The sequence below is a fragment of the Apium graveolens genome, chromosome 1, assembly GCF_009905375.1.
Source record: "Apium graveolens cultivar Ventura chromosome 1, ASM990537v1, whole genome shotgun sequence".
Lineage (NCBI taxonomy): Eukaryota > Viridiplantae > Streptophyta > Magnoliopsida > Apiales > Apiaceae > Apium > Apium graveolens.
Window position 1 is genome coordinate 179,430,958 of NC_133647.1, and position 72,089 is coordinate 179,503,046.

The 72,089-nt window shown below is 35.0% G+C and overlaps 2 protein-coding genes, 1 long non-coding RNA gene and 1 other non-coding gene across 5 annotated transcripts in view; 1 reads left to right on the plus strand and 3 right to left on the minus strand.

Annotated features, from left to right (window-relative positions):
* Window positions 1-3,752, minus strand: part of LOC141672290 (AMSH-like ubiquitin thioesterase 2) — a 4,071-nt gene extending 319 nt beyond the window's left edge. The window contains exons 1-7 of the mRNA XM_074478862.1: window positions 3,616-3,752; window positions 2,495-2,701; window positions 2,251-2,340; window positions 1,498-1,560; window positions 1,318-1,392; window positions 795-857; window positions 215-267 (exon numbers count right to left, since the gene is read on the minus strand). Coding sequence (XP_074334963.1) covers window positions 215-267; window positions 795-857; window positions 1,318-1,392; window positions 1,498-1,560; window positions 2,251-2,340; window positions 2,495-2,686 — 536 coding nt within the window. The 5' untranslated portion in view covers window positions 2,687-2,701; window positions 3,616-3,752. The remainder of the gene's footprint in view (window positions 1-214; window positions 268-794; window positions 858-1,317; window positions 1,393-1,497; window positions 1,561-2,250; window positions 2,341-2,494; window positions 2,702-3,615) is intronic.
* Window positions 3,753-17,596: 13,844 nt separating this feature from the next.
* LOC141672298 (carbonic anhydrase 2-like) lies at window positions 17,597-31,203 on the plus strand. Of its 2 annotated transcripts, XM_074478870.1 has the most exons (10): window positions 17,597-17,748; window positions 18,978-19,079; window positions 26,967-27,028; window positions 27,361-27,489; window positions 28,096-28,144; window positions 28,266-28,382; window positions 28,987-29,040; window positions 29,518-29,603; window positions 30,404-30,509; window positions 30,897-31,203. In XM_074478870.1, the coding sequence occupies exons 2-10, from the start codon at window positions 19,032-19,034 to the stop codon at window positions 31,059-31,061; spliced, it is 816 nt and encodes a 271-aa protein (XP_074334971.1). In that variant the 5' UTR covers window positions 17,597-17,748; window positions 18,978-19,031; the 3' UTR covers window positions 31,062-31,203. The 2 variants fall into 2 exon arrangements, with proteins under 2 accessions (XP_074334971.1, XP_074334976.1); XM_074478875.1 differs by lacking the exons at window positions 17,597-17,748; window positions 18,978-19,079 and adding an exon at window positions 26,340-26,461.
* A 22,136-nt stretch (window positions 31,204-53,339) lies between these two features.
* LOC141722487 (uncharacterized) lies at window positions 53,340-53,963 on the minus strand. Its single transcript, XR_012575510.1, has 3 exons — window positions 53,896-53,963; window positions 53,693-53,791; window positions 53,340-53,611 (listed from the first exon to the last, which is right to left on the minus strand). It is a non-coding gene; the product is annotated as an uncharacterized LOC141722487 (long non-coding RNA).
* Window positions 53,964-64,941: 10,978 nt separating this feature from the next.
* LOC141679756 (small nucleolar RNA R71) lies at window positions 64,942-65,048 on the minus strand. Its single transcript, XR_012558176.1, has one exon. It is a non-coding gene; the product is annotated as a small nucleolar RNA R71 (small nucleolar RNA).
* Between the last annotated feature and the right edge of the window lie 7,041 nt (window positions 65,049-72,089).

Here is a 72,089-nt window from a genome sequence, read left to right on the forward strand (position 1 = left end):
ATCCATCGTAAAAATGAATAATTTTTAAACGTGAGAAAAGATACAAAATAATCGAGGACTTGCGCTGCAGTTTGTTGCCTGCCTATCACGTACCCTTGTATAGACTTTCTCATAGGTTAAATTTTTTTTTTAAAAAAAACAAGAACTGTCGTCTGAGGATTGCTCCTCGTTTTAAAAGTTTGTTGTCAGTAAAGATGTGGGAAAAGGAATATACCTTGATTTATCTGTTGGAGCCATGACAATAGCTACAGCTTCAGGTACCATCATCTAAAAACAATGTGCAAAAAACATATTACAAGAGAATGCAAGAAATGTATGGTCAGAGGCAAATTGAAGATAAAAAAAAGGACAATCTTTCACAATTGCATAAAGGTATAATACTCTCTCAATGTGATGTTTCTTGCAGATTAAAAAACCGAATATCAAATTAAGGCTACCATGAAATGTTGTAGCTGAAAGACTTGCATTAGTATGGTAGAATATATCTGCGTAGAAATAAAATCTTATTTCGCTGCTTTGTTCAAAATTAACCAATCAGCACGAGTCAAACCATCCAAATAATTAACATAAGCATTAAAGATGTTTAAGACAACGTCATCGCTTTCTTAAATATATTTAGAACTTTTTTATCTTTATTTTTCATCGAGTAAATTCATTATGCTTAGAGCATATTGATGTGTTCATCAGGAAAAAAAAAGTGTAACTGAGATTTTCTATAGTCAATGACGAAATGGCACTATGTTAGTTTGACTTGTATAGATGCAGAGATGTAACTATTAACTAAAATCATTTACCTGGTATGAATATTGGGTGTGCAAATCTACTGATGACATGAAACAAGTCTGGGAAGGATGCGTCTGAAATCAGAAATTTGTTTCATCAGCACCTATGTGAAGGGAAAAGAAATACAAAATACAACTGCTCAGATGTAACATACAGCTATACAAGTTGAACAGTTTCTCAGTAAACGAATGAACCAAATCCTTACGATCACTCAATATCAAATACGAAACACAACAAGAAGGCTTCTAAAATTGTAAGTGCTTACTATAAATGCATAAAAGGTAAAAGTTACAAATTACAATGTTGATGAGTACAAGTCGAAATAAAGTTGTGGAATTCCATGATGTAAAGTAACATTTGATGAACTCTCCTGATGCTATGGTGGGGTTAAAGATATAAACCAAAATTTAAGGATAAAGTCTCCAGGTGATGTGCCGCATTTAACAATGTCTTAAGTTAACTGGAAAATAGAGACAATGCATACTGAGAGACCAACTAAATTTTGAAATATTAAATAACTGTTTTCCTGCATACATGAATCCATCCTATAGGAAAATCTGATACTTCATATTGTATGGCAAATATCTCCTCCTCGTTAAGAGCCTGACACTATAACAAGTAAAGAAACATCAGGATCTTAAAATATTAAGCAATCCTTAGTAGGACAGAAAATTTAGTATTATATTAAAAGGAAACAGAGTACCAGACACTTACAGAACTAGAAGTAGATTCTTGTTTGGGTACTATCAAAGTGGTAATGTAAAAGGTTCCTTCTTTCTGGACATAAAGGAAGATACAGATATAAGATTCACAAAAAAGAATTATCATAATCAGGTTAATTTAGCTGCTTCTACGCCTGGAGGTTGGAGTTGAGGAATGTAGCAGCAGTAACAACAATATACCATGGGATAATAGAGTGCATCAATTTTCTTTTCCCAAGTAAACCTATGGCAGTACTATGAGAGGCCGCCTAGATAGCACTCCATCTAAGTGTGGTTTTAATGCACAAAATAAGCTGCAGAACCAGGTCAACTAGGAAAATTACCTAGTGCACTATACGTTTTCGGGAAGGAGGGGGGGGCTACAGAAGTCATTCAATATACCTTCACCAAAAAGTAAGGGAAACTCCTTCAAAAATTCTTAATCCAGGGCTAGTTTGAGTTTGTTCAAGCATTTGAAGGAGAAGGTATTAATGTAAATATAAGTTAATCATAGTTCTTGTTAAGCTCAAGCTATTACAGATTTCATTTAGTATTTATGTATACATTACAACGATTGGGTATGAAAGTTTTACCACTTATGACTATTACATTATATGTGTACCGGTTCTCAAGATTAGTAATTATTATTGCTGAAAGCAATCCCCAGGTCAAGCTTCTCTTAAACAAGCTCGAGATTACTTATGATCACAGATAATAATGACAGTAAGTAGACCTGCTTGTGTAATTTATAAAATGTAAAACTCACAAGAGAAGCACCCAGAACTCCACACGTCTCCACATCCTTATTTGTATTATCTCTTGCGAGTTCAAGAAAATCCTCCATCAGCCGTGCAGGCTTCAAAAACAAATGAACAGGTTCAAATTTGGATTCTACTAGTAACAGACTTATAATTGAATTACAAAATCAGTTTAAAGGCTTGGAGAAAGAAAATATTACAGATAGTCATCAAGACAATTTATTTATATACATGTGATATCTTAGTTCTTACAATATGTATATCTTTGAGGACTCTAGATGTTGTCGACTCTCTGCATGAGGATTTTTCAAGTCCATGGACTTCACTGACATCTGTGATACGTGAGAGTTGTATAGGATCTCGTACAGTGTGTATGTGAGATATCCCGGGAGAAGGGGAAGACTGTGTCACAGCATGCGTACTAAACAGTCTCGAATTTTTCATAGCCACTGACAAGGCCTAAGGGGCAAACAAAGAGGTTCAAAATATAGAACTGGAAGAAAATTAATATAATGAACTTATGAAACAAACAATTACATTAACAAAAAAATAGGACGACATCATACACAGGACTGACATCATACACAGCCGGAGGGGCATGCATCAGCTGCCAGCAATAATTTAATATTGTTCTACAGTTTAGAAAGTAACAAAAACCAAAACTACAATATAAAAAATGGACTATAATACTATATTATATACTGTACATGTTTTGTTGAGATATTAAAGTTTCAGTGTATTATTGCTTTGTACTGATTTTAAAATCGAACTTAGTGTCTGCTTAAACATCCATTAACATGCCACCATCACTTTTGAAATGACAAACATAACATTTGTATTATGGCTTATCGATACATGGAACAAACAGGCTCAAAAAAAGAACAATTTTACAACCATAGTCAAAGCTACCAGTATCCTACTCAAATTTAAAAATTAGCCATAGACAATAACAGAATCAAGATTTTACCACCAACACATAATATAATAAAACAGAATTACGAAACACAATATCACCTCATCATTCATCAACCTAAATTGAAATTCTATTTCAGACCAAACATACAGAGATTGCACTTGACAGTTGAAACCCACCTAGGAAATCAAGCATATGTATCTAAACACAAACTTTTTTTGTACATATGTATAATACAGTAAAGTTTCAATCTTTAAACTACAATAAAACAAAACTCTTAAAATGAAAGAATAAGCAAAACTCTGTAAATACAATAAAGATTCAATCTTTATATACATCCAATTTAATCTTGAGTTCTTGATAAAGAAAATTGTATAAAGTTCACAACTTTCACAAAAGAAATACATACAAGCAAATATATACATATATGCAAAAATTAATAGAAGGGGATGTGAAAAACCTGATTGATCACAGAGTTAGCTGCAGAAATGAAGTGGGGTTTATGTTATGAGTTATTTCTTGATTTTTGTTGGTGCCTGGTACTATTTCTATTTTTTACACTGTTTATCTGCCACTTCGTGCGTTTTTGAGTTTAGTGCCGTGCCTCCAATTTTAATTTTTTTTTTTTTACTAATTTAATTTATTTATTATTCGTTGTGGTTAGATAAGAACGGAAATCCTACTCTTTAACTTATTTTATTTTTAATTTTTTTACATTTATTAAAAATCAGTTAGCACTCTTTGATTATTTTGAAAAACACATTATAATTTTATGATAAGAAATGTGGTAAATTTATTAACTCATTAAATCGATATTAGGTTCGGTTAAATGGTTGCGAAATGAGTTTTTGCGATAAGTTAAAAATTCTTTAAAAAATGTTTTTAAAATTATTATCAAATGATGATATATGCTATGGGCCTAGTAAGACGCAATGAACGAATGCCCATTAAACGACTATACTATTAGGTCGAAGGCCGAGCGTGCCTCGGGACGGAAAGCCCGCACCATTTTATACATCAAGGCCCAATCTCCTACTACTATTAGGATCTACCCGATCATAATGCTTCCATTTCACTCATCGTCTTTACTCCAGAAGTAAAGGGCGAGCATTTATGGTGAGTTTGGGTATAAATAACCTGGAAAAAAGTAAGATAAAGACAATTCTATTCACATACTTTAATATTCTCTCTACTTTCTTGCTATTCCCAAAATCCACTCTACATCCGGCTCACTTCTCTTCCTTTTCAGGTAGCAGCCGAAGGACGTTCTTTGCAGGCCGAAAGTTATTCGTTCTTATCGAAGGAATCTGGGCTTAATATTGGCGCCGTCTATGGGAATATAAGAATCATAAATGAGATACTGAGAGGATGACGAACACAATCCATGAACAATCACCACCACTGGTTTCACTCTTAATGACGGGGGACAAACGCCTCCTTGGTTGACGCCGACGGAGTCATCAAGTTAACTTCCGAGGAAGAACATTTGCTTCTCAAGATCCGTGCAGAAAAACTAGTCGCGGAGAAGGGTAAGGCGAAAGATGATCAAGCCGAAAGAGAGGCGGAGGCCAGGGCGAAATGAAAGGAGGCCGATGCACTGCGGCTGAAGGCCTTGCAGCTCCAGAGGGTAGAAATTGAGCTACAGGAGAAGGAACTTCGTGAAGGGTTGCAGGCCGATGAGTCAGTAAACACCACCTAGCCAAGGAAAGAGCGCAGGGGATATAGGACGAAGAAGATGAGTCCGACTCTGATTCTCACCCCAAGAGAAAGAGAACGAAGCAACACTTTTCTTATGATTCGTACGAAGAACTTGATGGGTCCCGAATCAGGTAAAATCATCTGTAAAAAGGCCATGTTCAGTGACAAGAAGGTCGACTGAGAACTGATCGTGACTGAAGAGATTGAGCAATACCGAACTCCTCCGGGCGATGAAAGGTAGTTCCCGAAGATGGGTGAATTTAATGGAAAGGGCGATCTGGAGGACCACTGTGAAAAATACGAGCTGTTGATGATTGAGATGGGTCATAATGACATCATGATGTGCAAAATATTCAAGACATACCTAAAGGGCTCAGCTTCGATATGGTACAAGTCCCTCAAACCCGGGTCCATTGGGTCGTATGAGCAGTTGCAGAGAAAGTTCCTGAAGTACTATTCACATCTATGCCGAAAGGCGAAAGACACTGAGGCCTTGGTCCATTGTAGATAGAGGGCGAACGAGAAACTTGGAGATTATTTGGCTCGGTTCAAGGAGGAAGTTGGAATGGTCACAAATCTGGACAAGGTCAAGGAAATGGGCTTCTTTGCGGCAGGGTTGGACCCCTATAAAAGTGAAAAGCTTCGCTCATCTCTTTACGATCCCCCCCCCCCCAAATCCCTCAATGATATCTATGTGAGGGGAGAGAATATTCGGATAAAAATGAGAAGTAGCGGGGGTTATAAAGATTCTCAAAGGGATGACCGGTCGAAGCGAACCAAGAGGTATGACAGCTCAAGACCGGAGGGTGACCGAAGGGACAGTATAAAAGAGGGAAGAAAGGAAACAGATCGTGGGGCCGAACGACGATGAGATAGAGATTCAGCTGTATTCACCCCTTTGAATGCACCGATCTCCAAGATTCTCCATGAGATTAAGGGAAATCCTGGGTTCGTTCGGCCAACAAAGATGAAGGTCCCAAATCATAAGAAGAATCCCGAAAAGTACTGTGATTATCACATAAATAATGGGGATAATATTGATGAGTGTTACCATCTCAAAAAGCTTATTGAACGAATGATCAAAGAAGGCGAACTTAATCAGTTCGTATGAGATCTAAGAGATAGACCGGGTCCGAAGGACAATCAGGAAGAGCCGGAAGTCGAGGAGCCTGAAAGAAGAAGCAGGATAAGGGGCAAAGTGAAGACAATCTCGGGGTGTGCTGGATAGAGACAGTAAGACGACGAAGAAGAAGTACTCCAGATAAGTATACAACCTTTACCAGTTCGGTCAGGCGAAGCCCCACATGCACATGACCTTTAGCACCGAGAACTATGAGGATGTCATTTGTCCGCACGAAGACCCTCTTATTATCAATCCCCTCATTTGGAAAAATAAAATTTGGAAGGTACTTGTAGATACTGGAAGCTTGGCCAACATCTTGTTCCACGAGACTTACTGTAAGATGAACTTGGCAGGTGAACAATTGGACCCATGCAACGAAGCACCTCTCTACGCCTTTGGAGGACACCCAATACAGTTCGAAGGTACAATCACTCTACCTCTCCTTTTGGGTAAATTATTATACACTGTTAAAAGACAGTAAAATTCTACGTTATTCGGATTGAGGGTCCTTACAATGCAATTATGGGAAGGTAGTTCTTGTCAACCTTTGGGGCGGTGGAGTCCATATCCAACCTCAAGCTTAAATTTCCGAATGAAAAGGGGGTAGGGGAGATGAGGGGCGATCAGAAGACCGTCCGGATAATCATGTTGGAAGACTTAGAAAAGGATCAGGCCAACAAAAGACCAGATGAGACTGGAAAAAGAAATAGGGTCGAAACTGAACCGAGTGGGAGCCGAGAAACCCTGTATATTGAACTGGAGAAATTCGGGGTGGATCTCTCAAGTCCAACCATCGATCCAGCAGCCGAAGTCGAAGAAGTTGAACTATATGCAGGGCATTCGGGCAAAATGGTTCGGATTGGGAGAAACATGGAAAAAAAATGAAGGAAAAGGTTATTGCGATCATTCGGCAGTATCATGATGTGTTCGCCTAGAGGCCGGAGGACATGCCTGGTTTGGATCCCAAGATGGCTAAGCATTTCCTTAACAGACAGACCGAGGCCAAATTAGTCAAACAGAAAAAGAGGACCTTTGCAGCGAACGATAGAAGGTCATTGAGGCCGAAGTAGAAAAGCTATTGGAAGCAAAGTTCATTGAAAAAATTGAGTATCCTGACTGGTTGGCTAATGTGGTGGTCGTTAAAAAATCTAACGGAAAGTGGGAGGATGTGCGTAGACTACACAGATCTCAACAAGGCTTGTCCAAAGGATCACTACCCTCTCCCCAGCATCGACCAGTTAATAGACGCCACTTCCGGATACCAGGTGCTTAGCTTTCTTGATGTTTTTTCTAGTTATCATCAAATTGCTAGGAACGATAAAGATGTGCCCAAGACAATGTTCATAACTCCGAAGGGAGCCTATGCATATATTAAAATGGCCTTCGGTCTTAAGAACGCTGGAGCCACATTTCAACGAATGATGAACAAAATGTTCAAGGAACAGATAGGCCGAAACATGGAGGCTTATGTATATGATATGATCGTGAAATCACCGTTCTGAGATCATGCCGAAGACCTGAGAGAGTGCTTCGAGACTCTCCGAAGGAATAACATGAGGATTAATCCGAACAAGTGTACATTCGAAATAGCAAGTGGAAAGTTTCTGGGCTATATGATCAGTGCCTAAGGGATAGAAGCGAATTCGGAGAAAATCGAAGTTGTTATCAATATGGAAGCTCCAAAATGCATCCAGGATATTTAGAAACTAATCGGCTGACTAGCAGCCCTTCGGCGGTTCATCTCCCGATCAGCCGAGAAAACACTCCCTTTCTTCACCGTACTCAAGGGGTCAAAGAATTTCGAGTGGGGGCCAGAATGTCAAAAGGCATTTGAAGAAGTAAAGGAATATCTCACCAAGGACCCACTCTTAATGAGACCTGATCCGAAGGAAACTCTCCAGCTCTACCTTGTTGTGTCCGATCGAACACTTGGGGTGCTGCTAGTGAAATATCATGAGGGGAACCAACATCATGTCTTCTACGTGTCCCATGTGCTTAAGGACGCAGAAACAAGGTACCTAAACGCCAAAAAATTACATATGGGTTGGTCATGGCCTCCTGAAAATTGTGACATTATTTCCAAGGCCGAACAGTTCATATCGTCATTGATCAACCATTGAAAAAAATTCTGACAAGACCAGAAGCTTCGGGAAGGGTTGTAGCTTGGTCCATCAAGCTGAGAGTACGAGCAAAGGGATTCCCGAACGAAAGCCTATGCCACCAAGGTAAAAGATTCCTCTCTATCATTTGAAACCTTTAAACTAAGTCAGATAGGCAGAGAAAATAACAGTTAGCCAGACACCCTATCCAGGCTAGCTTCGGATGAGACACAAAGCCTAACTGGTTCTATCTACCTCATCGAAGCCATGACGCCTTCAATCGAAAGGAAAGACTGCCTCAAAATACACCAAGGCGTCGATTGGATGACCCCGATTCAGAATTTCCTAGAAAAAGGAATCCTCCTCGTGGACCGAAGGGAAGCCCGAAAAGTAAAGTATAGGGCATCAAGCTACACTATTGTCAGCGAAAAGATGTATCATCGCTCGGTCAGTCAGCCCCTCTTAAGGTGCTTGAATCATGTAGAGAAACAACATGCCTTAGAGGCGGTGCATAAAGGTATTTGCGGAGAACATTTGGTCGGTCGGTCACTTGCCTTTAAGATCCTTCGTCAAGGATTCTTTTGGCCGACTTTGTGAGTCGGTGCGAGCGAATATACAAAGAAGTGCAAACAGTGTCAATTATTTGCCATAGTGCCGAAGCAGCCTCTAGAGGAAACTGCCTCAGTTCTGAGTCCCATAACATTTGCCATGTGGGCCATAGATATCGTCAGCATTCTTCACATCAGCACAAGACAGGCGAAATACTACATCATCGCCATCGAATACATGACCAAGTGGGTCGCAGCCCAGCCACTATCCTCCATAACTGAAGAAGCAGCCAAGAAATTCTTCCTTGAGCAAGTCCTCCTCAGGTTCGAAATATCAAAGGTATGTGTCTCGAACAATGGAACACAGTTCGTCGGGAATATATTCTGAAAATTTCTGCATCATTTCGGAGTCCAATGAAAGTTCAGTTCAGTTGCACACCCACAAGGAAACAAGGCCATCGAAGCGGCCAACAAGATAATTTTTCAAGGAATTAAGAAGAGATTGAGTGAGGCCAAAGGAAGATGGCCGATGATCTACCATGGATTTTAAGGGCTAACCAAACAACTCCCAAATCATCCATCGGGGAAACTCCCTTTAGATTGACATATGGAACATATGCCCTAGTTTTGATCGAAGTGGGCTTAGAGTCTCGTAGAACAGAATTATACAACATGGAAGTCAATAACTTTGAATTAAGGGTGAACGCATACTTCTTAGAAGAAGAAAGGAGGCTGCTCATCAAAGAATTGTAAAGTACCTACTGCAGGTCGCCCAACACTATGATTCGGGAATTAAGAAAAGGTCATTCAGTGTTGGTAACTTAGTCCTACGGGAATTAGCTGCATCAATGCCAATAAGACAAGGGAAACTTCAGCCAAACCGGGAAGGACCTTACAAGGTGATTGAGGTTGTTCATCCCGAAACTTACAAGTTGGAGACACTGGCTGGAGAAACCATCAAGAACAGTTGGCATGCTAGTCGCCTTCGAAAATTTTATCAGTAAAAAAAATTATTTTATTTATTATTTGTACTTAATGAATTAAAAGTGTAGTGACTTAATGATCAATGAAAATTCACTTCCTTCACACAACTTTATTACTTGAAACTATAACAAATTGAGCAGGTGAATGAGTATTATCTAGGGGGCGATCCCGAAAAAGATAAACCCTTCGCCCACCACATATGGTTTGCTTAAAATGAAAGGGCGAACAAATATTATCTAGGGGAAATCCTAAAAGGAATAATACCCTTCACTTTACAACTGCTATAATACTTGGATTGTCATGGCAAGGATGAACGAAGGATGTCTAAGGGCAATCCTAGAAAAAGACATTCCCCTTCGCCCCCCATAATTTTTATCCATTACAAAAGTACGCTATATCCGAAGAAATGAAGAAGATTATGTCTAGGGACGATCCTAAAGAAGACAAGCCCTTTGTCATCAACCTAACATTTTATGTAAATTTTTACAAATAAACCTTATGAGCGAAAAAGGTCTCACCTAGGAGCGATCCCAAAAAAACGAGCCCCTCCTCTTCCAGATTAAATCTAACACTTAAAGTTTTACCTAAATTTTTCTAAGTACAGTTATCGACCGATGGAACGAAGGAGGACAAGCCTAGGGAAAATCTAAAGAAAGTCATCCCCTTGTTCCTTCACCCAAAAAGATGTAATCTCTTCAATGTTTACGACCCAAGGTTTCGCTTCGGGCTAACAACTTGCCCCCTTAACACTCGGGGCCGAAGATAGAAATTGCATAAAAATTTGCTGAGGTGGATGTAGAGCCAAAGAAGCAAGGCCGGAGATATGGAAAAGAAGTAAAAATTTGTTTAAGGCAAAAATAAGCCAAATATGCAATAAACTATGCTAAGCTGCTAAGTCAAAATAAGATAGAAGGAAAATATGGATGTAAAAGAAAGCGTTACATAAATGAATCCCAAAGGTAATAAAGTTACAGTGCCTGAAGGAAAACAGAGTATGAGGCTCGAAGGCAAAAGTAGCAAAATATAAGTAAAAATTACAAGTTAAAAAATCTAAAGTTGAAGGTCTTTATCGGAGAGCTCTTCATCTTCACCAGAGGAGACCTCTCCACCATCGGCCGACCAATGGGATCCTCTAGGCTGTCGTCCAATAGATGCTTATAATCCCAGCCAAGGTGGTGAGCCTTTTCCAGGATATAGTCAGCATCGAATTGGAAGTACTCTTTGGTCTGGTCCAACTACTTCTTCTTCTTGCGAACCTCCTTGCGAGACTTCTTCAGCTGACCATTCCGATGGGCGATTCTCCTATTCTCCCGAGCCAGATCCCCCTTCAAACTCTGCTTGTCATTCCGCAACACGATCGCCTGGCCGATCAGGGTTTGATTCTGCAGTTGAACCCTCCTGATCTCCTCCTCGGCACCTCATCCATCCTGCCCTCCATATACCGAACCTTGACCACAACAGCAGCGACCCGAGGAGTAGCTTGCAAAAAATATGTAATGACAAAAAATATATTAGACAACCGAAGAAAGCGGACAAAAAAGTAAAATATATTAAAATAAACACAACTTACAAGAGATAAGAAGGACATCAGCTATGTGTAGGCTTCAGCTAGAGAGGCTGACGCAAAAAAAGACTAGTCAGCCTGAAGCTGAAGACCGTGACAGAGGTCCGAAGTCACGTCCTTTGTAGCCTGCCTCGCCGGGTAGACCGTATGATCGATGGTCAGAACGGCCCACTTGGGGACAAATGTCTGAACGACCCCATCCTGATTCCGGAGCCGCTTGGAGCGGCCTCCCTCGCCTATGAATTCCATATCGTCCCCCTAACTGTCCTCCGTAGCCGGAGGGGTCTGTTGAAGCGGGACCGATCTCTATGCTCCAGTCTCCTTCTCCGCAGTCGAGGGGTCTGGAACGATCTTCTTCCCGGCCACCCTGGCCTTCTCTGCAGCCCTCTTCTCCGCTGCCTTAACCTTCTTCCTCTAAATAAGGGCTTCCCTGGAAGACATTGAAAATAAATGAAGACAGAAGAAAGGTCAGTCCAAGCAAGTATTGCAAAATGCTAAGTACATAATGCATAAAAGCAGAAGGAAGACAAAAACAGTTATACAGCAAGTTATAAATAAAAGAGACGAAGGAAAAAAGGTTGTTACCCCCACCCCACAAACTGAGTATCCAATCTCTATCCCGGAACTCCTCGGGACCCAGTTTTTCTACCTTCGCGTGCACTAAGGCCGCGTACAAATCCTTCTCTTCATCACTGAGATTCGACATCAGAAGAGCTGAAGGATTGACCTCACGCCACACCGAAATTTCGGCCAACTTCGGCCCACTGATGAAACACCCACTACAAGAAAAATGGATAAATATGACCGGTCCAAAACCGGTCGCGTTTAGGTAAATTCGACCGATGGCGGTTGTATTTAGCTAAATGCGACCGATTTTGGGACCGGTCGTACATATGGTAGTGATATTTAGTAAGTCAGTTGTATTTAGTCTGAATTCAACTGCCTAAATTCGACTGGTCAAATACGACATCTAAATTTGACCGAAGACGGTCGAATTTGATTTAAAATTTATTTTTAATCTTTAGTTAAAGTTCAAAAATCCCGCCCAAATTTTTTTTAAAAAAAAAAATTAAAATAGTTCGCCCAAAAAATAAATTCGGCTTAATATAGTCAAAAATAAAATTCTAAATTTGAATAACACCAATTTTTTTTAAAAAACTTTTCGGAATTGAAAAATTTATGTATTCTGTTGAGCTTCTCAATTAACTCCGACAAACCAATGCAAGCTCAAATCAACATTTTTTAACTCATTTGTAAACACCAAATAATTAAACACTGCTTCAAAATCCGAAACTCACCATAACAAAATCATATCATTGATAAATCCTCGATTTTGATTAAATTCAACTAAACTAATTAGCAAAATCCGTTCAAACCACAAACTGGGCAATTCTTAGACATATCATACACAATTGTATACTATATTAATCTATAATCACAAAAGCACCTAATTTAAACTATGTTATAATTACAAATTAAAGTAATGATATATAACCCCTTTAATTTTTACCTTCTCATATAACCACCATGCACAAAGATACATACAGCTCTACAAAAACCCTTAATTGATTTGATAAATGGGCTTGAAATATTTTATAGTAGCGGCCTCCTCTGACCTCGATTTTATACTGACGTAAGATTCAACAAGAAGCGATTTGACCCCTGTCACATGTTCTCGACTAGCTCATGTCCTCGGCCGAAGAAGCTCACTGTTCCATGGCCAGTTTGAACCGTCTTTGTCATTTACGATGAAGAGGACGATAAGCCTTTTAATGGAAAAGTGAATGTAAGTTGGAGGTGGGGAAGGTGAAAATTCAAAATCTAGGAGAGAGTAAGGTGGGGAGGAAATAGGGTTATGATGATTAATAGCTTATGGGCCGATGTGTTAAATAGCTGATGTTTTGTTAATAAATGATATTTAACAAATTTAAATAAGAATTTTCTTTGTTGTAACAATTAAATAAGACTTATAGATGTCTAATTAGGAGAAATATTAAGGTACAAAATGATAATTTACTATTTAACATTATATTAATGTTGAATAATAAATTTGTTAATTAAAAAATGCAAAGTTTTACCGAAAGTAATAGTGGTTCATGATAATTTGATGATTGAAACATAATAATTTACTTTTAAATTTCATTACATAAAATATAAAAATTACCCATGACGAAATCACATGAAATATGAAAGTAGATTTGTTTACAAGGTTAATGTACGGAGTTTTACTTTAAATTATTGCAGTGATCCAATTATTAATGTTAATAAAATTGGGAAGGTAGGATAAAATAAAGGATTTTTTTTTATAAATACCGAAGTTTTACAAAATTTTAGCAAAAATGCTTTCACTTTTTAAAAATATTTGTAAAACTATGTGCAACTATTTTTGCAACCACGTTTGCAACGTAAAATTATATATAAAAAAAATCAAAAATACGTTCTAATTGCAACCATATTTGAAATCTAAAATGCAACCTAAAACAGTTACACAATTTACACTAAATTGCAACCTATTATGCAACATCGTATTTTTGCAAATATTTTCAAAGTAAAATAGTATTTTTGCAAAACATTCAAGTTAGAAAAATTGCAAGTAATTTTACAAAAGTAGTATTTTTGATAAATTATCTAAAATAAAAGGCAAAATGCTTATCTAAAAAAAGTCAAAAATATATTTTATGTCCATCCATTAAATTTAAATTTATAACCCCTGAACTATGTATCTAACCATACTAACTACTCGTATATACATATTTAAGAAAAACTTTATATTAATCTAATAATTTATACAACCGCTAGCGGTTGAATTTATTAGCGCTAAATAATTCAGTTGACGGGAAAATTCCCTCCATTTTTTGATGGAGTCAAATTCAACTGCACAAAAAAACCGGTCGCACTTATTACTAAACTCAACTGTGGGCGGTTGTATTTAGCCATGCCCAATGAAACAACCGATATCGGTCGAATTTAGGCCGGTTGAATTTATGTAGTTGAATTTATGCTTATTTTCTTGTAGTGACCAGTAGGTGTGGGTGGTCTTGTTACTGGAATTTGTGGTCGTCTAGTCCGCTCGACCGGCTCGGCGAGCGATGTTGTAAAAACCTGGGCTCTTCGGGTTTCTCCGAAAATCGTAGGGGAACCAGAAGAGCCGGGTGAACGGCTGGATACCGACCTGGAGGCATCAGTTATGAAAGCAGTTGATATGGATGAACCTGTTCGGGTCCATCTTCCCCAAGGCGATACCCATCTGGCCGAAGAGCCATCTGAGAATCTTCAGCAACGGGACCCTGAAGCCACACTTGAATGCCGCTTCAGAAATACCCACGACACAATCTTCGTAGCCCTTCGGCACGCCCAGAGTATCGTAGATCCGTTCGTCACCTTTGGCAGCATAAATCCGGAAGTAGCCTCGTGGGACGGGATAATCAAAATACATTTGTCCCACTCTCTCTTTCGATAGCTCCAAACGGTTGTTAGCCGCAGAGTAGGCCGCTAACGAGCCAAACGGATCCTTCTCGGTTCATTTGGGATGAGAGGTAGAAGTCCCCGCAAGAGTATTTGCTCGGTCCATGTCTCTGTATTCGAAAATAAAGAGACGAATTAGTTCATGTACTCGGATAAACAACAAAAAAAAATTTAAAAAGACAAAGGGACCGAGTACATATCTTAAGACCGAACGAACGACTCTTAAAGTAAAGCGCCTAGAGTCGGCTCCCGAAGGACGTTCTACATACGAGGTTTCCCGAAGGAAGTTCTTGCCCGCAAAACCCTTTTGCATGTCATCTTTAAACTCAACAGGAAAAGAAAAAAAAAGGACGGAACATCCGAGGTCGGCTACCGAAGGATGTTCTATAGCAAGAATTCCCCGAAGGAAGTTCTTGCTCCAGAACATCTCACATGCCATCTTTAAACCCACAGATGTCCCAGAAAAGAAGAAATGGTGCCCGGGAAAACACCCCATATACAAAAAATAGAATAGCAAAAGAATGTGCATGCAAAACTCGAAAACAGAAAAATAAACATTACAATAGAATACCTAGAAAAGAAAGCAGATTTTGAGATGTTGTTCAATGGAGATTGGGTGATCTGGAAAGATGGAGTTTGCGTTGCCCGTCTTGCAAAAATTTGAGAGTATTTTTCTGGTACCTGGAGGCGGAAAGTAAAAAATAAGCTAGGTGGCAGGGAAGTATTTATATAGGCGCCCAAAAAAGGAACATAAACATGTGGGTTCCAAAAAACCCACTAATGAGCTTTTTAAAATGGACGGCCCGGATGGAAACGGTTGGAATTCAACGGCTAAGATGGTGCCATGAAATGACGTGATAGACAGTTGTCCCTATCATTACACCCACGATGTTGTCACCTGGATGAATGAAGACCGCGGCAAAACCGAATGATCGTCCTAGGGTTTCCACACCCCAAGATGGGCCAAAATCGATATCCATCGGCCCGACCGAAGGCTCAGTCGAACGACAGGGACATGTTAGCTATGAGCCTAGTAAGACCCAATGAACGAAAGCCCATTGGACGACTATACTATTGGGCTGAAGGCCCAGCGTGGCCCACACCATTCTACAGTTCAAGGCCCATTCTCCTCCTACCGTTAGGACCCACCGATCATAACGCCCCCATTTCACTCCTCGTCTTTACTCTAGAAGTAACGGGCGAGCATTTATGGTGAGTTTGGGTATAAATACCCATGGGAAAATAAGACAAAGATAAATCTATTCACGTACTCTCATATTCTCTATATTTTCTTGTTATTCCCAAAATCTACTCTACATCCAGATCACTTATTCTCACACCAGAGATAGACCTGGCAACGTTCCGTGTCGTGTACAAACGTTCTGTGTACTTTCGTGTTTTCGTGTACCAGATCTTAAACCCGAACCCGACCCAGATTTGTATTCTTATACCAATTTGATGACACTAACCCGAAACTAATATATTCGTGTTTACTCGGTATAGTACACTAAAGTACACGGATTATATACGAAAAATATTAATTGTTAAAAATGCAATAGATAATTAAATGGTGAAGTATTCACTCACGTATTTAAGGAACAATAAAATATATTTTAGTATTTACAATCATATATATGTTATTTAGGATAGGTAAAATTCACATTTGGTATTTAGTATATAAATATATATTATATATTTTTGAATTTTTATTTATTTATTTATTCTGTCTACTTCCGTTCCGTGTCGTGTACCTATATTGGAAATCCAAACCCGACACTAATTATATTCGTATTTTTTCGTGTTCGTGTACTTTCGTGTTCGTGTATTTTTTTTTCGAACTCAAACACTAATTATTCGTGTCGTTTCGTACCGTGTTCACGTGTCGTATACCAGTACTGTCAGGTCTAACCGAAGCTGAATTGGGGGACAATGCCTCACATTCTCTTCCTTTTCGGGTAGCAATCGAAGGACGTTCTTTACAGGTCGAAGACTGTTCTTTTTTATCGAAAGAATCTGGGTGTAACAATATATAAGATGAATACTTTGAATAGATGTATACATATATGCTAACAAATTAAAATGCGACAATTTTTTTTTAAAATGGATTGGGAAACGTTTTACATAGCGCTGCCTAAAATTATATTCACTTGACTTCTTATAATTTATCATACTAACGAAATTTTGTCTGAAAAACAATTTTAACAAACACTTGCAGTATTTCATTTGGTCGATTCAATAAAATAATTTTATATGGCATTTGGGGCTAATAAGCGGGGGCAAGACCATTATCCATGTACGATCTATTTTGGTCACATCCAAAAGCCCAATTTGAGTTGGGGAACTTTTCTTTTCATTTTGAAACAAAAGGGTCAATGACTTTGCTGAAAGGGTCCCAGGCCCAAATTCACAAATATATTAATTTTAACTATTTTTGAGACCCTCTGTTAAATAATTTTTTTGGAGTTTTATAGAAGTGAAAAAACACACGTAAAGTACATAAAAAAATTATTAAAAAAATTACAAAAACAACTCTAATACAAGTTAAATACTATACTGAAAATTGATGCGGATGTAAATTAAAAGTGTTATGAAATTATGACACACATAAAACCTTTACAAATTTCATAATTTTTGCTCATTGGATGTCGGGATCGCCGGCCCAATTATGTGCTCTATTTTATCACAAGAAAAAGGCCATTTTGTTTTCAACCGTTATCTAATTTAATTTTTGAAAATAGAGGAGCAATGTTGAATTGTGGAGATGGGGGGACTAATTCAAACGAGTGGCATTGGGCCATTCAACGGAAAAAGAAGCTGTTGACAACTATCCTTTGGCTTTCCTTTATCCCCAATCTAGTTATCTAGATAACACCTACCTTACCTTCCTCTCCTTTAGTTTCTGTAGCACAATTCTACTACTACAGTTGTACAAATATAATATATTAAAAAAAATACTAATAATAATAAATTCAGAGACTAATTGACATTCGGAAATGCTCATATTATTCCCACTTACATTACCGTGGTGTCTCCTTCATCATCACTTTACAGGGTCCTCCACAACAAACTATATATCCACTCCATCTATGCATTCAACGCCCTGCTAATTAAGGTACCCTCCCTATTCTTATACCCTGCTTCATTTTTCCTACACTTTAATGAAATTATTCTCCAATTATATAGATAGGTATCCGTTAGGATACTAATATATGATCCTATTAAAAAAAATTTCGTAAATATTTACATAATTGTAATATTTTTTTAAACTAGTAATACTGGATGTTGCATGATTGTGATTTGAACTTTTGCGGAAGTTCAAACACAATCCATGTTCCCAAACAAATCTATATAAATTTCAGGCTTTGAAACTAGACTTTTGTAACATTGGGTGACGGTCAATGTAGTATTTGTAAAACTAACCTCTTACTCCCGAGTTTTAATTAGGAAGGAAAGCAAGTGGTGGGTGAGTAAAGTAGTTTCACTTGCATCCATATTTGTACTCCCGAGTTTTTAAAATGAGCGAAAACAAGTGACAATGAATGTAAATTTAACAAACTTCCATTCCAAAACTTTCACTTCAAAAGTGGGATGAAAGTACTTTACCTCCTTATCACTTACTTTCTTCCCTTTAAAAAACTCGGGAGCGAGGCCTAAGAAATATGAATCCGTATGAGCACGATGCGAATGGAGAAAATTCTAAACGATGTGATAGGGTGAAAGGTTTTCAAGTGTCAAATTATGTTCAAGGTTTGCTGGATGATGAAAGTGCATGTAGCTGACTCGTGCATGGTGTTTGGTGGGATTGTTATGTTTGTGGGTAATTAAGGAGACGGTCCAAGTTGTTAAAAGTTTGTCCTCTGCTCAGTCCCAGAATATCATATACTTGTATTGCTAAAATTACAAGTTATATTAGTAAAAAAAATTAATTCATCGAAAATAATGGCAGAATTAGCATTGTAGTTTGAATTAACAGCAATGAAAAATATTTTGATCCAAGGACCGTATTTCCTTTGGGCTTTTGGTCAGTTTTTTCCAATTTGAAAGTTGAGCAGGACGGCCCAAATGTTTGGGCAATTAGGTAGTCTGATTTTATTTGAATCTCAAAAATGGCTGCCTCGATTTTTTTTTTTATTTTTTTCTTTTTTATTATAAGTAGTCCGTAACCGCTACCCTGAATAATTACTTTTACTAATTTAGTATATGCTTTCATTTCATCTTCTATTTTTTATTTTTTTATTTTAAATTATGCAATCATTTCAGGTGTTAAGAATCAAGGGATAGAGAATGATTATTTTCTTAATTATTCCGTAAAAACCTGTACAATTATTTTGTCACAAACAGGGGAGAAAAATTAAAGTTGGGACGTTAAAAAAAGAAGATTAATAAGGCTGGAAAATGAAGAAGTGCATGCTGCTCTGTTGTGGTGCCTCTGTCAAGTCCCAGGTATGAACATGTTTTTTCAGTTGTTATTTTTGCCAAGTATTTTCACTTATTTTTTCAATTGTTTTTGATATCATACGAACGTAAGTAATTTTAAAAGGTTTAAATAAAAAAATATATGAATAACTGAGCTTAATTTCGTACCAAGTTTCTAACACATTGATCTCCTCAATCGAATAACTAGTTGTAAGTTGTAACAGAAGTTAAAATTAGAACAACTCATTTTTCGTTAATCGGTTAACGTACGTTAGACTAACGTACTAAACGTTTCTTTTAGTTGTGGTACATTGGCTAATCAACAATAACAAAATGAATAATTAATTTTAACGTTACTGCATTATAGATACTTTTTTTTAGGTCCCTAATTATAAATATAAATTTATAAGTAATTTAATTTTTTTTTATTAGAGTCCTTTTATTAAAATCAGATCGACGTCGTTAGTTCCGAAGCATTTTTGAAGGTACGAAGAATTATAGGCCATTTTGAAAATAATTCCAGTTTCTAAACTTAAAGCTTAAGTAACCAAATCGCTCGTTTTTCAATACTCTATTAATCAACATCGTCAAACATCACTAAATTAATCGACTCAAAATCCTAATTCCATTCAAAAATTGAAAGTTTTCCAAACTGAATTTTGATGGTATAGATGGGTAGAGGATTCAAAAATGAGCGTTTTGATTACTTAAACTTCAAATTTGGACATCAAAATCAACTTCAAAATTGTTTTTGACTCTCTGAAACTTTAAAAAACGTTCTTAAGGGATTTGTCACGTTATTGAAAAACTAACGATATAATTCATATTTTAACGGAAGAAATATGATAGGAAGAAATCTAAAATTAAATTACTTGTAAATTTATATATATAATTTAGGGTCGTTGAAAAAAAGTACGATTTTATAATTAATTTTCCCCTAAAAAAATGTAATAAAAATAATTAAGTTTCAACTTAGACACCCACTTAGGCTCTGTTTGGGATTGCTATTAAAAATTATTGTGCTGTTAGAAAAAGTGCCGCTGGAAAAAGTGTTGTTGTAAAAAATCAGAGGACTGTTTGGTAATTTTTTTGATTCGTATATGTTTTGATGCAAAAAATTAAAAATAATGATGCTTTTTGTAAGATTTGATGGTGAAATCAGTCTCTGCTTCCCGCAACAGTTGAAAATCAACTTTTTCTAAAAGCATGGGGGGACTTGTTTTCTCTAACAACAGCTTTTAAGCCAAAAACACTTTTCAGAAAAACAGTTTTTAAACTTTACCAAATAGTTTTTTAACTACTTTTCAGCGAAAAGCTGCTGTTGCTGACAATACCAAACACACCCTTAAACTGTGTACAAGTCCATATCATGTAATTGTCCGATGGATACACAAGTCCCAAATAAATTAAATATGCATCAGAATTTACAAGTTGGAATCTTTTAAATTCTCTGAAGTCTGATATAAAGTCGACCGTCCACAGAAAAATTTAAGTAAACGGCGTGAAAATATTGTTGACTTTATTATTTTCATTTTTAACAGTTAATATTCAATAAATATCGTAAATTTCTCAAAACTAGAACACATGCTTCATGACCTCACCACTTCTAAAAAACATTTCTTTTAAATATTTGGATGAGAATTGCATATACGTCACTACATTTCTAAAATTGGGTAAAAGTAAACGGACTTGCATAATGTGTGCCGACCCCACGAAGCCGCTGTAGAAGACTAAACAATATAAAAATATATAAGTTCAATAATTAAGCTCTGATAATTCAGCTATAATATATAACATACTATTTATAACAATTGTAATGCTTATCCTATTCTATTATGTTGTTCATAGGTCACCCATTATCTTGGATGTATCGATTAAATTAAGGCATTGTAACTGTTTTATTTAAACTAACATAATAACTCGTGCGAGTCACGAGTCATTTTCTAGAGTTTACTTATACATCATACAATTATAATGTTTTTAGCTGTTTTTTATTTGTAAATATTGTACAATGTCTCACGTGTATCAAATACAAGTTGATTATTTATCAATGTATATTATTTTCATACAAAATATTACCAAATTACACAACGTTTTAAATATAGCTCATTAAACAACATATATATATATATATATTCTTGTTTGTGTTGTATAATTTGTATTTAATGAATTAATATAAAAAGGGTAGTTAGTATACGTTTAAAACGAAACGATTAAATTTAATCTACATAATGTTATTAGTATGTTTACAAAGAAAAAGTTAAAAATAAACATATATGTCGTATACACAGTTGACCAAAAATTTTGAATTTTATTTAAATAAACTATATGTAGTGGACTATATTATTACCGAGTTCACTACTAACTTACAATTAACTTACTTAATTTAAAAAGATAAAAAATGCATAACTGAGGTCAGAATGACTTGCAATCATAATATACAATAATATAAAATTTACACTATTGTTAATATAAAAGTTGATTTTAATGAAAAATGTTAGTTTTTAAAATTTAACATATGTATGTATGGAAAAATGTTAGTTTTTTATTTACACTACTGTTAACAAAGTAAGATTAAGTTATATGTGTGTGTGTCAACATGTAAAGTATCGTATATTGCATTTTTTAGTAAATTACGATGGTTTTAATTATTTATATGCTAAATATTTGATTTGTGTACATGTATAATCATTATTAACATCTAGTGAGACAATTGATTACTTAAATAACATGAATTGTTCAAAAATTAAAATTATGTAATAAATAGATTGCAATAATATATATATATATATATATATATGGTATTCACATTATTACCTACAAACAATCTATATCTATTTTTTACGCAACCGAGTATCAATCATAGTTATAACATAAAAATATATTATATATTATAAAGACTTATTATTGATATTCATGATTTTTTCAGAATTCGAAGGAAAAATTGTAATCATATCATTATTTAAACCATTTTTAAGTTTCGTTCATTACGATACTATTCTCCTAAAATGAGATATTTTTCAATTCGAAAAAGTTTTATAAATATCAGTTGAACCGGTTAATTCTTTCAAATCATTGAACAATATATATATTTTCTTTAAATAGAATAAAATGCATTTAATCAAATGCTACAATATATTATATATATAACTTTTATTTGAATAATTCAAAATATATGTACAATATCATCTTGATCAATGAATATTGCTTATCTAAAAGAATTCTTTTTTAAAAAGCTAGTTTTTTAAAATGAAAAATAAAAAATATGTCGATTTAATCTATCAATGCAGTTTTAACAAATCTCGTGAGATCTCGTATAGGTGAATGAAATATCTCAAGTTCGATTCCTACAAACCACATCTTTTATATAAATATTAAAAATAGGGTTAGTTAGGCACAATACAATACTAAATAAATAACTAGTCTATATTAGTGAATTCTCTACTAACTCATAATTAACTTACTCAATTTAAAAAGATAAAAAAATGAATAATTAAATTCAGAATTACTTGCGATCATAATATAAAATAATATAAAACTTACACTACTATTAATATAAAAGTTGATTTTAATGAAAAATGTTAGTTTTTGAAATTTAACGTATATATGTTTGGAAAAATGTTAGTTTTTTTACACTACTCTTAATAAAGTAAGATTAAGTTTTATGTGTCTATGTTAGCATGTGAATTATCGTATGTTACATGCCTTAGGATATTACGATGGTTTCAATTATTTATATACTAAATATCTTATTTATGTACATATATAATCATTATTAATATCTAGTGAGACAATTGATTACTTAAATAACATGTATTTATAATTATTCAAAAATTAAAATTATGTAATAAATAAATTGTAATAATTTATATATGGTATTCATATTATCACTAACAAACAATCCATATCTGTTTTTTACGCGACCGAGTATCAATCATGTAACATAAAAATAAATTATATATTGTAAGACTTATTATTGATGTTCATGATTTTTTTCAATAATTTGAAGGAAAAATTGTAATTATATTGTTATTTAAATTATTTTTAGATTTCTTTCATTACAACTCTAATATTTCTTCATATATTAATTTGATAATATTGTATATTATTCTCCTAAAATTAAATATTTTTCAATTCAATAAAGTTTTATAAATATTAGTTGAACTGGTTAATTACTTCAAATTATTGAATAATATATATATTTTTTAATTGTATAAAATGTATTGAATCAAATTCTACAATATAGTATAGATATAACTTTTATTTGAATAATTTAAAATATTAAAATAATTCAAAATATTTGTACAATATTATCCTGATCAATAAATATTGTTTATCTAAAAGAATTCTTTTTAAAATGCTAGTTTTTTAAGTGAAAAATGAAAAATAAATCGATTTAATATATTATCGTAGTTTTAACAAATCTTGTGAGATCTCATATCAAATTTCAAATATTTTTAAAATCGGGACAAGTCCCAAAACACTATTGCGCTACCGGTGAAGTTAATAAGTTCAATACAAATAATTAATCGACTTGATCCTATAAATATCTCAAACACATCAATTTATATTAATATAAAATATCAAAAAAATTCATATTATTGGTAAGATATTCTCGTCGAACTTGTAATTTAAATTTACTAAACGTAGAATGTGACAATATTTTTCGGCTAGTCATGTAGTCAAATTTCGAGTAATTTTTGAACAATGGGTCAAATTTTGATTTCAAATTCAAAATAAACTAAAATTCATTAACTCATTATAATTCAAACTTATCTAAATATTTAATACCAATCTAGATTATTTATATATAGGCGATTCTATTTTCAATATATTATTTAAACATTATATATGTACATTTTAATTACTTTTTATAATAAAAAATATGTTAAAAATATATGAGATATATTTTCAAACTAAAAAATAATAATAAATAAGATAATAATTCATTTATGTACTATGCTTAAATTTATATCTGGAATTCAGTTCTTTAAAATTAATTGTACAAATATTCAAGTAACTATCATTTTTTTTGCGGAATTTAAGTAGCTATCTTTAAAGTAAATAAAATATTTTTTTAGCACACTTACATATTATTACATATTATGTGTACGATAAAAAGCACATGTGACAATATGGTGTAATGGTACGAGGTTGTATAGGAGAATGAAGCAACTCGAGTTTGATTCTTATAAAACCCAACTTTTATATAAATATTAAAAATATGGATAATTTAGTTTTTTAAATGAGATTTTGTTAATCTCAAAATATTATCCCCATGTTGTGCTATTATATATAGAAGAGATTGGATGGAAATGGCCTTTGCCTCCCGTAACGTTCCGTGAGCCCCGTTATTATAATTGTCTCCCCAAAATAGAAATAGTATTTTGACTCATGAATAGCAACCCCGTATACAACAAGCTCGTAAATTGTTACAAACATGATCGGTTAAAATATTTAAATTTGATTTCGAACTACATGTTCTCTTTAAAAATTTAATATCATTTAAATTATGAATTTTTTTAGTACGGATTTATAACTGGTGCAGTGCACTATTTTTTAAAATTTACTTGTTTTTTTATAATTTTTTATGTACATATAAATTATTATTTCTGATGTTGTTGTATTGTTTGATTTTATTTTTGATGATTTATTATAATATAATCTTGATCGTTTGTTTTTAAAAAAATCAGGTAAATGATTGAGATTATTTTTGTGGTACAAGATCAAAGCTTTTAATTTAAAATTTTTTGATGATGTATATATATAGAGGTATATATAGTAAAATACTTAATTATATTCTATCTACCCATGTATTATTGTTTCGTAATTTCATGTTTGGATACTAGTAGAACAACATAAACTTTTTATTTTTACGAATGATTGAACCTCTAATCATATTTATCAAGATTGTATTAATTAGTTTTTCATTCTTGGTCTTTTTTAATTGATCTCCTTTTCAAGTTATAATAAGGTTTTATTTTAATAAGATATAATCTTGATTATCTATTTAAAAAAAATTTAATTAATGATTGAGATTGTTTTGATAGTAGATCGGCCAAAATTTTAAATAAAAAATCTTTTACACATGTTATATATAAAAGATTTAATAGGTCCATAAACACATTTTAACTACTAAATTTTATAGGTCTTTCATGAGGTGGCTTACTTATATCCGTGAAAATTTATGTTGCAAAATTAATGAGTTAAAAGAGCAATTAGAAAATGCAAATTAAAATCATAAAGTGGGTTCACCATAAAAAAATGATAAATTACACGTAAGGGTTGACTCAGTTGATTAAACAGACGATAACTATCCTCTTAGTCACACGTTCAAATCACACGGAGAATCTATGATTATGACTCCCGATTCTTCTGTTGCTTAAATGCGGCTTAACTTAGTTCACGAGATTTGCTGACTATTACGTGAGCCCGTAGCGATTAACCAGTGTGTACCCGAAGGGTAGTGGTCGCGGATTATTTACGATAAAAGAAATAATAAATTATATCTATAATGGTTGAATTGATGGCTTTGCTTCTATCTTTTGGACTCCCGATTTAAAAGTTAACTTTTCGGTAAAAAAATGGGTTTTTAATCAAATCAAATATTTAACAACATGAAACCCCTAATATTGTTTTGGAGTTAGCAATTGAAATAGCTTTTTATTCCATAAAGCTATTTCTGAAAAAATTATTTGAAAGAGATTTTTCAAGTAGATAATATTAAAAAGTTAATTCAAATATTTATTTATCAAATATTGTTATTGTGAAACAGCTAAAATTAATCAGTTAGTCAAAATAATTTACTTAATCAACCAGTTAAAACAACTAATTTAAACAATTACATCTAATAATTATTCACTAATTTGTCCCAAAAATTATTTTTGAAAAACTACTTGGAAGAGATTTTTCAAGAAGATACCGCAAAAGATTAATTGAAACTTCTATTTAACAAATAATTTTATTGTGAAACAGTTAAAACCAGTCAAAATAACTTAATCAATCAATTAGTTAAAAACAATTAATTTAAATCGCTACATCCAATAATTCTTTACTAATTTAAACCGCTGCATCTAGTAACTATCCGCTAATCCACCTTGTAAAAAATAATAGAAATGGGCAGCTAGAAAAGCGAAAACAATAATACTAAAAGAAGAATAAATAAGAATAAAATTATGGGCCGCGAAACGCGTTATGGTCGATGAAACGGTGAGAAAAAGAAGTGCCAATTTTCTAACACAAACAAATGAGGGTGACAAGTAGTATTTCACCAACAATAAACTCAGTTAAATTACAAGTAACAAGTATATATATACACATGTAGTAGTGGAAACAACACAACTCATGAGGTGTTATTTCTTTCTGCTAAAACAAAAGTAATCGTACTACTCATTTCTGAAGAGGATCAGGTGGGGGATACCTTCCTCTTTTTATCATCTCATTTTTTTAATCATCTTCCTTAATTATTATTTTTATTTACCTCAATTCTCGGAGCTTAAGTACAATTACACAGATCTACACACACCATGATCATCTTTTCAGTTTTCACATATTCATTTCTTGATGATCATGTTTAATTTCTCTTCGTGGTCTATCTTTATGTATGTACATGTTTCCATGTTGCCTTTTTTGAATTCTCTACAGTACCTAATTCTGGAATATTCATTGTATCTGATTTCCACTGTTATCCTTTTGATCATGCTTTTTTTCCATGTTTCATCTATTTTTATAAAAATTCATTACTCATGAGAACACACGTATAATTCTGAATGTGTGATAGAGCCGTAAACGAACCAAGCTGATCCATATACTATCTGTGTGTATATGTATGTGTAGATCATTGTGTGTGTATACATATTATATATGAGTTGATGATGGTGATTTTGTGTGGCGTGTGTAATGATGAATTGGCAGGTTGAAGATATGGAGCCAGGTTCATACGAGGACGCCATTGCTGCTCTACAGAACCTTCTCAGGTACTACCTATACCTATGATTCCATTATCATTATAATATTATTATTTTATTTCACTTTTTATATTAAAATTTACATTTTATTTTATCATCTATTATTCGGGATTCTCAACTACAATAAATTTTCTCCATAATATCTGAAATTTCAATTTCATCAACATGAAAATGAAATTATCATGGCAGAATATTTCAGTTCACAAATATAGGGATTCATTTATGTTGTTGATGTGGGAGCAGTTTGTGGGGGCCAAGGGAACTTGTGGTTATTCTTATGTTTTGACTTTTAGTGAAAGTTGTAATGAAATGATTAATGTTTCTGGGAATTTGTGTCACAGTGAAAAGAGTGGCCTCGAAGGGGTCGCCGCCGCTAAGATCAAGCAATTAACCGCCGAGTTGGAAGCTGAGTTTAACCCGGTTGAGAAGATTCAAGCCGGGTTCACACATTTCAAGACTGAGAAATACGAGTATGTATAACCACTTTTATAAGACACTGTAGTTTTCACTTTTTTTTTTACATTAGAAATTGGTAAAGGCTTTTGTTAAATATGAATATGCTGTTTGTTTATATAAGTACTGCTTCCTATAATTATCATGTTGTGTAGTACTGTAGTCTGTGTCTGACTAGTGGTGCTGGTAAAGTACTAAAGTCTAAAGTAGAATTCTAAATTGTATTCTTGCATTTTGTTATATCTTCATGCTACAAGATTCCAACAGCATTTTTATATGTTGGAAGATTGGTGCTATACATTTGACCTGAGTGACAGTGGTGAATACTTTACTGAAAAGACCGTGATCTATCAGATAACATAACATGTAGATACTTGACTATCGCACACAACATTTTTTATCCGATTTAGCAGTAATTTCAGAGGGATGTTGTTTTATTAGGTGTATTGATTGTTTGTCTCCTGAAAACAAGTGAAGATGAATGAGTTGAGGTTTGATTGCATTTGACAATATGGACAGTTGTTGATTGATCAGTTGTTTGTTATAATAAAATTATTGGACGGCAATGTAGTTTCTTTGATTGCAGAATTTTAATTGGATTCATGCCCTGCCTCTTTTTGCAGAAAGAATCCGGATTTGTTTGGTGAGCTTGCCAAGGGGCAGAGTCCAAAGGTTAGTATATACATGCCGCCCAAAATATCTAAGTGTGATTACTGCCTTGCAACAAAGTTTTTTATGGTTACTAAACCATGTTGTGAACCTAATTGTGTATTCTGTATCTACCGTCCTGCAGTTTTTGGTGTTTGCCTGCTCAGACTCTCGAGTTTGCCCTTCTCATATCCTCAATTTTCAGCCAGGAGAAGCCTTTATAGTCAGAAACATTGCAAACATGGTCCCTCCATTTGACAAGGTTTGCACGTAAATAGAAGAAGATCTAGTATATGTACTAAACACATGTTTGAAAAATTCAGTATGCTATAGTTAAGTAGTTGGAGGGGAAATCAAAGTGATAAACTTAACTCACTGTCTGAGATAAGGCCAGTGAATAATAGGCTGGCTAAAGCTCAAACCTGTGATTATTATAATGCAGGACCAGTTTTGACTTCTGGCCATGGATAATTTAAGATGTGGTCTTATTTTATGATATTTGGAGTCAGTTGACCCTATATATGGCTAATGATTTAACATTATGTTCAATATTAAAAAAGTTCTCCTCTGGAAATTTTTGATGACTTCCTAAAATATAGGGTCAAATTTATTTCACAACTAGATCACTAACATGCATAAACTTCTAGGATCTTGTCCTGTTAGCCGGTAGTTGTTAACTATGTAACCTGTGTAGCTGTACCTTCACCAGAAAGGGAAATAAAGTTTTGGTTGTATATTAAATTAATAGATTTTAAGTCAACTTGATTAATGACTTAATTTGATTGGTTATTTGTTTAATTTTTCTCTTTCCTTTGCATTTGTTGAATAACATTTTTAAATTGTCTTCCTCTGTTTGTATGCTGCAGACAAAATACTCTGGAGCAGGGGCGGCCATCGAATATGCTGTAGTTCACTTAAAGGTGAAAATTATTTTTTTATCTTGTGGTACCATACTTTATTCTTTTCGCCTTGTTTGCTAATCTTTGAACAAGTCAAAGATAGATTAGGAGCTTTGAGTTGATAACAAATTACAGACTATAGTGGATGAGGGGCATGCGGCAAGTTAAGAAGTCCTATTCAGATGCCCCTGGTCTTGTCAAACATAATTTTCAAATATTCCGACACTTAAAGTTCTATTGAAAATACCCAACTTCTTCTCTTATCATTCTGGTCAGAATCATCTTATTGAGTGTTAAAAGTTGATCCCATAGTCATGGAGATCCAACTAGTTATTTATAATTAAAGTTGTGCTGGTCAATTGACCATTGATTGAACCGGAGACCCGGTTTAAAATGTAGTTGTAATAATGTAGGTATTTGATCCATTATTGTTGCTTTGTTTAGTAGTTGTAGTTAACAAACGAAGCAATCAAATCATAAAACGCTGTTTTTTTCCAGGTGGAGAGTATTTTAGTTATTGGACATAGCTGTTGTGGTGGGATTAAGGGTCTTATGTCTCTTCCTGATGATGGGACCACTGCCAGGTTACTCTCTTTGTGCCATACTATCTATAGTGTCTGTTTAGAGCATAACTATATTGATGAAGAATCATTTTGCCTGGAGTTCATCTATTATATTTACTTAAATGATTAAAGCTGTTGTCAACAAGTTATGGTGGGTTGATGGTGGTGTTTGTTAGACACAAATTAATCTCAAGTTTAAAAGTTTTTATTTTCAGCAGTGTCTTTCACTGCCCTGTTGGTGGTTTGTTTTATGAAAAATGAGTGCAGTCTAACGTCAATGTGACAAGGTATCCGGTCATCACTCATCATTTAGAGCAGTTATATGATAATCCTAAATAGGCATAGTAGATATCAGATGGGATCTCTTGTGCGATGTTTAATTAAAATAGCATCATGGAGGCGATGCTGAAGAGTCGCTTAGTTCTGGATGAAACCGGAAGTATACGACTCTACTATCATTTAGTCTTTTGGCAGAGTATTTCAGGTTTAGATTATTATTATTAGGTTGGAAAAATTCTTAAAACATTTTGCAAAAGAGGTTAACTAAAGGAAAGGATAATTCTAGAACATCTGAAATCCAGTTCTTGTGCAAAACTAATATGCATAAAGAAACGTTATCCCTCCAGTTCCATGAGTTCTCTTCATGTGTTATTCAAGGGTTGCATCCTTGCATTACAAGTCCCTTCCCTTCAGATAATTTTTTTCATTTCCTGCAAGTTTAAATACGTCGGTGTAGGAACCAACAACCACATGGATGGCTTGAAATGTGCACTAGATTATATAAGTTCAAATATCAATGCTGTTTTTCTTTTTTCTTTCAGTGATTTCATCGAGGACTGGGTGAAAATATGTGCACCTGCAAAGGCTAAGGTGAAAGGAGAATTAGGCCATTTGGCTAGCCCAGAACAGCACACATGTTTGGAGAAAGTAAGCCTGTCTATTATCACTTGTTTATTGTTTTACTAGATTTATAGAAAGAGTCTTCTACAGCACTTTCATAGTTAAATTTCTAGATATATCCAGTCATTAAATTAATTATTTCATCTTATGATTCTGACACGAACATAGATGACTTGAAGAACTTGCTGTTGTTTCTGCATAATGAACTTCAAACTAATTTTTTTTCAGTTTTAACTTTTTAACTTGTAATCCTATAACAAAAACCCTCAACGGCTGAATTAGGTGAAATTATAGCACTGTTGGAGTCAGCTGAATCAATATTTCTAATGTTGAATCATGAGAGGCTCTTTCCATGTCTATCTACCATTAACATTGAAGCCATTGATTTTTTTTTGCGTTGTGAAAATGTTGCAGGAGGCTGTGAATGTGTCGCTGGCGAACCTACTCACATATCCATTTGTTAGAGAAGCTGTAGCGAAGAACGCTCTGACGTTGAAAGGAGGACACTACGATTTTGTTCAGGGGTCTTTTGAGTTGTGGAGTCTTGATTTTGGCCTTACAACTTCAATCACCATCTGAGAACTTCTTTTATCTTTTTGTGAATCTGTGAAAGTTCTTTACTGTTGATGTTTACAAAAATAAGTTCCTGCAACTTGTATCATCAGACATATGTGGTACTTCTGTCCTTGAAAATTTATAGAATATGGTTTATTGGCGGCAATCTTTATATCTTTGTTTAATTTCATGACCCTCCGTAGCACATAATAGAGGATGTTCAAAGAAAGGCATCACTAGATGACAAGTTTGCATATTATTTCATATATAGTCCTTTCACATCTTATCAGAAGCTATTGTTTATTTCAAAGGTAGTCTTATTTAAGTTTTAATCTTTTTCCACAGATGTAACTTTTGTTTAAAAGTACTCACCTGTGTTCAAACTTATAATTAGTGTGACAAGTGCAGAGTTGGTTTGGGCTAATTCTAATGGGCCCATTTGGTACTGCCTCGGCCTTGTACAATACTACTTTACTCCCCCAACCCATTAGATTTGGGCTACTTGATAACTTATGATAATTTTACTTTTTGATATTTCGGGCTCCATGACCATATATATATATATATTGCATCATTCTGAAACGAACATTTTTTCTGAATTCTGACACTCGCATTCACAGAATCGGCTGTGGAAGTAGAATTTTTTTTTCAATGGGACACCCCCTATACAAGAAATTTGTGTCACTGGATGAGACTCAAGTTGATGCATGATTATATAAGCATTTATCTTGTAATATTCAGAAATAAATAATTTATTTGAATGCGCATCTTTTATTTTTAACATTCGGATATACAATTCGCAAGATCTCAGACTAGGGGCATAAACCAAACTATTCCTGGGCTACACAAGGTTGGCTTGTAAAATATTAAAATTTATCAAAGGAACTCGAGTTTAATTTACTTGGCTAATAAGGGTTTGCTAACCTTATTGAGACCTCATTATTTTTTTAATTTTTATATGTTATAAATTACCTTTTTTATAGGTATTCAAAATTTATCTATATTTTATAAATTTAATTGAGTCGAACTCGAGTCTAAACTAATCATATTTTTGAGCATTAGTCAATATTTGAGGAAATTGATTTGAATTTTTGAGGCAAACTCGAATGTATAAAATTATTTCCGATCCATGTTTCGAACTTGAAATTGAACTATTGATTGAACTTGAGTGGCCCTCTTCGGGTGTCCTCGACAATATCCGTACCTCGAACACAACCACACGGCCTGACGCGAACCAAATTGTCGGACTATTCACCACATGACGATTCAGACGAGTTAGCATTTTTCATACGTATCAACTGAAATTTATACTTTGTGAAAATATAAAAATTTGATGAATTTATAGATATGAAATGCCATACTAGTCCAACCTAATCGTCTTGATCGAATCCATTTGTCAGGTACGCAGAGAAGTTGATCCGAGTAAGTTAAAATTCTAATTAACTACTTTTACAGCTCCACATGTTAAAATGTACTAGTGTCAAACTGTGGATGCTTCCTAATATTTGATATTTCTGATAATCTAATCTCATACAGTTATACAGATCGATGCAAAAGAAAAGAAGTATCATGGTCTTCAATACTGATGACCTATAGTTATGTCACCCTTACTTCAATACCAGACTTAAATTCTTACCTGTATATATACAATAATCAAATTATTAATGCAAATGATTTCTGTATATTCCAGCTCACTTAGCAGGCCTGCTGCACATCAGTTGCACCACTAAATTTGTTAGAGGAAAACGAACAGTGGCTCCATTTTATTTCAATAATTTCTTTAAGCGTGTCCAGTGTACGGCCCCTTTCCCTAGTCAAAATGGAGCCGAGATGTACTCACAAAAATTATGAACATCTAAAAGTATACTACTCCCTCCGTCCCTCCCAATTGTTATCGTTTCTGGGAGAGTGTCCGGCACGCATTTTAAGATAAATAAAAAGTATAGTTCCATAACTTTTTTTAAAAAATTTCTTTTTTCTGAATAAAAATAGAATGTTTAAACTTTTATTCAGAAAAATAAAATTTTTAAAAAAAGTTATAAAACTATACTTTTTCTTTATCTTAAAATGCGTGCCGGACACTCTCCCAGAAACGATAACAGTTGGGAGGGACAGATGGTGTATATTATAATTCTACATTACGATGTGTTTGCGTCACTTCACATACATACATAATATAATGTTTTTTCAAATGTTATAGTATGAATGAAGGAAGTAAGTACTAATTTTTAAGAACAAATATAAATTCGCAAACATGAATGTGAAAAAATAATTTTGAAATCCGCTCTCAAGGGTGAAAACTTCTTAAGATTTTGATTTTAATTATAAAAATTTAATATGTTACGTTATAAGATCATTTATATAAGGATAAAAAATTCCTAAAATAAAATAAAATCAATCTTAATTAAATATAAATATTAATTAAAAGCGCGTGATCATGCAGTTTTAAGCACTAATATAATTTATCTTGTCATCAAAAAACTACTATTTTAACGTGGTCATGTAATCCACCGACGCGACATGAGCATGTCAATATTATAAGATTTTCCAGATCTTTGATATTATTCTACTATTTGAGGATGAATTTAGGGGGGCATGAGGTGGCCGTAGTCCTCAAAACCTCCCACCAAGAGCATATTTTTTAATAATTTTTTGTGTAGAATTTATTTATTTGGTGGATTTAGTTCCCATGAAAATTAGCAATTTTTTATGTTTCTCAAATATATTCACAAATCACTTACTCCCCTCCATCCTTTACATTTCTTTACGGTTTTATTTTTGTGATGTATCATTCAATTTTTTATATTTTAAAACTTACCAATAATAGTTAATGGATCCCACCATTTCCCCATTTTTTTTCCATTTCACACTACTTTTACCTCACTATCTCCCTTTTATACATTAAAAATTAATGAGTCTAATCACTTCACCCACTTTTCTTTCTATTTTTCACTATTTTATCCATATTTTTTTAATTTTCGTACTCAATTCTTTTGATAACAAATCAAAAGGACGGAGGATTTTAATTTTTTATATTTTTAAATTCATGATATTGTTCTTGAAAATTTGGAATCATATTTATTCTCGTTTTAAAAGATGTTCCCAAAATTTCGTTCTTCAAATTATATCTTAAATGTAATGAAAACAAGTGGATAGATGCGCCAATTCATCATGATTCATGATTATGTTTTAATTTACTTATATTTTTTTTCCATCTCTGCCTCTTGGGTCAGCTTCTTTTAGATGTGGATACATGTCAGATATTCGAAATCTATGCTTTATTTCTATGTACATATGATCCCTATCGACTCTCTATCATGCTAATAACAACTTTCTTGCTTTTGTCGTCTTCAAATTGTTCTTCTCGTACCGACAACTGCTATATAATTTGTTAATTTATCATTTCAAAGTACAATTATTTGTAATTCTTGGCCTATTTTCTCAAGCTTTACACGTTGAGCATGTGTCAATTTCATGCAAAAAATAAATAAATAAGTTATGTATGCCGACAGTTATCTCTCACAAAGATCACAAATTCGAATTCTTGTGCTTAGCAGAAAATTATAATTCGCAAACCACAGAATTTTTACGAGAACAGTTTGTTTTCAAAAATATAGAGATACTAAATGTGCATAAATTTTATGCTCGCACGCAAAATGATTATACTGTCAGTACTACACACTTAAGCTATGTTTGAGATTGTTGTATTGTGAAAAAAAGTATTTCTGGAAAAAATATTGTCAGTAAAATTAGATAAATGTTTGATAATTTTTTGTAACTAATGTATATTTTGATATATAATTTATAAAAAAATAATTTTGAAAAAATTTGATGGTAAAATTAATAACCATTTCATGCAAAAGTTGGGATGAAAACAAGTTTTTTTTAAAAAAATATGAGGAACATGAGAAACATGTTTTTGATAGTAACTTTTAGATAAAAACACTACCAAACATCTTTCTTACGGTTTTTGTAGCTTATAAATTTTACTTTGATTCCTTTACTTACATAGCTCCGAATAAAGAGTGCGGACAGTTTCTTTGTTTAATTTGTACTCAGCTTTGTCTCATAAAATCTCATTTTATCGGAGTTGTTTCTTCATTGTTCCAAAAATTGTCCCAGAAATAATAAACTTCCTCTAGTTAAGATTGTTATAAGCAAGGGATCTAGTTAGAGATATGGGAACAGGTGTCTTCCTAAAATAAAATTTTATTATATTTTACTATTTTTTTTTGAAAAAAATATGAAAATATTCCTGAAAATTTAAAATTATTTAAAGGTATTCATAAATATAGACGTATCTCCCGAAATTTGATTCTTACGTTATAGATACACACTCGTTATTCCATTGAGTTATATGGGTGTAAATAAATGTTAGTAAGGGGTCATTTGGTAAATCTGAATTATTTATATCTGAATCATTAATATTTCTGAATGATCTGAATGAATCAAAAATCTGAATATTAAATGATTAAGATTGTTTGGCATGGAATTTTTTTTATGATTTATGAATGATTGTATTCTGTGATTAATTATTAAGTCTAAAAAATTACAAGATTTTGAAATCTATATATTATTGAATGTTAGAAGTACTAAACTTTTAAAATGTTAGATGTGCTAAATATTTAAATAAAGATAATGTGTTTTAGTTAAAAAGTTAATCAATTTGTAAACTTATTAGGATAAAAACATGTTCAAAATAAAAAAGGTACTAATGTATTTTAGTAAAAACAATTAGTTAGTTATTAGTAAATATAATATTTTATAAAATAAACTTGCTCTTAATTTCTTTATAAAAAAATGTTTTAGTTGGGTAAAATAAAAAGGATAATGTGTTTATCTTGAAAAAGTTATTTGATTTGTATATTAATTATGTTAGGATAATTAAGTAAAAAAAATAAAAAATAAAATTAATTAAGGATAGTTAAGTAAATTAAGTAATTATGGTGCGACCGACTCCCAAATTTTTCGGTATATAATAATATAGTATAGATAGATATCAAATATAGATACATAAATATTCTTATAGATTATTAAATTAACAAATTAACTCATTTATTGTATTATTCATTTAAATTTTAGTAAAAAATGATATAAAATATCAATGCCGTAATGATAATATAATAAAATATCAAAAACAAAAGATAAAACACGAGTTTCAAAAAAATAAAATAAAACAAAATAAAAAACGGATAAAAAAGGAGAGCAACACCATGTGAACCATTCTGATATAGTGTTTTACATGAATGATTAAATAATATAAGAATCGCTTATGTGTTGAAAATTTTGAAACAAATGAACTGAATGAAAGATGCGCTGAGATTAATGTTCATTCAGAAACATTAAGGGCCAAACAAATGGGGCCTAAGTCGATTATAATCTTTTAAACTAACTTTTAATATTGACTGACTCGTGTAAATTGAGACGGAGGGAGCGGCTTATTACTAGTAATATGAACATTTACAAATCAAGTTACATTTTAATGTAATTGTCCTTAATAACCGGTCGCTCTAAAATTTTACGATGGTAGAGGAAGCCTGAATATGATATTATATTTTTCAACACTCTCCTCAATTATACGATACTTTTCGTCTCGATTGACAATAATAAATATAAACAATACCCATATCATACTCATTAACAAATATTTAAATTAAATAAATAGGGTGCAAGGGCTCGAACCCGAGTCCGTCCATGCACTGAGTTCTGATACCATGTTAAGTAACCGGTCACTTTAAAACCTTAAAACGATAAAAGAAAATTTGAATAAAATCTTATATATTTTAACAATATATATTTGATGCTATGGCTATGCCAACGGTATATATTTTAAAAACCGCTCATTCGCGATTTCGATGCGGTTTTAAATTTTTGAAAATCGCAAAATCGCAACATATATTTATAATAAAATATATTTCTAAAAATGTAGTTGATATTATATAAATTAATAAATATACACATTTATTAACTAATCTTGGGTTAATGTAAACACTTCGTTTATAAGATTCACAATCATTATACGATATATAACGGAACAAATGGAAAATGTAATCAAACATGTAATTTTTTTTATCCTTTTTTTTTTCCTTTCTCTCGCTTCCATATTTTTGTATGTTTTTAATATCTTTACTACACACGGTGCATTAGTTTGTATTTTATTTTTGAATGAAAATTTATCACGTAACTTAAACTTGAATTTATTAATATTCTGAATTTATTTTTTTGCAAATTATTAATTATTTTAAAATAAGTGGTTGAACCGCTAACCGATCCGGAATAACCGCAAATTCGCAACCGTAATTGACGCGGTTAACCGCAAGCGGTTGCGGATGACAATTTTCTAAAACCGCTCTTCGCGGTTTGGTGTACGGTTGCGGATGCCAATTTTTTAAAACCGCTATTCGCGGTTTTGTTCAACTTTTACCCCAAAACCGATCGAATCGTGTACACCAGTATGTCAGACATCTGCTGTATATTTGGATTCCTAGCTGTAAATCAAAATCCCAAAGTAATAGATCATGTGCTACTTTAATTTTTTTGCGGTACTAAAGAAAAAGAACCCCTTATGTTTGTATACATTCAATTTTCAAGTACATAGTTGTGGAAATTTGATTTTGAAATGCAACAATTTTCCACCTTACGTGTAGTATCGATTTTACATAAGCATATTCTTTTCTTTTCCTTTTTTCATTCTAAATTAAGAGGGGTATCGATTATCGACCGAGTCAGATTTGTGTTATCATGCTATGTCCAATTTACATTTTGGTACAGGATTAGCTTTAAGTAAAACAACCGAACAAGTTTGATTGCACTATCTTCGTTTGAAAGCGTTTAAATGAAAATAAAATTATACTACATCCATGTAATAAAGGAAATTGTCAGGGTTATAAGACTGAACATACAATTTTTCACAAGATAATATGTGTTAAGTTTTAATTGTAATATGTCTCATGTATTCATACAATTAAATAACATGAATTAAAATATTTTACCTATTTTCACGTCATTTTCTAAAAAATTTGTGTCCAATCTTGTACATGTAACACTTATTTATAGTTAAATCCTGATTAAATAATAATCCATAAAATAATAATCTCGCTAAAATTATATTTTTTACCCGTCTCAATATAATTAATACAATATTTTTTATTTCTAATAAAATAATAAATTCATTAAATTAATATTTATTCTTGATCACAAGCTTTTATTTTAAGAGATTTAACTATAGCATGTAATTAAAACGTTTATAATATATCTCAAACTTTATAAGAAAACATCCATGTGGTACGTGGATAACGATGCATGGGGTGAGTTGGAGCTATATATTGCATGTGAAATTTGTAGCCCACTATCAATATCAAGAAATGAACAAAGGAACAATCAAGTAAAAACAAGAATAATTACTGAAGGGTCAAAAGGATTTGGCAAACATGGCCAAGAAACAAGATCTTTAATTCACCACTGAGCACTCACTAGCTCAGCAGTCAGCACACACCATGCCCCTTCTGCTGTGCAATTGCTTTCATTACATAAGTTTACCTTTTAAGTTTGCTCACCAGCTGCTGAATCCAAGGGACTTGCCAAATGTATGATTTATGTGTGACCACTAGTATTAATGTGCTTGAAATTTCAGGAACCCGGTGGCTAAATTAATTGCTCTCTCCAGTTCTTGTTATAATCGGAGTTAAGAGGTTTCGAGGATCAGAGTGTACGTCGACTCACTTTTTTAACAGAATATTAATGATTTGCATAGATTATTTTCCTTCAGAGCGTCTTAAAGTTTTTGCTCGGGTTTCATTTCTGTGTACTTGATTATCCGTACAATCTTCTAAAACTTGAAGCTAGTGTTTTTATGTAATGATATCGTTATGAATACACGTGGGTTGAGTCAATCGAAATCTAAAACATGTATATGTTAAACTTTTTTGTACCCGATCTAGAACCTCTAACATTTTTCTTAATTGAAATCATGTATGAATACTTTAAGTTCAGTAATTAACCACAAAAGTTTCATGTAGAGTTTAAAATTTATAATAGCCTTTACCTCGCAACCCATGCCTTAGAACAACAGTCCCCTCTCATGACTTGATCATGCGTTTGCCGGGTAAGACCAAGTTTGAAAAACGATGGTACTACAAAGTTTATGACTTATTTATGGTAGCTGGACCTGTACAGAAGGATATGATCCCTTTGTAGAACAAACTTTGAAGTTATATAAATGAGGTGAAACAATATGTACCGCTACTGTTTAGTTCTCGCCATGCTCCGCAAACTTAATATAGTGCTACATATTAATGGTGTTGGCCATCCAACGCTCCCTATACACTACTAGAAAAACGTCAATAGACATCGGTTAAAAACCGATGTCTATGTATGTAAAAATCCGATGTCTTCGTGGGTGATGTTAAAGACCCCCCTATTTAACATCGGTTTTAAACTGATGTTAAATTGAGCATAAAACATCAGTTCCAAGTTTAAAACCGATTTCTATATCTTGATATTAAATTTCCCATGCATATCTAATCTTCATATATCATCATAATATGATATTTTTATCAATTTAAATATATGTGAGCTAAGCAAAATCTTTCAATTTAAACAATAAACTGATGTTACTAGTACCAGTAACAACAGTTTTCATCAAACAACCGATGTTAATAGTACCTTTGACATCGGTTCTTCATTGGTAACTGATGTCTATTTTTGACAAACTGATGTCTATGATGATTAATAACATCAGTTTTTTGTTTCAAGTTTTTTTTTGCTGTAGTCTTTAACATCGGTTTTTACTGATGTCAATGGTCAACTAGAACTGATGTATCAAGCTTTGATAGACATCATTTTTTTATTTTGTAGCAGATGTTTATAGTATTACATTAACACCAGTTTTATGTCAATAAAATGATGATAAATGGCTTTGTTTTAAAATCAGTTGGTTTGTATAAAATGATGTCTGATCACCTGTTTTATCCATGCAAAAATCAGAAACACAGATGCCAAAAAATTGCCAGAAAACCAAGCAATTGCCATTTAACAACCAAATTCAGCTCCAATATTTACCAAACTATCATTCAATCTGTTAGGTCACACTTTCACTGTAGAGGGGGTGAATACAGTGTTTATCACAATCAAATCGAACTTCAAGAACTTATGTAACAGAAAACAAACTTTATTTAAACAATAAACTCTGTTACAATCTGGAACTGTTATCTCTCAGTGATGAACAAAATATCACGAGAGCTGCTAGAGTTATACTAAATAGTATTCTCGATAATGATAACACATATAGTGTAAACTCTATTTCTGTGTTTATATACTACACAGTTACAAGATATTCGCTAATTGATATGGAATATAATTCTGCTTCCTAAAATATATCAATCAGATATCTTCTATTCCAAGTATTCCATTCTTCACGGAATTCCTTCTTCATGCATATCTCTTCTTATGTTTATCTTGATCTTCTTAACTTTAATCAGCTACTGTCCTTATCTGATCGTCCTTCAGCACTTAAGTTCTGATATCTATCTCCTGATAACATAAGTACTGATATCCCTTAAGTTCTGACTTCCAGTATAAGTACTGATCAGTTAAGTACTGATTTGTTCTGTTCAAATAAGATCTGAAATCTAAACATAAAACATATTAGCCATGACATTATCAAATATATCTAACAATCTCCCCCAACTTGTAAATTAACAAAATATACAAGTTTAACAGATATTTGATGATGTCAAAAACATTAAGTACAAATGCATGAGAAATAGACAAGATAACTACAACTTACAGTCCTTCAAGTTTTTACCAATTCAACTTCTGATAACAACTTCAATCTGTATAAATATCAGAATTTAAGCAGTTGTAGATCTTCGACTTGGCTTCATCATTTTCTGATCTCTCTGATGTCAGGAGTTGTTCTGAGATAATTCTTCAACAAACATTTCTCAGCATATCTGAGTTCATCAATCATTCTCCGTTTGACATCTTTAAGCTCTGCAGTATCTTCACCAGCTTGAAATATTGCAGCTCTGAGATCATTAATCTTTGCTTTTCTCAACTCCCGATCTAGTCTTATGACATAAGCTTTATTAGACTCTAGATTGAATTCAAGCCCCTTAATACCAAGATATGTTCTGATCTGTGCAGTATTAGGCTTCATATCAACAATATCACCATTGTGATTTCTGTACTTTGGAACATATCTGCTGTCAGACTTAACAGAATAAAGTCTTTTCTGTCTCTGAATCTGTTCCTTTAAGTAGTTTGCAGCAGTCTCTGTTATTCTGTCATCCACTTGAAGTAAGAACAATACATGCTCCAATTCTTCAAAATACTTCAACGGAATGGCATTTTGTCTTATATGATAAACCCTACCATCTGTCATGAAATACAACATGATGTATTCTTTCAAGTAGGTATGGTAAACCATCTGTACAGATTCTAGTTGATTCAATCTTTCAGGAGTTGCTCCAATACCTGGTTCACACAAGGAAGTTGGATCATCAGTAGTGTTGTGTACTCTTCTTTCATCAGCACTTCCCAATCCAGTTTTATCTCTAGCTTCTTTTCCAGTAACTACTCTTGCTTCAAAACCACTTGAAGTAGTCTTCAAAGATTGAGTCTGTTTTGCTTTAGTGAATCCTGGTAGGAGTGTTTTAGATTTATTTTCTGATATCAAGTTAACTTGAGCACTGTCAGAGGTTACTTGCTTCTTCTGAATATCAGAACTTACAATTTCTTGACTCTGAACAACTTGAGCCATGTCAGAGGTTGTTTTAAGAACTTTTCTTGAAGTCAGAGCAAGATTATCTTTTCCATCAGTAATTTCTTCTTCCTCAGGAGGTACATAAGGCTTGATAGGTTCACCAACCTTTTCTTTACCCTTGGATCTTGGATCTATCTGTGGTTGTGATCTAGTCAAAGTTTCTTCAGTATGTATCCTTTCTTTGATCACAATGCCTTTAGGTTTTGGAAGTAACTTTTTACCAGAAGCTCCAGATTTAGATGTGACTTTCTCTGATTTAAGTCTGGCTTCTTCTTCCTTTAAACTTTCCAAGTCCATCCCTGGATTTTCTTGAAGAAATAACTGTCTTGACATTTCCTCATCAAGATCTAGAAGTTCATCAGAACTTATCCTTTTACCAGCAGCAGAACTTATTCTTTTCCCAGTATCAGAACTTGTTCTGTGACTAGCTTGTCTTGATGTAAACCTTCTACCTTGACTATGACCACTACCCATTCCAGAGTTTCCTTGGTCATCTTTTCCATCATCCTTTCCTTGCAGTGACTTGTTGGTTTTGCATTTGGACTTAATTACCTTCTCCCCCTTTTTGGCATCAGCAGGTAATAAAAGAGAGATAAGTAGTTCCACTGAGGTCTGGATTTCAATAAGTTGCGATTGCTGAGAAGCTTGATTTGTCAGAATTTGATCAATCTGAGCTTGTTGCTTCTCTTGAGTTTTCTCAATATAAGCAACCCTGTCAATGGTAGGTTGGAAGAACTTTTTCTTATCAAGTTTCCAAACTTGTTCCTGTTTAATAAAGTTCTCCTGAATCTTGTGTAGCTCTGCATGAGTATTGGAATGAAGACCTTGTAGATGTTTAGTACTCAATGCAGTGACTCTAAGCTGGGTTTTAAAATCATCAGAATTTAACATTTCATCAGCTTTAGTCAAGTGCTCAGCAAGATGTAAAGCATTTGGAACACATGAAACTGAGTTCCATTCCTTAGTCCACTCCTGACCTGCAGGAGTTTCACTCCAAGGTACTGGTGCATCCCTGATAACAAACTCCTTTAGCAGTTCAGACTTAGGAAGAGTCAATGGAGGAGTATGTCCTGAAGGACCTGCTGCATCAGCATCTACAGTTGTAGCAGCTTCACCAGTATCTCCAACATTTGCAGCATCAGAACTTAAAGAATCAGTATCTTCTGATAAGACAACTGTGTGAGTAGCAATGGAGGCTTCAACATCCTCTAATTGCTGATCGGATACTAGGTTCTGATCAACAGCCATATCCTGATGCTCACCTAAAATCTGATCATCATCTTGATGCAGAGAAGGTGATAGTGATAACTCTGGAGTTTGAACAGCATCAGTAACAGGTGTTGTGGAAGGATTATTTGTTGTTGGAGCTTCTAACAAAAGTATTTCAGGCACAACCAAGTTCTGAATATCAATTTCAGCACTTGTGCCTGGATCAACAAGAGATATAGAAGGTGAATTAGCCTTGTCAGATTCAGGTTCCTGAGATTGAGTTGACGGAGAAGAAGTGACTGGAGCAAATTCCTTGTCTTGCGAGATCAGAGATTCCTGATCCCCTTCCTTAGTTGCTTCCTCCTCATCATCTGAAACTGGCCTCTGTGCCCTCTGTTTCTTGTACTTCCTTGTTGATGTGGATTCCTTGGGAGTTGCAGGAACCGTCATACGTCTAAGCCTCTTGAGAAGCCTAGAACCCCCAATTGCAGAATCCTTCTGAGAAGTTGCCTTCTCAGCTTCATATATCATAGGTTCTGAAGATGGAATCTGATCCTCAGAATCTGATTCATCTCTCAAAGTAATCCTCCGCTTCTTCTGAGATGTTTGAGGAACAGTCTTTGTTCTCTTTGGCTTAGAGGATGTAGGCTTCACAGTAGGTGCTGAAGAAGAAGGTTGAGCATTCTGTGAAGTGGAGAGATAGGATTTGAGATAAGTTCTGAGGGTAGGTTGAGTAGAATGAGAGGTAGGGACTGAGGTTGATGGATTTTGGTTATGGTGAGTTGGTTGAACATTTGAGTAAACAGATTTGTAAGTAGCTGGATCAGCATTTACCAGAATCTGTTTCACAGACTGAGGAATCTGTAATTGTCTCACCAGTGATTTCTTTGTGTCAGCATTTATCAGGTCGTTAAAGTACCTTTTTGCAACCTTAAAAGGTGGGGTTTGAGTGCTGACTAACTGGGGTTCAGCAGTACAATACGTATAAATAAGTTGACAGAATCTAGCAAAATAAACAACATCTCGATCCTCTGTCATCCTATCCCCAATAAAACCAATTATTCCAGTTGCAAAATCAAAATGAGTTTGATGGATAATAGCATACCCGATGTGCTGACTTAGAATTGGGATGGCATCAAAATTTGAACACTTGTTGCCAAAGGCCTTGGTGATGCAATCGAAGAAGAAACTCCATTCTCTTCTGATATTAGCCCGTTTCAATTGTCCAAGTTTTGTCAGACTCTTTTCATATCCCAATTCAGCCATTAACTCCCGAAGGGCTGAGTCCTCTGGAATTGAGAAAGTACAATCCTCTGGAAGATGTAAAGCCCTGCGTACTGTACCAGGAGTGACTACAAAAGATGAATCACCCACTTGGAAAATAATACTGGGAGTTCCACGGTTACCACCATCATCAAAAACGCCAGTCCTCCAGAACCTCAGAACTTGTTGACTTGAAAAGAATTCAGGCTGAGTTAAGGCGTACCCAACCTCACTATGTGCAAGAAGATCTTGCACAAAATGCAATTCAGATGGAGCTTCAGTATGATCAAGAATTGCAGCATAGTTGTTTGGAACGAACTTTGCTCCATCAATGATTAAATCCTTTGGTGCCATGTGAAAAAAAATATTGAAATTCAAGTATGCCTGTTAGGTGTTTGAGATAATATCTGTATGAAAACAACGGAAATAGTAAAGTGAAAGAGAGTAAAAGTAAGAAGAGAGATAGAAGATGAAGAAATTAAAAAGATTAAAGAAATCTTCTCTCTGCTGTACTTATACAAAAAAAAATGTTACCGTTGGACACCTGTCAGACATGCAGTAATAACGGATAGTTACTGGGCTCGAGAAAACAGTAATCATGACTTACCCATTTGCCGAGTTTCAAGAAAAAAACTGTTCCTTTTATCAAGGGAAACAATTCAAATTTTAACCCGTTATCACTGATTGGATTGTTTTTCACTGCAACATTAATATTCTGAAAATGAATCATGTTAAAAATGACCGAGATAATTTCTATGAATAAGTGCTGACGGAGAATCAGAACTTAAATAAAAACAAAATTTAAATGGTCATCAGAATATCAAGCAGGATTTATCAACACAAGATAAAATAACTCAGAGACAAAATCTTGAAGTAAAGACAGTTTTCATTAATATATCAAGTCAATACATATATGAAATAGAAATTACATCAATACAAGATTTTCCCTAAGCTTCTAATCCTAACATCAACAGTTTTAGTCCTAGCTAAGAAGCCTGACAAAGCTGAGGATGAAGAAGAACAGGAAGAAGACGAGATTAAGTCATCTTCCTCTTCCTATCTTCGACAAACAAGATAGCGAGTCGAATGATTCGCTCTTGCTGACGGATACGACGAAGGTGAAGGTCTCTTCGAACGGCCACCAGATCACGTTTGATAACCTCTGGAAATTGAATCCAGAGATTGTGAGGGATGTTGGTGATAGGGTAGGGAGTTGGAATTCCATTCAAAAAGACATGCACTGTCTCATCACCGTAATTGTAGAACCAGCCAAATTCAGCCATTTGTGATAGTAAATGAAAAACAAGACTGAATTTGTGATACAAGTGTGATGAGAAGACTAATGTGAAGTGGGTGTATATATATAGGCAAGAGAATGCCAAGAGACGCAAAGAAATTGAATGCTGACAGGTAGAAGTAATTCTACCTCGTCTCCCTAGACTTTGAAAAAGAATAACAGTCATTGGAAAAGGAATGTGCACATGTAACAAGAGTGATCTGTTCAAGGACGAGTGCCATTATGTTTTAACCATAGACTATTAATCTTCCACTTCAACATTTCGAAATTAATCTGAGACTGTTACCAAATTTTATTCACAGATAAGTCAAGTAAAGGGTTAGACTGAAAAATCAGAACTTAGACCTATACCAGAACTTAACAGTCATCAGAACATAATGTCTTAACTCGAACAAGGGATATCTATCTTAGTAAATACTCATACAAGTTCTTAGTTATGAACGTCAGAACTTAATCATCAGAACGTGGAACTAGAACTTGTCCTCAGAATTTGTGCAGAAGTGACACAATGACTGTTTATCTAAAATAACATAGACCACCACAGAAATTTCATCATTCATATGGAGTGATGTGTGTGTGCATTAAGCTAAATAACAGACAAAGAGTAAAGTCTGATCTACTTCAGTACATCTTAGAAATAAGTCATAATTAAAATTTTGCTAAAGAGCTGTCATTATCCTGAAACCTACTGATAAATGAGTTCATGCATGAGTCCACCTCTACTGTTTTTGTGCTAATTTTATGCATCTTTTGAAATTCTATTTTACAGAGGCTTCTCAGTGTAAGTGAGTCACGACTGTTTATTAGAATTTATGCTATTATCAGAGTATTTCTCCAGTAATCATAGAGTGTGAAAAGTCACCAAGAAAAATATTTTGCTTTTCTAATGCATATTTACTTAATACCAGCAATGCACTTGGGTCGTCCCATTCACATTTTTACTCTAGATCTCAAAGGAGTACCTGATATTATTCTTTGATTCTTTTTCTTTTTCTTTTGATAAGTGAGGTTTATCAGCACTTAGTACATTCAGCAGTTTTACTAGAATCAGAACTTAAACAGATGAGTAGCATTATTCTAATTTGTGACTTAGTAATAAGATATACAAAGTAAACTTAACTAAGCTCAGTTATCAGAATTTGCTTGTGTCATAGGATTTCCACAGAAATAATTACTTCTTTCATGGGATCATTTGTTTATTGAAGACTAGTAGGTCAGTATCTAGCACAGTTATCCTCATGGGATTAAATAGTTACTGAAACAGACATATCACTTATCAGAGTTTAGAAACATATATCAGACAACAGTCAGTACTTAAAGACATTTATCAATTAATGCACAGAATATACAAAGAGATTAATTCTGTAAATACTGATCATAAAGTCTGATAACATAGAACAAGTTTAAGCAGATTTAGAGAAAGAACCTGAAATCATTCCAAGTTCATTTACCAATTTTGAAAAGGTAGCTTCACACAGTGGTTTTGTGAAGATATCTGCTACTTGTTGATCTGTGGGAACAAAATGCAATTCCACTGTACCTTCATCCACATGTTCCCTGATGAAATGGTACCTGATGCTGATGTGCTTTGTCATAGAGTGTTGAACTGGATTACCTGTCATAGCAATAGCACTTTGATTATCACAATAAATAGGGATTTTGAAATATGTTAACCCATAATCCAGTAACTGATTCTTCATCCAGAGAATCTGTGCACAGCAGCTTCCTGCAGCAATATACTCTGCTTCTGCAGTTGATGTGGAAATTGACTTTTGTTTCTTGCTATACCAAGAAACCAACCTGCCTCCAAGAAATTGGCAGCTTCCACTTGTGCTTTTCCTGTCAATTTTGCAACCTGCAAAATCTGCATCTGAGTAACCTATTAATTTAAAATCTGATTCTCTAGGATACCATAATCCTAGATCAGCTGTTCCTTTAAGATACTTAAAGATTCTTTTTACAGCTGTTAAGTGAGGTTCTCTTGGATCTGCTTGAAATCTTGCACAAAGACAGGTAGCAAACATGATATCTGGTCTACTAGCAGTTAGATAGAGAAGTGAGCCAATCATACCTCTGTAATCAGTAATATCTACTGAATTACCAGTATCCTTATCCAGTTTTGTTGCAGTGGCCATGGGAGTGGATGCACTTGAACAGTCTTGCATTCCAAATTTCTTCAGCAAGTTTCTGGTATACTTAGATTGACAAATAAAAGTTCCTTCTTTAGTCTGCTTGACTTGAAGGCCCAGAAAATAACTAAGTTCTCCCATCATACTCATCTGATATCTTGACTGCATTAGGTTGGCAAACTTTTTGCAAAGTTTGTCATTTGGAGACCCAAAAATAATATCATCAACATAAATCTGGATCAGAAGTAAGTCCTTGCCATGATTGAGATAGAACAATGTTTTGTCAATAGTTCCTCTGTTGAATCCACTTTCCAGAAGAAACTGAGCTAAAGTCTCATACCATGCTCTTGGAGCTTGCTTAAGTCCATAAAGTGCTTTATCAAGCCTGTAGACATAATCTGGATGTTTGGAATCTACAAAGCCTGGAGGTTGTTCAACATATACTTCCTCTTCCAATTCTCCATTGAGAAAAGCACTTTTCACATCCATTTGAAAGACAGTAAACTTTTTGTGAGCAGCATAAGCCATGAATATCCTTATGGCTTCTAACCTAGCAACTGGAGCAAATGTTTCATCATAGTCAATTCCCTCCTGTTGAGAATATCCTTTTGCAACCAGCCTTGCCTTGTTCCTTACAATTATGCCATCACTGTCAGTTTTGTTTCTGAATACCCACTTTGTACCAACAACCGATCTATTCTTGGGTCTTGGCACTAAGGTCCAGACTTTGTTTCTTTCAAATTCATTCAACTCTTCCTGCATTGCTTGCACCCAATCAGCATCTTGAAGAGCTTCTTCCACTTTCTTTGGCTCAGACTGAGAGAGAAAAGAATTGTAAAGACATTCATTCGAAGTACCTGTTCTAGTTCTGACACCTGCCTCAGGATTTCCAATTATTAAATCAGGTGTATGTGATTTTGTCCACTTCCTTGCAGATGGAAGATTTTCTCTAGAACTGGATGCTCCCCCATGATTCATGCTGTCTTCGGTTTCATTTTCTGATGCTCCCCCTGAAACTATGCTCTCTGAGTTGGATCCTTCAGTATTTAGATTTTCAGCACTGTCAGTACTTGGCTTATCAGAACTTGACGAATCAGAATTTGAAGAGCCAGATGTATGTTCTGATGCTTCTTGAGATGTGATAATATCTTGAGTATGCTCCCCCTGCATTGGTGCATCTTCCTTTGACGTAGTCACCACAGTTTCAATAACATCAGAGTTTAATCCATCAGAATTTACAGTATCAGGACTTAGACTGTCAGGACTTGAGATATCAGAATATGAATCTTCATTTTCAAATCTCAGCTTATCATGATCAATGCAATCTTCAAGTCCAGTGATCTTCTTGTCATCAAAAGAGACATTGATAGATTCCATGACCACTTTTATTCTCAAATTATAGACTCTGAAGGCTTTTGTAGAAAGTGGATATCCTACAAAGATTCCCTCATCAGCTTTTAGATCAAACTTGGATAGCTGTTCAGGATGAGTCTTGAGAACAAAACATTTACATCCAAATACATGAAAGTATATGAGATTTGGCTTCTTGTTCTTCACCATCTCATATGGTGTTTTTCCATGCTTGTTAATGAGTGTTGCATTTTGAGTAAAACAAGCAGTCTGCACAGCTTCAGCCCAGAAATAGGTTGGAAGCTTTGCTTCTTCAAGCATTGTTCGTGCAGCTTCAATTAGAGTTCTATTCTTCCTTTCAACAACTCCATTTTGCTGTGGAGTTCCAGGAGCAGAAAATTCTTGCTTTATTCCATGATTTTTGCAGAACTCTTCCATTATCAAATTCTTGAATTCAGTGCCATTATCACTCCTCAAAATTTTCACAGAATCTTTGATCAATTTATCCAGATGTTTGACATGATCAATCAGGATAGATGCAGTTTCACTTTTTGTGTGCAAGAAATACACCCATGTGTATCTGGTGAACTCATCTACTATGACCAACGCATATTTCTTCTTTGCAATAGACATGACATTCACTGGACCAAATAGATCAACATGAAGTAGATAATAAGGCTCAAGAATTGATGATTCAGTCTTGCTCTTGAATGAAGATTTTCTTTGTTTAGCCTTCTGACATGAGTCACAAAGACCATCAGGAACAAACACTGATTTTGGCAGTCCTCTCACAAGATCTTTCTTGATCAGTTCATTTATCTTGTTGAAGTTTAAATGAGAGAGTTTCTTGTGCCAATTCCAGCTTTCTTCAGTTGAGGCTCTACTCACTAAACAGATTGCGGAACCATCAGAACTTGTTGAAAGCTTAGCTTCATAAATGTTACCACGCCTGAATCCCTTCAGAACAATTTTTCCTTTAGATTTACTAACTATTTCACAATGTTCTGCAAAGAAATCAACATGATAACCTCTGTCACAGATTTGACTTATACTCAGTAAGTTGTGTTTAAGTCCTGAGACTAGAGCTACATCTTTAATGATGACATTCCCAAGATTGATATTGCCATATCCCAAAGTTTTTCCAATGTTGCCATCTCCATAAGAAACACTTGGGCCAGCTTTCTCCACAAAGTCTGATAGCAGGGCCTTATTTCCAGTCATGTGTCCTGAACATCCACTGTCCAGAACTAAAATATTTTTCCTGTTGCCCTGCAATCAAAAAGACCACTAATTATTAGTTTTAAGGACCCAGACTTGCTTGGATCCTTTGGCCTTTTTAGGTTTGTTAACATTTGCAGCGGATTTAACATCAGATTTTATGTTAACAGTTTTCTTATCAGAACTTATACTAGAAGGAACAACAGAAACTTTCTTTAAAGAAGGTTTTATTTGATAATAATCATAGTACAAACTATGATATTCCTTACAAGTATAAATGGAATGCCATAAACTACCACAATGAAAACAAGGATTTTGTGGTTTGTATCTAACAGACTGACTCTTAACTCCTGACTTTGTAGATAAGGAGTTAATATTCTTATTCTTCCTGCAAAAAGAAGCCAGATGGTTAGAACTTCCACAGTTATAACATGCTTTCCTAGGAGCATCAGGAATAGATTTATAGTTATTGCTTTTATTCACACCTTCCTTTCCATTCCTGTTTTTCCTAGGTGATTTTACCTTGTTTGCATTCTTAACATCTTTCAGCTTATGCTTAAGCTGCTTCTTTGTCATTAAGCCTATGTTAACTTCAGCTGTCTTTTCCTGTTTTAGTTTGTCAGAAGCTAATTCCTTTTGAACTTCTGATTTCTCAGTTTCGGATTTTTCAGTTACAAACTTAACAGGTTTTAACTTCGGCTTTTGCTTATCAACAGGCTTAATTTCTTCAGTTCCTTTTTCATTATTTTCTTCATAACCTAAGCCCTCTTTCCAGTTTCCACTGCTCAGCAAATTTTGAGTTGTTTTGCCAGAGTTAGTCCAAGTTCTGATAATCTCTCTCTCCTTTTCTAACTCAGTTTTTAGAGATTCATTCATTTTTAGCACTTCATCCCTAACATAAAAAGCATCATCTCTATCCTTCTGAGTTTGATGAAACATGACTAACTCTTTTTCTAAGAAATTGTTTCTTTTCTTAAAAGCAAGATTTTCAGAAGTTAATCTTTCACATGTTAAAGTTTGATCTCTATAACTAACAAACATGGTTTTAAGATATCTTCTCAACTCATTAATATCATCAGTATGAAAAGCATAAGTAGTCTGAGGTACCTTTGTTTCAGCAGTTTCAGAACTGCTCTCAGAACTTGATTTTTCAGCATTTGCCATCAATGCATAGTTCTCCTCACTTTCAGAGTCTGAGGTGTCTGTCCAGCTTTTCTGCTTTGTGACAAGAGCTTTGCCTTTGTCATTCTTGGTCTTCTTGCATTCAGGAGATATGTGGCCTTTCTCACCACAATTATAACATTTAACATTAGCATAATCTCCTTTGTCAGACTTTCCTCCTTTTCCTTCAGATCTTCTGAAATTCTTCTTATCAGAACTTATGCCTTTCCTGGAAAACTTCTTTCCCTTCCTGAACTTCCTGTATGCAATCTTTGTGATTCCTTTCACCATAAGAGCACACAGCTTCATCATCTCCTCATCAGCATCAGTTTCAGGCAAGCTTTCAGAATCTGAGTCATCATCACTCTCAGAACTTGATGACTCAGTATCAGATTTTATGATAAGAGCTTTACCCTTATCTTTCTTTGAGGAAGATGGTTTGGGGGATTCCTCTTCAACCTTGAGAGCAACTGTCCTTGACTTTCCTCCTTTTCTCTTGCTTCTTTGTTCCATCTCAAGTTCATGAGTCTTGAGCATTCCATAGATTTCATCAAGAGTTGTTTCATCAAGATTATAGTTGTCTCTTATTGTTGTTGCCTTCAAATCCCAACATTCAGGAAGAGCTAACAGGAATTTGAGATTTGTATCTTCAAGATCATACTCCTTATTAACCAATGACAAGTCATTCAAGAGTTTGACAAATCTTTCATACACATCAGTCAATGACTCATTAGTCCTAGAGTCAAAGTGTTCATACTCTTGAGTGAGTATTGTCTTCCTGTTCTTCTTAACTGTTTCAGTTCCTTGACACCTTGTCTCCAGTGCATCCCATATCTCCTTAGCAGTCTTGCAGTTGATTACCCTGTTTGACATTACATTATCAATGGCACTATGCAATAAGTGACGTACCTTGGCATCCTTAGCAATAGATGCTATATCTTCAGCAGTGTAATCATTCTTTTCCTTTGGTACGGTCATTGCTGCTTCACCTGGAACTACAACAGCGAGCTTGGTAGGTTTGTGAGGCCCTTCCCTGATTCTATCAAGGTATTCTGGATCTGTTGCTTCCAGAAACATGGTCATCCTTACCTTCCATATGGGATATTCAGATGGTCTCAATATGGGAACTCTGATAGTCTCATATCGACTCTGAATTGATGTCTTTGATGATTCCTCAGTTTTGGTAGGCTTAGTTGGAGTTTCTGTGTCAGACATGACTGTGTTTGGATCTTTAACTGTATGTGTGTTAACAGAAAGCTCTGATACCACTTGTTAGGTCACACTTTCACTGTAGAGGGGGTGAATACAGTGTTTATCACAATCAAATCGAACTTCAAGAACTTATGTAACAGAAAACAAACTTTATTTAAACAATAAACTCTGTTACAATCTGGAACTGTTATCTCTCAGTGATGAACAAAATATCACGAGAGCTGCTAGAGTTATACTAAATAATATTCTCGATAATGATAACACATATAGTGTAAACTCTATTTCTGTGTTTATATACTACACAGTTACAAGATATTCGCTAATTGATATGGAATATAATTCTGCTTCCTAAAATATATCAATCAGATATCTTCTATTCCAAGTATTCCATTCTTCACGGAATTCCTTCTTCATGCATATCTCTTCTTATGTTTATCTTGATCTTCTTAACTTTAATCAGCTACTGTCCTTATCTGATCGTCCTTCAGCACTTAAGTTCTGATATCTATCTCCTGATAACATAAGTACTGATATCCCTTAAGTTCTGACTTCCAGTATAAGTACTGATCAGTTAAGTACTGATTTGTTCTGTTCAAATAAGATCTGAAATCTAAACATAAAACATATTAGCCATGACATTATCAAATATATCTAACACAATCTCCAGCCATCCAAATTAACATCCCAATCTCCAAACATCCAAATTATCATCCCACCATACTAGCTACATAGTTTCAAATCTAAACCACCAAACATGAAGTACTAGACATTCATCCATATTTTCTAATTACTAGTTACAATCCGAATACATGTAACCAAAATAAAGGTGTTTTTCAGATTGCAATATAGGTACCAGTCGCCAAGCTAGAGTCGCCAACAACTACATGATGGATTGGATATAATCAAGCGTCTCATAGCGAACGATGTCAAGGTCCTCCTCTGTATAAGACTTGCGACTCTTGGAGGCCCACTGGAACACAAATATACTTATGTCATTCCTCAACCAACTGAAAAGTAATATTCATACAATTAAGAAAAGTAAAAAATATACCTTGTCTAGCAACTTCATCTCCTGGTCCTCAATTAAATCTTTCATATATCGCATGACCACATATCCACATTCTGTGCCACCTGGTTGTTTAGGGCATCCCTATACATTCCAATAAATTGTTGACAATTAGTGAACGGGGAAGATTAATCATAATTCCATATTTTACAAAAATGAAAAATTAAAAAAATCGACTAAATACTCACAACAAGGTTTTTAATTTTGGGATTCTTGTTTACCCGTCCTTCTTGAGCATTATAAGATCTCACTGCCCTGTAAATGTTATAATTATAAAATACAGTGTCAAATCCGTTAATTACCGATTACATTCAATATATAATTGTAAGTTGAAGTAAAAAATTACCGCATTAAAGCCTTTTCAAGGTCCTGGGGATGAGGATGATGAGGCAATGGATTAAGGATGAAAATTTCTGATTCCCAAAACACAACTAAAATCCAATGTAAACTGTTTTCATTATAAACAAATTAAAGTGAGCAAAATGTAATTTAAAAAATACATATCCGACAATTTTATATACATTATAATTAATTTACCAACAACTATATGACTAATCAAGGCCATACAATATTTTAAAATAGGACGCACAAAAAGAGACATACTTGTAGTTATAAGGCATAAAGTTCATCCGAAGAACTCCATCTTTCAGCCTTTGCACAACATATTCATTAAATTCATCATTCAACTTGTATGTGGACGGATGAAGAAAAGCAAACATCGATGACAAATCTCTACCCGGCCTATCCCGAAACACTGAATACAAATACCTAAAAAATAAAAAAAATACAAATTACATTTTCTGTAAATAGATCATTACTATATAAAATGAGACCAGATTCTAAAAAAGTATAAAAAGAAGCTTACGCCATGTATATTGATATAGCAGACTGTCCAATCATTTTAAACTCTAGCAATTCAAGTATGTTCTCATGAAGCAAATATACAGTTCTTTCAATTCCAAAGATTTGAAAATCACATGGAACCGGTATCGAATTTCCACTTTCCTTCATCACTGTCGATGCAAATTTGTACAAAAGCCTAAAGCGAGGAGGCACATTGTCCTTTGGCTTCACAGAATTAAATGCATTATGCATTCTTTGCACCTCACTCACATTCCGCGCATTTTTCCTTTTCTGTAAATAAATATTTAAGCATATAACCGGTATTATTCACTTTAGTGCAAATTTGTACAACCTCCTAAAAATAATGACACTTGGTTTGTAATTAAATTATATACCTCGGAACCAGTAGTGGAGGTGTATATGATCATGTCTTTGGGCCATGCCAAATGAGAACCGATGGCTTGCTGGACGGTTTCTATCTCACCAACCACAGGAACAGGCACCAAAGCATCGTCCTGGATGCTTCCGTCCACCCCAACACGAACAAACCCTGGTTCTAGAGGCACTCCACGAACAAACTCCTTATGCATCCTTTGAAAATACATAAATTTTTTGGTTACAAACTAAAATAATGCTTATACAAAATTAATCAATAAAAGAAAAAGAAAAGTGACTTACTTAACATATGGAAACACTTCACTGTTGTTTAAGAGGACGTGTAAATGCGCCTCATCTCGTTCTTTCTCTTCAACAGATTTAACTGTTGCAGCCGATAATGGACCAGAAAGTTTGCCTTGGTCCTTCGGAAGTCCGGCAGTTGTCAAACTATTTCTAGAAAACTCAGCGCAAAATTCTACAGATTCTTCTTTCAAGTATGCTTCGGCTATACAACCTTCTGGAAAATAACGGTTTCGCACGTAACTTTTCAACACTTTATTAAAACGCTCAAATGGATACATCCATCTATAGAAAACTGGTCCACATAAACGCAATTCCCTGACCAGGTGTACTATTAGATGTATCATTATATCAAAAAAAGAAGGCGGAAATATTTTTTCGAGCTCACATAAGGTTAATACCACATCAGCTTGCAATTTATCAAGTTTTGATACGTCAACAATTTTGTTGCACAAAGTGTTGAAAGAGAAGCAGAGTCTTATTATGCTAACTCTAACATTCTTCGGAAGTACAGAACGAATTGCGACCGGGAGTAATTGTTGAAGGAGTACATGGCAGTCGTGAGACTTCATCCCAAATATCTTTAAATCTGCCATGGATACACAATTTCTGATGTTTGAGGAATGCCCATATGGCAACTTCATTGATGAGAGTGATTTCAACACTTTTCTTTTTTCAGCTTTTGTTAGAGTAAAACTAGAAGGAGGCAGATAAGTTCTTTTTTCTCCTACTTCTGGAGCTAAATCAGTTCTAACCCCCATTTCCATCATATCTAGCCGAGATGCCTCACTATCTTTGGACTTGTGTTTTAAATTCAGTAACGTCCCAACTAGACTATCGCACACATTTTTCTCAATATGCATAATATCGAGGCAGTGACGAACGTGATGGAATTTCCAGTATTCCAACTCAAAAAATACTGACTTCTTCTTCCAAGCACAGTCCACCTTCTTCGACTTCTTTACTTCCTTTCCATAAGAAAATTTAATTTTTTCTTGTTGTGCCAACACCTCTTGTCCGGAAAGGGGTTGCCTTGGTTGTCCAAACTCTTGTTGACCATTAAAGGCTGCCTTCTTCTTCCTGTATGGATGATGCCTAGGCAAATACCGACGATGACCTTGGTAACATATTTTCCTACTATAAGGTAAATAGTTAGCAACGGTATCATCACCACACACTGGACAACCCAAATAACCCTTGTTGACACAGCCAGACAAATTACCATATGCCGGGAAATCGTTAATCGTCCATAACAAAGTCGCCCTTAAAGTGAAAAAAGTTTTTGTGAAGGCATCGTATACATTCGGTTCACCTTCTTCCCAAAGTTTTTTCAAATCATCAACTAACGGTTGTAAGAACACATCAAGGTTGTTACCTGGTTCATGTGGACCGGAGACCAATATAGTTAACATCATAAATTTCCTCTTCATACATAACCACGGAGGAAGATTATATGTTACCAATACTACCGGCCAACAAGAATACCGATTAGTCAGCCCATTGTTATGTGGGTTAATACCATCAGCCGACAAAGCTAGTCGAAGATTTCTTGGCTCACTTCCGAAGGCAGGCCACCTGTAATCGATATTCCGCCAAGAAGGAGAGTCGGCAGGGTGGCGCATCTGGCCATCATGAATTCTTTGGTTGGAATGCCATGTCAACAACTCAGCTGTCGAAGAAGATTTAAACATTCGTTTAAATCTCGGGATGATCGGAAAGTACCACATAACTTTTGCCGGGATTTTATACCTTTCTCTACCATCCTTACCCACCTTCCAGCGAGATAGCTTGCACTCTGGACACTCCGAAGCAGTCTCATTTACACCCCTGTATAGAACACATTCATTGGGACACGCGTGGAATTTTGTATACTCGAGGCCTAAATTTGAAAGAGTCTTATTTGCTTCATATGTGTTAACAGGTAATGCATTATCCTGAGGTAGGAATGAGCCAATTGTAGAGAGAAGATCGCTAAATGCGCTATCACTCACACCGAATCTCGCTTTCCAGTTATGTAATTTTAACACCGAATCTAATTTTGTGAAGTCGCTGCCCTCAAATAAAGGTTGTTGAGCATCGGCCACAAACCTCTTAAAATCATGCGAGTCTTTATCATAGTCATCGCCCCCTGATTTACCCCCCGGATTACGATATGCTGCTTCACAAACCACAGCAGCTTGTGAAGCACCAGCAGCCGCCGCTTCCGATGCAGCAGCCGCTTCTGATGCAGCTTCAAAGGCTGATTTAAATGCATCTGCATTCTGCTCCTCTTCATGAGGAGGCACTGTGCTACCAACAGACGACCTACCAGTCTTGGATCTATGCCAAATCCAATCAATATACCCAAGACTAAAACCATTCTCGTAGAGATGACCCCTTATTACTTTGACCGGAAATTTTTTGAAATTAACACATTTACAGCAGGGGCAAGGTATTTTTTTAGGATTTTTACAATTTTCTTCGGCGTAAATCAAAAACTTTTCAACCCCGACTTCATATTCCAACGAATCCCTCTCTTTTGAAATCCAATCTTTCTCCATATTCGTAGGATAACCTATTTCCTACCTAATTTCCATATCAAATATTTCAAAAAAACAACGTACAATTAGTAATATATATGTATTACTATGTATAATTACCGGCAAAGTAGAACACGACACTGATTGATTAAAATGATGAAACGAAACACAGAACAAAGCTGAGCACGCCACTAGACAATAAACATAGCAAATTAATATAATTTACGTCGATGCTCGTAAAGTATTAGCTTTCATAGGCCAAGAAAACTCTACTCACATGCTAATTATCATTTCTCAAACAACTTATTAATTAGCTACTTTGTTGTTTTATTACAACTATAAATAACTTATTCCCTCTCTCTGTTTCATCCGATTAAAACGGATTGCAACAGACTGCCGTTACATTCATTTTTAGAATATAAATCATATAAATCTAAGCTACAATCATATAGCAGAACCTACAAGTTCTGCTTGATTAATTAGAGGTTGATTAATTCATTAAAGTACATATATACAAGAGTACTGTAAATTTATAACACCACAAAACTTTATAAAGTACTTGCACAAAGTTAAACAATGACCATTACAGAAATTAACCAATCGTAGTCGCCTAAAATTAGTAACTACCCTATTCTTCAACATTCATATAGTTCTAAAAAACATACAAACATACTCAAAAACATCGAAATTACCCCTCTTCAATACCTCTAAATCAAAATTAACCAAAAAATACCACTAAAAACATTCCCAAAATCAAAATTGATTGTTATTCCTTTTCAGTAATCTGCATTATACTATCAAAAAATCTGCATTATCAAAAAATCTGCATTATCGATTTAGTAGTACAAGACATGGCATGCATTTTAATGTTTACATTATACTATAAATTCCTGGCATTTTATATATGTTTACATATATAAAAATTATATGTAAACTGAAAATAACAAAATCATATCATTTAAACAAAATAAAAAAAATAAATAAATCATAAGCAAATTAGGGTTTGCTATAGGACAAGTAACTCATTTCCATACTAATTAAACAAGCAGATGCAGATGAGTAAACTAATTAAAAAATAAAAAATTAGGGTTTCAAATTGAAACCCCCAATTCTGAAATTAGGGTTTAAAACTTACCTAATTCAAGCCTTGGTGAAATGCAACCTTAAACTCCAACTTAGCTTCAATCTCCAACCTTAAACTCCAACTTAGCTTCAATCTCCAACTCCGACTTCGACTTCGACTGCAACTCCGACTTCGACTCGATACAATGCAACAAAAATGAGAGCAGCAAGGTAAAATGAGAGCAGCAAGGTGAAATCTACACAGGAAGGTGAAATAAGAGCTGAGAGAGGGATATGTTCTTGGTGATGAAATGAGAGATGAGAGAGTGATGAAATGAATACGTTTTTGTTTTTTGTTTGTTATTTTTTGTTTTGTTAGTTTTTGATTTTTTGTTTCATTTTTTTGAAAAAGTGGGGGAAGATGTGGGTGAAAAAAGGGGGAGAATTTTACTAAGTCAAAAAACAGGGGGGGGAACACTTGGAGGGAATGAATTATTTGGTTAAGGGGGGAAACGGGGAAGGCACGTTGATTAATTTTTTTAAAACAGACATATAACATCGGTTGGGCTAAAAAACTGATGTTTATAACAACAAAAGACATCGGTTACCAAAAACCGATGTAGAAAACACCTTTTACATCGGTCAAAAAAGCAACCGATGTCTAAGAGGTGATGTCTATTCTACTTTTTCTAGTAGTGATATGCAGCATAAGCAAGTTATGGGGCATTCATTACCTTGTTTTTGAGACACAAATCAATTGCCCAACAACTGAGATTTCCGGGTCGGGTCAACTGCAGGTCTCTTTACGTACTCTTTTAATATTGTGTAATTCAATTGTTTAAAATAATAATAAAAAACAATCTTGACTAGTAGATATTCCATTTCAAAAAAGTAGTGGAAGCAACTAGCAAAAGCCTTTGGTGCATGCATATATTTACGTACACTTTATGAATGAATTGAAGGATAACAAAAGGGAGTCAACATTTACTTGAATTGTCTGCAAGACTCTGTATTTTACAAAGAGCATTAAGTATATATAATCTCAGAAAGCAGCTGAAACAATTTTCTTAGAGCTATATACGAGTGGACATGTGGAACTTAATGCGAGCCTTAATATATATTTTGTATATTACTAGTTGATTTTCTTCAGCATTTATTTACAAGTTAGAGAAATTACTACTTATTTAATCTTATACCGAATATTACTTTTATGGATAGTATCAATCAGGAATGGCACAAGCAGGGCTGCATAAAGGTTAAAAACCGGATCGGACCGATCCGGACCGGACCGAATACCAATTTTTTTCAAAATTAAGGACCGAGGACCGGACCGGAAAACCCGGATTGAATCGGTTTGGACCGATTTAATTAATATTTATATAAATAAGTTATTTATATAATTTATTTAAATTTTTCTTTCAAATTTATATACATTAAAAATTTTGTTACTTGGTACGTCAATAAAAATTTAAAAGTATATATCTTATTATTTTAAAAGTAAGTATAAATTTTTAAGTGCATGAATATCAATATTTTATTACATGAAGTACGAAATTTAGTGATTTAAAGTGCAGTATCGATCTATTTTATTATATGAATTTATTATCTATTAATCCGGATCAATAAAATATGATATGTGTGAATGTTTAATATTTATATATTATCTTATAAGACATAAACTAAAGATAAAATAATTTTATATATGAATTCAGGTCCATTCAGGTCGGCACCTGATTTTTCAGGTCTTGGACCAGACCGGACTGAAAACCGGATTTTTTCATATATAAGGATCGGGGAGCAGACCGGGTATGTTCGGTCCGGTCCGGTCCAGGTCTTGGAACGGTAGACCCGGTCCGGTCCGGGTTACGGGTCCAGACCGGAATTTTATGCTGCCCTAGCACCAAGTAATTTAATTAGTATTTTTTTGACGGATAAGCAAAAAAATTATTAATTAGATCTAAAATATACGGATTACTATTCGAGTTTGCATCATCTCTTGCTATAAGTTCTCAATATTACTGAACAATCATGACAACAAGAAAGAACAAGGCAACCGCTTCCGCCTCTGTTCTGCCACCACCGCCCCTACCCAGGGATAGATAAATGGAAGATGTGGACTAAGGGCTCCCTATAACCCGGACTCCCTCTCAACCCCTCCAACCAGGAGATCAAAGAGTAACTATTGAGAAAACTGCCCACAAGTATGTCGAAACTTCGGCCAACCCCCGGGAAACATGACCCCAGGACAGCCGCAATGAGCCTGTGTAAGGAAAAGTATAATACTGAACTTGAGACCCGCCCGGGAGATCAGGAGGAACATTATGAAGAATCATAGGGATCAGTCCTGGATCGAATCGCAAAGAACCTGAAAAGGCCCCTAGAAGATGCCCAAGATGAAATTAAAAGAGCTACTCTTAAGTGGCATTTATGTCCACTTAGAATGCTCTATAAAGGCTGGGATTGGTGTTTTGTACTCAAGTTATTTGTGTTTTTGATGTGTTTTGTAGTGTTTTTGCATTTCAGGCATATAACAGGGATCAAGGTGATTTAACATTGCTTTGATATTAAAATGGTTTTAGGAAGGAGTCGTGAAGATCGCTCATGCAAAGGCCATCGAGAACCAGCAATAAAAGAAGGCAATTTCAATTTTTCCAGAAGGACGGCGCGCCCACGCTGTGCTAGCACGCGACCGCGCCAGAGAAGCAGAATGTCAGCGCGTCCGCGCCGGTGAAGCGCGCGGCCGCGCCAGGTCGGGATTACAGATTCCTGTTTCAATTAGAAGACTATTTTTCTGGGCTTTTGGATAAATTGGACTACTTTTTAAAGACAACTTAAAGACGTTTTTCAAAGAGGAGCTTAAGGAAAATACAACAAGAAGACCTATAGCACAATTCAACCAAGGCGAAGAAGATCTAGTTTATTCTTGTGATTCTTTGTTCTAAGTTGTAATCTTGGATGCTTGTTTCTTGTTTTGTTAAACCTAATACTCTTGTTTAACGTACTTGTTTATTATTCATTTTATAAAGACCTAGTTTATTATACCATGCTTTCATCGTAACCCACAGTGATGATGAGTTCGGTTATGGGTTAATCGTTATCGTGGGGTTCTAGCGGATTTACTTAAGAGTTCCAATATTTAATATGTTTTGATACCTTAGAGTGTGGTGATTGTATGATATCCTAATTTTGGTTGTGCTTATTCGTCTTATGAGCGTCGCGAACTTATAAGATAACGTGTTAATCTCTAATGAAGCGATAATGAATTTAGAGGTTTAGAACTTGCCATGCTAGCATAGGTTCATGTAGTTGATATGCATGATTCATATGTAATTTTAACCATTTTACTTGCCCTAAGTAATCATGATAGAATACTTGTTCGTTAAGCCGTTATGTTGTCAAATTCTATAGACATATAGGGTCTCAATATAATTGGTGTCTATTCAGCTTCTATCTATTTTGTGGATGTCTGGTAGTAGGGTATTCGTGCAACGAAAGTTGGCGTTTACTAGTTTTGTATTATTTGATTTGTGTCATCACCATTGCATGCTAAGGTTAAGAATAAAAAGGCTATTGAATGAAGTAATAATGAAGTTAGAATCTCATGTTTGTGTTATATAAGTAAACCAACCTTTTAATCTCTTAGTTAATTGCATGTTAGTTAATAATCTTAGTTATAAGTAAAACCAAATTGTTATCATCTTAGCATTGAATGATAACCATATCATTGTTGCATAAGTACATTGATTGAAATTAACCTAAAAGAGTCTTTGTGGGAACAAACTAGAATTAATTCTATATTACTTGCGAACGCGTATACTTGCGTGAATATTAGCACGTGTTTTTATCCTAACAGCTACTCTCCGGGACAGGATCTGGAAAGAAGAAGAAGCCAAAACTAAAGAAATCATTGAGAAGCGTATCCTTCAAGCATGATTCTTCTGGCCTACATTGTTTAAGGATGCGCATCAGTTCATCTTGAAGTGTGATCGATGCCAGCGTGTTGGTAATATGTCCAAGAGGGATGAGATGCCTCTTAATGTGCTTCTCGAGGTTGAAGTCTTCGATATTTGGGGAATTAACTTCATGGGTCCATTTGTCTCATCTTGTAATAATCAGTATATCTTGTTGGCGGTTGATAATATCTCTAAATGGGTTGAAGTCAAGGCTTTGCCGATAAATGATGCCAAGGTAGTGCTTAATTTTCTTCATAAGCAGATATTTGCAAGATTTGGGACTCCAAGAGTCATAATCAGTGACGAGGGATCGCATTTCTACAATTGCAAGTTCACTGCCATGATACAAAGATATAATGTGAATCATCGCATTGCTACAGCCTACCATCCTCAGACAAATGGTCAAGCTGAGGTATCTAACAGAGAGATCAAGCGTATTCTAGAGAAAGTGGTGTGTCCATCGAGGAAAGATTGGTCTTTGAAGTGTATTCCAGATTCCTGTTTCAATTAGAAGACTGTTTTTCTGGGCTTTTGGATTAATTGGATTGCTATTTAAAGACAACTTAAAGACATTTTTCAAACAGGAGCTTAAGGAGAAGACAGTAAGAAGACCTATAGCACAATTCAACCAAGGCGAAGAATATCTAGTTTATTCTTGTGATTCTTTGTTCTCAGTTGTAATCTTGGATGCTCATTTCTTGTTTCATTGAACCTAATACTCTTGTTTAACGTACTTGTTTATTATTCATTTTATAAAGACCTAGTTTATTATACCATGCTTTCATCGGAACCCACGGTGATGATGAGTTCGGTTATGGGCTAATAGTTATCGTGGGCTTCTAGCGGATTTACTTATGAATTCCAATAGTTAATATGTTTTGATACCTTAGTGTGTGGTGATTGTATGATATCATAGTTTCGGTTGTGCTTATTCGTCTTATGAGCGTCGCAGACTTATAAGATAGCGTGTTAATCTCTAAGATAACATAGGTTCATGTAGTTGATATGCATGATTCATTGGTAATTTTAACCATCTTACTTGCCCTATGTAATCATGATTGAATATTTGTTCGTTAAACCGTTATGTTGTCAAATTCTATAGATATATAGGGTCTCAAAATTAATTGGTGTCTATTCGGCTTCTACCTCTTTTGTGGATGTCTGATAGCAGGGTATCCGTGCAACAAAAGTTGGCGTCTACTAGTTTCATGTTATTTGATTAGTGTCATCACCATTGCATGCTAAGGTTAAGAACAAAAAGGCTATTGAATGAAGTAGTAATGAAGTTAGAATCCCATGTTTGTGTTATATAAGTAAACCAACCTCTTAACCTCTTAGTTAATTGCATGTTAGTTAATAATCTAAGTTATAAGCAAAACCAAATTGTTATCATCTTAGAATTGAATAATAACCATATCATTTTTGCATAAGTACATTGATTGAAATTAACCTAAAAGAGTCTCTGTAGGAACGAACTAGAATTTATTCTATATTACTTGCGAACACGTATACTTGCGTGTATATTAGCGCGTGTTTTTGTCCTAACAAGTTTTTTGGCGCCGCTGCTGGGGACTCGTGGTTATTTTTAGTTTATGTGCTTGACATTAGTGTTCATTAAAGTTCATTGACTAGGATATATTACTTACTTGTTGTTGTTGCTTTTTCAGGTACTCTAAAGAGCGTGTATGCTAACGCGTTCTCAACTTCGAAAGAGAACACTGGAAAAAGTAGAAGAGGAAGTTGTAGAAGAGGTCTTAGTTGAGAAAGTTGAAGATGAATCTCTTGTTGCAATGGGTGAACCAGAAGCGAATACAAAGGCTTTGATGGACTGTTCTCAGCCGAAGAGTAATGATATTCAGTTTAGCATTGTCCGACCAGCCATCGCGGCTAACACTTTTGAAATCAAATCTAGCACGATTCAGATGGTGCATAACTCAGTTCAGTTTGGGGGTTCTACGGTAGAAGACCCAATATGCATATTAGGAATTTTATCGAGATCTGCGACACTTTCAAATTCAACAATGTGTCTGAAGATGCTATTAAGCTAAGGCTTTTCCCATTCTCTCTGAAGGATAAAGCTAAGTGTTGGTTGTATTCTCTACCATTAGGCTCTATAACCAAATGGGAAGATCTTGCTCAAAAGTTTCTTACAAAGTTCTTTTCGATGGCGAAGAGAGCTGCAATCAGGATTGCTCTTACTCAATTTATGCAGCAGTCTGGAGAGTCTTTGTGTGAGGCTTGGGAGCGATATAAAGAGATGCTTCGAAAGTGTCCTGACCATGGGATGCCTGACTGGATGGTCATTAACTATTTCTACAATAGGTTGGGTGCAACTTCTAGACCCATGCTTGATGCTGCATCAGGTGGAGCCCTATGGGCTAAGAGCTACGATGAAGCTTATGAGATGATTGAACTGATGGCTGATAATGAATATCAGAACCCAACTCAGATACTACCTCATGGAAAGGTAGCCAAAATTCTAGAGGTGGATGTAGCTACTGCTATAGCTGCCCAGCTTAAGGCTTTGACGATGAAGGTGGATTCTTTGGCTAATTATGGAGTGAATTAAGTCATTAGTGTTTGTGAGCTTTGTGCTGGTGCGCATGAGACGGAGCAATGTGCTATTTCTAGTGAATCAGCTCAATTCGTGAGCAACTTTTAGAGGTCACAACAGCCAGTTCCATCCACCTATCATCCCAACAATCGCAATCATCCTAACTTCAGCTGGAGCAATACTCAGAATGCGGTACAACAGCCTTATTAACAGTATGTTGCAAAGCAATATAACCCTCTTGGTTTTCAGCAACCGTAATATGCACCAAGACAACAACTCCAGTTGTAACAATCTAATGAAAATTCTGAATTGGAGGAGTTGAGGCTCATGTGCAAGAGCCAAGCGGTGTCTATCAAGACCTAGGAGAATCAAATTGGGCAAATTGCCAATGCCTTGCTGAATCATCAACCTGGTTCACTATCTAGTGACACAGAAGTTTCAGGAAAGAAGGAAGCAAAAGAGCAGGTTAAGGCAATCACATTGAGGTCTGGGAAAGTTGCAAATACCTAAAAATCTCAAGTTTCGGACGATGAAGATGTGACTGAGGAAGAAGTACAGAAGGAAGCAGAAGTGGAACCAAGAAAGACTACTGTGGAACATACTCCTCCTGATGGTAATACAGGGGAGAAACAAATCTATCATCCACCTCCTTTTTATAATAGGCTGTAGAAGAAAAAGCTGGATAAGCAGTTTGAGAAGTTTCTGGAGGTATTCAAGAAACTTCATATCAACATACCTTTCGCTGAAGCTCTTGAAGAGATGCCTAGTTATGCAAAGTTTATGAAAGGTATTCTCTCTCGGAAAGTGAAGCTTGATGACTTAGAGACAGTTGCTCTCACAGAGGAATGCAGTATTGTGCTGCAACAAAAGTTGCCTCCGAAATTTAAAAATCTTGGAAGCTTCACTATTCCTTGTACCATTGGAAAAGTGTCATTTGATAAATGTTTATTTGACTTGGGAGCTAGCATCAATTTGATGCCTTTGTCTATCTTCAAGAAGTTGGACTTACCTGATCCAAAGCCTACTTATATGTCCTTGCAGTTGGCCGATCGTTCTATTACATATCCACGAGGCATTGTGGAGGATGTCTTGGTCAAGGTGGACAAACTCATCTTTCCTGCTGATTTTGTAATTCTTGATTTCGAGGAGGATAATAAGATTCCCATAATCTTGGGTAGACCATTCTTGGCTACTGGTCGGACCTTGATTGATGTGCAGGAGGGTGAGCTCACTATGCGAGTATTGGATCAGGATGTGACGTTCAATGTTTTCAATGCCATGAAATTCCCTACTGATAATGAGGAGTGCTTAAAAGTGGAGTTGGTCGATTCTGTGGATACTTCAGAACTTGATCAAATGCTAAGGTCTGATGCCTTAGAGAAGGGTTTGTTGGGGAATTCAGATAGTGAAGATGATAAAGGTGATGAATAGTTGCAGTATTTAAATGCTTCTCCTTGGAAGCGAAGGCTGGATATGCCTTTTGAATCTCTTGGATTGGAGGAGCTGAACAAATCTCCAAAGCGCTTCAAGCCATCTATTGAGGAAACTCCTACACTTGAGCTTAAACCATTGCCTGAACACTTAAGGTATGCTTTTTTAGGTGATGCATCTACTTTGCCTGTTATTATTGCATCTGATCTTTCAGGTAGTGATGAGGAAAAGCTCTTGAGAATTCTGAGAGAGTTCAAGTCGGCAATTGGATGGACTATAGCAGATATCAAGGGAATCAGTCCTTCTTATTGCATGCATAAAATTCTGCTAGAAGAAGGTAGCAAGCCAAAGGTTGAGCAACAGAGAAGGCTTAATCCGATCATGAAAGAAGTTGTGAAGAAGGAAATTCTCAAGTGTCTAGATGTAGGGATCATTTATCCTATTTCTGACACTTCTTGGGTGAGCCCGGTTCAGTGTGTGCCGAAGAAAGGAGGTATCACAATTGTTGCTAATGAGAAGAATGGGCTCATTCCTACTCGAACAGTCACAGGGTGGAGAGTTTCCATGGACTACAGAAAGTTGAACAAAGCCACAAGAAAGGATCACTTCCCTCTTCCTTTTATTGATCAGATGCTTAACAGGTTGGTTGGGCATGAATACTATTATCTTCTGGATGGTTATTCGGGCTATAATCAGATTTGCATTGCTCCGGAAGATCGGGAATAAACTACTTTCATATGTCCGTTTGGGACTTTCGCCTTTAGAATAGTTTCTTTTGGGTTGTGTGGAGCACCTGCAACATTTCAGAGATGCACGATGACTATCTTCTATGATATGATTGGTCAGAATGTGGAGGTGTTTATGGACAATTTCTCTGTGTTCGATGATTCTTTTGACGAGTGCTTGCAAAATCTTGGCGCCGTTCTTAAAAGGTGTGTTGAAACCAATCTGATTCTCAACTGGGAGAAATGTCACTTCATGGTGCAACAAGGCATTATTCTAGGGCACAAGGTCTCTAGTAAAGGTCTCGAGGTAGATTAAGCCAAGGTGGGGGTAACTGAAAACCTTTCTCCACCAATTTCTATTAAGGGAGTCCGCAGCTTTCTTTGTCATGCGGGTTTCTATCGGCATTTCTAGGGGTGAGCAGAAAGCCGCACAAACCGCAAAAACCGCCCGCACCGCACCAAACCACACCGCAAAATGCGGTTTTTAATTTTCGTGGTGCGGTTGTGGTTTTAATTTTTAATAAACCGCGCGGTGCGGTGCGGGTTGTGGTTTTAAATTTCTGAAATGCGGTTCAAACCACACTGCACCGCAATATTTAATATATTATAAATATATATATACACACACACTTATATTCTTATCGGGTAACATAAGAACCATTTTATATTCTTAGTTAAACTGAATTTCACCAGATGGCCATAACATCCTTATTGAGTTAGAATTATATGTTAAATTCATTAAGGAATTCAAATGGACCACACGATCTTCTGACAAATAAAAAGAAGACTACATAATCTCTTGTTTGTATTTCTTCACTAGGAAAATCAAAATCCAAGTATTTATACTAGTGAACTAATATGTTGCATTTTGATTGACTAAAACTATTTTCAGAAATTTGATTAAATTTAAATTTTGTATTTATTAATTTTTTTTGAACTTATAAAGTATAAACCGCAGTGAACCGCACCACACCGCGCCGCATTTTTGTGGTGTGGTTTATGCGGTTTTTGAGGGTACGCGGTACGGTTGCGGTTTGGAAATTTGAGTAAACCACATGTGCGGTTTGGTTTGCGATTTGAGGAAAAAACCGTACCGCCTGCACCGCGCTCACCCCTAGGCGTTTCATCAAGGACTTCTCTAAAATCTCTAAACCCGTGTGCAATCTTCTAGAGAAAGATGTCTTGTTCAAGTTTGATGACGAGTTCCTAACTGCTTTTGAGAGCTTAAAGAAGAGCTTGATCACGACACCTGTCATAACTGTCCCAATTGGGATGAACCTTTTGAAATGATGTGCGATGCAAATGACTATGCTGTTGGAGCAGTGCTTGGGCAAAGAAAGAATAAAATATTTCATGTGGTCTACTATGCTAGTAAGACCCTCAATGGTGCTAAACTGAACTAAACTACTACTGAGAAAGAACTATTGGCTATTCAATATGGTTTTGAGAAGTTTCGATCTTATTCACTTGGGACGAAGGTGACAGTTTTCACTGATCACGCTGCGATTCGCTATGTCGTCTAGAAGAAGAACTCGAAGCTTAGATTGATTTGATGGGTTCTTTTACTTCAGGAATTTGAGTTAGAGATCAAGGACATGAAAGGTACTGAGAATCAAGTCGCTGATCATCTCTCTCGTTTAGAAGATCCAAGTGCAACTTCACCGGATAAGATATTGATTAATGAGTCTTTTTCCCGATGAGCAGTTGTTTGGGGTGCAAGAGGAAGAACCGTGGTTCGCAGACATTGTGAACTACCTTATGAGTAATATTATGCCTTAAGATTTATCTTCTGCTCAAAGAAAGAATTTTATTCATGAGGTGAAATGGTACATGTGGAATGAGCCATTCTTGTTTAGGCAGGGACCTGACCAAATCATCAGAAGATGTATTCCATACAACGAAACGGGGGGGGGGGATTTTGAGAGACTATCATTCGACTGTTTATGGAGGCCACTATGGTGGAGAGAAGATAAGAGCTCGTATCCTTCAAGCAGGATTCTTCTGGCCTACATTGTTTAAGGATGCACATTAGTTCGTCTTGAAGTGTGATCGATGCCAGCGTGTTGGTAATATGTCCAAGAGGGATGAGATGCCTCTTAATATGCTTTTCGAGGTTGAAGTCTTCGATGTTTGGGGAATTGACTTTATGGGTCCATTTGTCTCATCTTGCAATAATTAGTATATCTTGTTGGCGGTTGATTATGTCTCTAAATGGGTTGAAGTCAAGGCTTTGCCAACAAATGATGCAAAGGTAGTGCTTAATTTTCTTCATAAGCAGATATTTACAAGATTTGGGACTCTAAGAGTCATAATCAGTGACGAGGGATCGCATTATTGCAATCGCAAGTTCACTGCCATGATGCAAAGATATAATGTGAATCATCGCATTGCTACAGCCTACCATCCTCAGAAAAATGGTCAAGCTGAGGTATCTAACAGAGAGATCAAGCGTATTCTAGAGAAAGTGGTGTATCCATCGAGGAAGGATTGGTCTTTGAAACGTATTCCAGATTTCTGTTTCAATTAGAAGATTATTTTTCTGGGCTTTTGGATTAATTGGATTGCTATTTAAAGACAACTTAAAGACATTTTTCAAACAGGAGCTTTAGGAGAAGACATCAAGAAGACCTATAGCACAATTCAACCAAGGTGAAGAAGATCTAATTTATTTTTGTGATTCTTTGTTCTAAGTTATAATCTTGGATGCTCGTTTCTTGTTTCATTGAACCTAATACTCTTGTTTAACGTACTTGTTTATTATTCATTTTATAAAGACCTAGTTTATTATACCATGCTTTCATCGAAACCCACGGTGATGATGAGTTCGGTTATGGGCTAATAGTTATCATGGGGTTCTAGCAGATTTACTTATGGATTCCAATAGTTAATATGTTTTGATACCTTAGTGTGTGGTGATTGTATGATATCCTAGTTTTGGTTGTGCTTATTCATCTTATGAGCGTCGCGAACTTATAAGATAGCGTGTTAATCTCTAAGATAACATAGGTTCATGTATTTGATATGCATAATTTGTAGGTAATTTTAACCATCTTACTTGCCCTATGTAATCATGATAGAATACTTGTTCGTTAAACCGTTATGTTGTCAAATTCTATAGACATATAGGGTCTCAATATAATTGGTATATATTCAGCTTCTATCTCTTTTGTGGATGTCTGGTAGGGTATTCGTGCAGAAAGTTGGCGTTTACTAGTTTCATGTTATTTGATTAGTGTCATCACCATTGCATGCTAAGGTTAAGAACAAAAAGGCTATTAAATGAAGTAATAATGAAATTAGAATCCCATGTTTGTGTTATATAAGTAAACCTACCTTTTAGTCTCTTAGTTAATTGCAAGTTAGTTAATAATCTTAGTTATAAGCAAAACCAAATTGTTATCATCTTAACATTGAATAATAACCATATCATTTTTGCATAAGTACATTGATTGAAATTAACCTAAAAGAGTCTTTGTGGGAACGAACTAGAATTAATTCTATATTACTTGTGAACGCACGCGGATCTAGAAAGAAGAAGAAGCTTACGCTAAAGAAATCATTGAGAAGCGAATCCGGGATGAAGAAGCAAAGCTGAAAAAGAAATCTCACTGAATCCATATTTCCTCAGATTCAGAGCCTGAAAAAGAATCCAAACAAGAACAAATGGTCTGGGCTCTCTGTGATCTTAAAAGAAAAGTCGAAGGCGACATGGAAGTTGGAGCAATGGCCACCCTATTTACTAAGAAGTTGGAGTCTACTCCCACAGAATCGGGGCTCAAATACTTCAATTTTGACTCCTTTGATGGGTTGGCTGACCTCGAATAGCATCTGAATTACTTTGAACAAATCTCCAATATTTATGACTACAATGACCTAACAAGATGCCGCTTCTTTGCATCAACACTCAAGGGGGAGCTCAGAAGTGGTTCAGCAGAATACCATCTCGGAGTGTTGATTCCTGGAAGGACTTTCGAGAGATTTTCTTAAAAAGATTCTGGGCTAATCGAATGAACGAACTACAAATGTGTCATTTAGAAATAATCCAACTGAGGAGCAAAGAGTCCCTCCCCTAGTTCATCAAAAGATTTCAAGAGGCTATTAATATCTTCCGGAGAAACCTCCATCCGGTCTCTTGCGAAGGTAATGTCAAGGACCTAATTCATAGAAAGACCCAGAACCTGGCCTCAGCCTATGCACTAGCCTCCAAATTCATAAAAGAAAAAAATTCCTCAAGTCGATATGAAGATGAATAGGAGAATCCACGACGACGACGAGTCCCCGGAGCATCACAAGTCATACAGGAAGGATAAGAGATTTAAAGTAGACAGAAAGTCAAATTACATCCAACAATACCAGGGAACCCCACCCCGGGACAGCTATTCTGGGCCCCAGAAAAATGAGAGGAAACCAAGAGCTAAAAGGGAGACCAAGCTAGTGTTGGATTTTAAGCGCAGCGGAGGCATGGTAAAACACTTTCACACATATAAAATCCAAATAAAAGCATATAAATCGTGATTAAAACATATGAATCGATTACTAACCTTTAATAGCGATCCAAAAGCAACGATCGGAGATCCTTAGCAGCTGCTCCTCAAACGTGAAGCACTCCACCGATAT

Excerpts from the sequence above, each read along its gene's own strand:
- LOC141672298 (XM_074478870.1), top strand. The coding sequence starts at position 19,032 with ATGAAGAAGTGCATGCTGCTCTGTTGTGGTGCCTCTGTCAAGTCCCAG. Across the intron at positions 27,029-27,360 it reads GCTCTACAGAACCTTCTCAG|TGAAAAGAGTGGCCTCGAAG; the intron begins GTACTACCTATA and ends TTTGTGTCACAG. Across the intron at positions 28,383-28,986 it reads TGGTCCCTCCATTTGACAAG|ACAAAATACTCTGGAGCAGG; the intron begins GTTTGCACGTAA and ends TGTATGCTGCAG.